Genomic DNA, 71,909 nt, shown 5'->3' with positions numbered 1-71,909 from the left:
TGAAATTTCCTGGTCTGCACCAGGGCCAGTTTTCTCGATTCAATGGTTGCATGTGCAGGCTACACTGGGGGAAGGTATTGGGAGATGAGATGGTTCAAGGGCCGATGTGTCCCCGGTGAGGGAAATACGGGGGGTGAAGTGGAGGTGGTGGTTGCTGAAGTGCAGAAGTGAAACACCGCAGCCAGAAAAGCTAGTGCCTGCAGAAAAATACACCGTCTCGAGGAGTGTGGTGCTGCCTCTGTAGCACAGTCTCTATCCCAAACCTCGTGAGGCTTGCGCAGTCTGAGGGATTTCTTTCCCTAAGATATTGTCCGGGCAAGTTCTCTTCAGTGGCCGCTACATAAAAAGGGAGATGCTTCTTCACCTGATTTCTAGGAAACTGGCTTTTTGGCATCCTGGCGTTTCTGTCTTCTCTGATCAGTTTGTGCTACTTGGTAGAGTGTCAATGGCCCTCCAGAGAAGTTAACAAAACCAAAAAAACCCCACCAAAAAAAGCAGATAACTTCTCATTATCAGCCTTTTCAGGTCTCTAGACTGGCTAATGCACGGCAGCTGCTGGTTTGCGTGCTTGCCTCGGTCCTCCGGGATGCCCGTGTCCTGCCGGCAACCTGGCCGGCCGAAACAAGACGGGTGGGATGAGAGATACCGTCCGGGAGACGTCCCGTCGGAGCCCCAGCTGCTGGGGCAGTAGGGCTGCTCCGAACACACCGGCTCCCTGCTGAGGCTGATAAAATGCCACTGATGATTTTTTTTCATCACCCACTTTGAATTCTGTCACGTGGGCTATTCCTGGCCTGGGGCTGAGCCGGAGACGACGGGACACTTCCACCGTCGTCCCCTCGGACTCCGGACAGTGGCTTGAGGGAAACGCCGTTGCCCCGCGCAGAGAAACCGGCGCGCACCCAGCCCAGCGACACGGCGGCGTGCCGGTGCCCGCCTTTCCCAATGGTGTGCTGTGGCCGCAGGGAGACCGGGAAGCATGCCCGCGTGGTGGGGTGATGATGCGCCGACTACGTGGTGCGCGCGCGAGCGGTTGGAGAGCGCGTGGTGCGGCGAGGCACCGCGTTTGCAGTGGAGTCTTTATTTCTTGTGTTGAATCGCCCAGTTACCTCTGCCCCCTGAGCCTCCAGGTACTCAGGCGGGTATTTAGACCATCCCAGTCTAGAGAATAACTCCTGAGATGGATTTTTTTCTCTTGTGGATATCTCCCCTCACTTTTCCTGCCTCTCTCTCCCTTACATTACTAAAAAGCACCTCTTTTGCATGTGATTTTTATCTCCCTTACAAACCATTGTACGTTATAATTTCCAAATTTCAGCAGGGTAGCACATAACAGAGGAAGAAATGGGACTGATTTAAAACTCCAAACTGCACCCAAAACACAACCTGAAAAAAACCTGTCTTTCCTGGTGGCCTTGTTTGCATTTTCACAGGCTTCTCCTTGTTGCTGGGGGGGGATGGCGCGAGAAGCGCCGGGGTGGGATGATGTTTGTCCAGCGTAATGTGGGAAGCGCTGAGATCTTTCAGGGGATGAGTATTTTTCAACAAGATTTCCCGGTTGATTCAGGTTGACCAGGAAGAACTGCGTAGGCTCGGAGAAGCACTAGAAATGGGTCAAAATAGGGAATGCATAAAATTTCTCCAATATGTGGAAGGACGTGAAGAAACTGATACATGTGTGCTGCTTTCACTCCTCTGCCATCCCTTTCCAGAAAAGAGCCATTTGTGAACGAAACATCATGACAGATGCCTTTTTTCCCCTCCTGCTATTTCAGATGAGCATCAGAAACACCAAAACCCAGCTCTGACGTCTATTTATATCCCCCGAAGTCCGGCGTTTTCCCTTGTGCCGCGCACACAAAGAGCTGCATCCACCTGCCCGTCTGGTCCAAGACACGTGAAAACACCAGGGACCCATAGGGAACCTAAACGTAAATGCAAGAGACGTTAATTACGAGTGTGAGTGGCCTCACACATCTCTGCAAACCGTTTTGAGGCATGTCCTGGGCTAAACTGGGTTGCCCGTCCTCCCTTGCTCCGTGCTTGCAAACCATACCTCTTGTCCCCCGACAGGCTCACGCTCTCCGCTTGCAAAAAAAAAAAAAAAATTAAAATAATAAGATAAATAAATAAATTAACCGCCCCCGCAGCGTTGCGCTGACTTCACAGTCTCGGCAGCCCATAATGACAGGGGTTTCGTACGTCAGCGGGGCTCTCCGCCGCGCAACCTCATCCCGCTCCAAGGCGCCATCGGAAACGTCCGTCTCTAGCCGCTCCGCGCTGGAGCGCCCATGGCGGTGCTCTTGCTGGGCATGCCTGGAGAGCGGTGTCACGGAGCTCTGAAGTGTCATGACAGCCTCTGACGCTGACCCTGCGGCAGACGTGGCAAAGCGTCATGGCGCACCTGCCAGCAGGGCAGTGCTGGGGACGCCAAGAACCCCACCTCGAAACCCAGACGGGAAGTTATTACTGAAATAATTGGTTTGTTAAAAGCTGTCTTGATTAACTTGCTTTTTTTTTTTCCCTGTGAAATTGCAATTTTTTTTGCATTTTTCCTCTGGGGAAGATATTTGCAAAGAAAGAAAAAGTTTTAGATAACTCTCATGTAACACTGAAAAGGTGGAGTTCACTTTATTCATTCTTCACATTCGTATTTTTTATTTAACGTGTGGTGTGTCAGTGGCAGCAATGAAATTTTTGGGGGTCGTTATTATGATCATGTGTCTTAATACTCCCCTTCATATAACTGGGCTCTACAAAGGAAGGCAGCCGATAGTACAGGTTGTAGCATCTTAGACTAGATATCAGGAAAAATGTCTTTACTGAGATAGTGGCCAGGTATTGGCACAGGCTGCCCAGGGAGGTGGTGGAGTCACCATCACTGGAAGTGTTCAAAAAACGTGTGGACGTGGCACTTCAGGACATGGTTCAGTGGGCATGGTGGTGTTGGGTTGACGGTTGGACTTGATGATCTTAAAGGTCATTTCCAACCTTAACGATTCTGTGATTTTGTGATCTTTGCTGTCTGAAGAGTTTCTTTTTGTGTCTTCAGCCGATCTGGTACGCCACGTACCACTTCTCTGCATGCATCATTAAGATAAAACCAATTACCTATTAAAACAGAAAACACAACAAACTGCATAATGCCTGTGTTTGCTGGGTCTCTTTGTTATTCCGAATTGGAAAGAGCAAAACAATGTGTTTTCTCTGAAATTCTTGGGACCTCCGTTGATTGCAGACGAAGCTTGATGGGAACAGCCCCAACCCTTTTCCCCGTTGGCATTGGGTAACGAGTCGTGAGGGAATTTTTAATTGGGAGTTTCCAGCAAGGGCCCTTCTGCTCCTGTAAGCTCCCGTAGCCCGGCGGGCGTGCAGTCGCCTCCGCTCCTCGTGCTGAGCGCCAGCCGACCGCGGGACGCGCGGTGCTGTAAGCGTTAGCGTTGTTGCGATAGGCAGAACACCGCCGCCGCCATTGGGCTCGCGGCGGTTGCCTTAGCCTAACGAACAACCTTCGTATACAAGGGGTGTTCGTCCGGGCAGCGCAGCGCCGGTCGTAGCGCCGCAGCTCGGTGGAGGGCTCGGGCAGCGTTGTAACATGGAGGTGGCCGGCAATGCCAAAAATTCACCTCACCCCAGTGCTGGGTGCTGGTCCCAGTGTCTCTGCTAACAGCGAGGGCTGCAGCGTTGCGCTCCTGGCACCGTGGAAGTGAAACACCAGCCTTTGCCCTGCGGACCGTCGCTAATACAGCCTGCACGTCGAGAAGGTGTCTCAACGCGGACCCCTCTTTTCACCACGACATGGTACCATCACCAGCCAGGTCAGGTGGAGCTACGGTTAAAAACAGACCGAAGTTAAATAAATCTTCTGGCTAGTTATTTAACATACATATAACCTCCAGAATCTCATACCAAGTGGAATGGATTTAATCAGAGCAATATCCTGCGCTGCTCCCTCTGGGAGAAGCGGAATAAAGCCGTTGCATACCAGCTGCCCTTCAGATGGAGGATTTTGAGGGAAAACCACAAAACCCAATTAAGCTCTTCCGAAACAGCTCTGGCTGTGGAGTGCGTGTTGGGGTCCCCTTTGTTTAACCTGCCCACCCCTGGCATTTTGAATGGTCCACCAACCCAAGGCCAACGACTCCAAAGGAGTTTCTGTGTGGAAAAGTGACCTGTTGCGTTTCATGTCCCCCCTATAATCTTCTGACCAATGTAATGTCATCACGGCCTACAGAAATGGAAGAGCTATTTCCATCCAGCTTCACGTGGTGGCACTGGGGTACCACCGGCGTGTAGGTCCCCATGGGTTTACAAGGAAGTCCCATGTTGCTCCATGTTGCAATTTGGAAGCTGAGGAATGAAGAGGAAGTGATTTGGGGGGGGTTTACGCTGCAGAGGTGCGCTAAGGGCAGGAGAGTAATCCTGGCTTTTGGGGTCTTATGGAGTTTTTTTGTAGCACCTCAAAGCCTTCACATACCCCTGAACCCCACCATAGCTTCTCCAGAACACAATATTGCTCTGGGAATCTTTCTGAGAAAGGTTTTCTTCATTTCTTCATTCTCCTTTCTGAGAAAGGTTTTCTCCACTTCTCGGACCTTAGGCATGGGGGGATTTTTCATTTTTCGTGAAATTTACCTTTTTCACAATAATTGCTGTGCTGAAGTCGAACAACCCGGAGGAGCTCCTCTTTCTCTCTCCTTTTTCTGAGCATTTGCCCACATGTTGGCAAGCAGCTGTTTGTGGAGCGCAGCTAAGCAGGCAGCACGTCGCTTCTGGAGAAAAAAAGAATTGGGGATTTTTTTTGGGCGATGCTCAGTTCTCCTAAGTGTGTCCTTTGCAGCCCCCTCGGGAAGTGCCCCAGAAGCAGGATGGAGCCGCAGCCCCGCGACTCCGCACGCTCCCCGCCGGGCCGGTGAGCTCCAGCCCCGCTCCCCAGGCGCGTGCGGGGGCTGGATGCGCTTCCCTGGGGCGTCCTCCTGCGCGGGCAGCCTGGGGAGGGGACGGGAAACCGTCCTCCAAGGGAAAGGCGTGCGCAGGCGGGGAGGAGCCGGCGCGGCTCCCGAGGGACCCTCCGGGCTGGAGGATGCAGCGAGTTCGTGTAGGAATGGAAAAAATTTCTGAGTGTCGTGCAACTGCCGTCTCCTGGTTGCCTTGTCACGTCAGGTTCCTATCCCCGCTCCTGACCAAGAGGAAGAGCGACCTCCCAACGGCCCAGTGGAGCATCTCACCGGGGACGTGACCCGAGCTGCGGGTGCGCTGCCCTTTTGGGGGAAAAAGCATAAAGCATAATAAAAATTATGCTCTTGAAGCATAATTTTAATACCTTTTTGAAGTAATTCAAGTGTTTATCTAAATCAGTCTTTAAATATTTAAAGACAGGTTTTCTGCCCAGCCCTGCCCTGCAGCTTTAATGATGATCTTGTTTCCTGAGCTGCTTCATCAAGCTAAACAAAACCTGAGTTCCAAGGGGTTTAATTGAGTTTGATTTTTAAAATGAGAGGGAAAAATAGCTGCTGAAATAGTGAAAGAATGAGCGAAAGATTTATTTCTTTGTTTTATGTGCTCAAAAGAGATTTTTGTTTTCTGCTGATGTCTTTTTTTCCCTTGAAATGGATCTGTAAAGAAGACAGACATAGCTGCTCAGTGGATTCAAGCCCGAGCACCGTCAGGCAGGGACCGCCCTGAGCAGCCAGCGGACAGCGTATTTTTTAGGCAGGGTCTTTGGAAGCATCATTTTATTTTGTGCCTGTTTGAGCTTTGTTAGTAAGAGCCGAGAAACTGGCCACGAGTCGCGTTTCCATGCCTATGTGTGAACTCCAGCGGAATCATCGGTTTCCAGAAAATCCCTCTCGCACCTGCGGCACTGAGCTTGTGTGAGACCACCTCCATAAACGCACGATTAAACAAATGATTCAGAGTCAGACACACGCCGTCAGCCTCATACACGTAGCTCTGCGTAAAACTTACACATCGGATGGACAAATTACAAATAGTTGCAAGAGGGTTGAGCTGTACCAAGGGTGCCCCAATACCCATGGGAAGTATTAGCTGATCCACCGTTTGATACCAGGTGTAGGATGCAGCCTCCTTTTCTGCTAAAGACAATTTCATTTCATTTTTCAGTAAAACTTCTTTTAAAGCAGTCTTTAAACATGCCTTTACAACACCAGGTGATTTGCAACAAAAACATAGGTTTTAAGACTCTATCTAGACTCTGTACCAATACTATTTTAATTGCTGGTGTCCAGTTGGATGTAGGTAACTGGTCTGGACTCTCCTTTACTGCAAATTCAGTCTCCCCAGCCCTGTTCACTCGGCAGGGTACATGAAGTAAGATACATTAAAAACTTGCTGTCAGCAATATAAGCCAAAAGCTGGCATCAGGTGGGAGAGTGACGCCTTGAGTCGGTCTGGAGCCTTCCTTGTGTGCTTGTGTCTTACAGCCATGCCACACTTGTGGACCTGCAATTTTTGGCAAGCTTCTTGATACTTCAGAGAGATTTCCTGGGTGAAGGCCAGAGGTAGCCCAGGAAAAGGCAAAAAAAGGTGTAAAGGGAAGAGGAACACGCGGCCAGAGTAAGCCACGTGGCAGAGCGTGACTGGAGACACCAACCTCGTAGATGGTGCAGGAGAGAAAAAAATCTGGAAAATATTCCTTCTTTGTCTTGGCGTGGTAATAGCCACCAGTGTCTCTTCTGTCACAGCTCAGCGCATTCCTCTTGTCCCATTCATTTCACCCCCAGATCTTTGCTGTGGCTGGAGCCCTCGTCCACCATGGAGCAGAGGGCATCTCAGGCGGGGGTGCCGGCCGCTCGCAGGGCTGCGGAGGGCCGTGTCAAAGAGGGTGTACGGAGGAACTCCTCGCTGTCCTTGGGGCTGTACAGCGCGATGGCAAAAGGCAACAGGCGCACGCTGCAGCTGGGGAAAGCTGGGCACAAGGGAAAAGCTTTTCATAGAGAAAAGGGTTTAGCCCTGGGGGTCGTGCAATCGCCACCCATGGAAATGCTAAAAGCTTGGCTGGGAAGGCTCACAGCAACCTGACCTGGCTTTGAGGTTGTGTTCAGGAATGTCCAGCGGGGGCCCACCAATGCCTCCTTCTCACCAAGGGGCTCCCCCCAGACCGCGGGCACCAAGGTTTCCCTTGGTGTCACTACGTGCCTAAATAGCTGTGGAGAAGAGCCTTGATCACCCCTTTGGAGTATTTCCTCCAAGGAAAGCCACTGCGTGGACACGACTGATTGTGGCTCTTGCTCGAGCTGCAGACCTCCACTTATCAAAAGGGCTTTTTGAAGCACCCATTCAAACAGGATGATCAGGGTGGATGCTGCCAGCCTGGGACCCAAGCAGGTGACGGATAAAGATGAAGACATTGTCCTACACTGCTTCAAAGGCAGTTGGAGTTTTATGGAAGATGAACCTGCTGGCCTGAAGTTTTATGAGCCCCTTAGAAGCAGAGAGTGAGCTCAGACCAGCTCAGACTTTGAAGACAAGTCAGCCAGTAAAGCTGCCTGTGAGACTGAAGCACGGTACACAATGATGCAGCAAAGCATATTATTAAATTTGCTGTTCCTAGTGCTCATTTTTTAAACATTTCTTAAATGGAAACACCTTGTTTCCCGAAAGCTTCATTTCAGCTTAAGTGCAGCTCTTCATCTGTGACTGTTATTTTATGATTTAAGCACAAACACTGATGAATTTTAATAGACAGGCCACGTAAAATTAAAAGTATGTTTGTGAGTGCAGCAAATGCTTTCAGGAAAAGAAAGATTTTATAGGGTGCTGTAATAAGTAACACAGGTGGTATATTTAAGTTAATAAAACCCAGATACTGAGAAGGATGGAAATAACTGTAAAAGCTGAATCGAACAGCTAATAAATATGTTCGCAGGTGATGTGTGACGGGACGCTGGGTGGCCTCAGCTGGGGCCTCCCGCACCCCGCCCGTGGCCCCGGGACTCCATTTAAGCTCAGCCCTGGAGCTTCAGTCCCAGTTTGAGTTTGACCCTAGGCGTGCCAGTTAGCTGAGATCTGGAAATCCATGTGTTTCTGGGGGCAAGGACTGGAGAAGACAAAAGGATTACGAAGCCCTGCTGTGAGGGGTACATCCTTTGCTCCGGTGGCACTGCCGGCTGATTTCCTGAGCTGTCTCCCCATGTGGCTTCTTAGCTGACTCCTGGTGCTGTATTAGGTATTGGTGGAGAGGCCCCTTTGTGTTTGGGGTGCTCAGGATGTTCTGGCTGAGTGACCCTCCGGTCTGGCTCCGTTCAAGTGGAGAGGATATTGGCAAGAATGAGCAATGTCTGGAGAACTTGGATCACCAAAGAAAAATGGAAAAATGGATTTGTTTACACCCTGCTTTTGAAGTTCTTTGAACCAAGAATTTTTTCAATGGATATGGAGGATTCTGAACCCTGTAACTATAGTCCTGCTTTTCTAGGCTATATTTTATGGACTTTGTTCTGTAGAGTTAGTTTTAAGTAGTGTTTTACGGAGGACAGGGTTCTGGAGTCTGGAGGAAAGAAGGGCGTCCTCTAGTCTGAAAAAGTCTCTTGCAGGGATTAAGGGAATGAGCTGTTTCTTCCTGGCCACAGGCAATAGAGCAAGAAGTTGTGGGTTTAATTTCCAATAGGAAACTCCGCTGCCTTTCTCTGATGAAAGCAAAGCATGGGTCTAAGGGTGTGGTATCTCCATCGCTGAGGTTTTTAAGAATAGGTTGGAGCAGCATCTGTCAAATGATTTGGGTCAAATTGACCACGGCTTGGGGCAGTGGGAGGGACCATGTCTAGCCTTCTTGGAGCTGAGCGTCACTTAGGAAATAAGTGCCATTCCCTTCCCTTGTGCATCTGGTTCTTCATTTCCAGCAAGGGTAGCTCTTGCCAGCTCCTTGCTCTCCTCCATGCATAACATTTTGGCAGAGGCTATCTCTTTTGGGTTCTGTGCTGGTTTTTGTATTTCATCTGTGCGTGCCTCTCATCAGAAACTGGTTTATTAGCAACCTCGGGCCCTACGATATGATTATGGTTGCAATAGAATAAAAAACCCGGCTTCTAAGCGCTGTTCCCATTTTTTTAGTTCAATGTGTACAATGACTTTTTTAAACACTTGAACCAAATCGTGGGAGTTCTTCATATCCACATTTGTGTCCAGAAGGAGAGGATACGTTTCTTTGCCAGGAGCATTCATAGTCGGTATGTTTGAAGCCTGTAAGAGGCTGTTGTGTGAAGTTATCGCTAGCTGGTGGACCATAATCCACTGCAGGCATTAACACTGTTACAGGAATTAAGTGATTTATAGACTCGGGACTGGTGACACTGGTAATTTTGGTAGCTTGGGAGATACATTCAGAAGTAGGGAAGAGCTTGCCATTCACCAGTTCTTCCTAAATCTCTCACAGGAGGTGGGATGAGATCACCAGACTTCTCATACATCCAAAGAGGTGTTTTTCAGCCTCCACTTCACCAGGCAAGTTCTGCTGTGCCTGCTCATTTGGGGCCTCAAAATTAAGCATGTATTGATGCATAATGTGTTTTTTGTTTACAGTGAAATGAACTGCTGCTTCTGCCCGACGTCTGTCTGTGTTAACGGCTGAAAAATGGGTGCTTGCTTCTACCTTCACCGCAGGAGGACAAGATGAGCGCTCCTGCTGTGCGTGGCGGTCACCCACAAGTATGGGAACCTACTCAGGTCAGCACTTTTCCAAGAAGCCTGTCCTTGCCACGAAACATGTGATGTAAGGAAATTCATGCTAAGGTAATTAAAACAAACAAACAACATGTTGTGTTTTGCCTTGAAGAAAATCCTCCCTTCCCTGCCCCTTAGGTCTGCTGTAAGGAGTCTCTGTGAGGACAGAAGAGGCAGTGAACTTCAGAGCCCCCAGCCTGGGTTGGGGGAATAAGCAAATATTTGGATGCTTGTGTGAGCTTTATGGATCTGGGCACCTTCGGCTTAGCAGAAGACTGTTTCCTTAAGAAGAAAGTCTTACCCAAGAAGAAAGTCGTTTAAGTAATTTTCCTTAAGAAGAAAGTCATTTACCTAAGAGTAAGTGGTCATCGAGTTACTCGCGGACCAGCTGATGGGAAAATGAGTAGGAGGAAATTCTTCTTGAGCTGGCAGCATCCAGCCCTCGGCAGAGAGGCTGAACTCCGTAAACTCAACAGAGAAAGTCTGTCTCTCAGCCCGCATGTGTTCTTTTGAGGGGAAAAAAACTGAAAAGGAAACGGGGTGGGGGAAGGCCAGAATAAACAGCATGTCGCTTGGAGCTCGAGGCCGTGGAAAGATGGAGAGAAAGGGAGAAGGAAAAAAAATACTTTGAAGAGGTGCAGATGGTCGCATCGCCATGAGTGTGCTTTGGACTCAGCAGAGTTGTAGTTTGAGCAAACAAACAACAGAGCCGGGAAAGCCGGAGCAGCCCTGCAGCGCAGCACCTTCCTGCGACTGCTTATTCTTCTTGTCAAAGTTGACCAAAGATAAGTTTTCCTCAGATGCCTTCCCTCCAGAACAGCTACAGAGCGGAGTTTTTCTGGCAGTAGGTAGTTTCTTTTTTTGCCCATTTGTGTCATACTTAATTTTCCTTTTTTTCGCCCCCAGCAATGAAAGGATGCGAAATCACAATATCTCTCATGGCTGTATTGATGTTCCAAACATGGCTTTTAATGCTTCAAGCGCCAGTAATTAATTTCATACAATTAACCCGTTTCCTTGATTGCTCTGAGCAAAATTAGAATAAGATTTTGCTGCCTGTTCACTGAAACAATTTCCCGGCTACCAGCCGGATTCTTCTGCGTGCTCAGCTGAGGAATCGCAGGCATCGCCACCGGCCAGACCTCGGCTCGCGCGCGCTGAGTGCCGAGTCAGCAGCCCCTCCGCGGGCTGATCCGCTGCCTCGGGAGCACTGCTCACCGGAACGCGTTCCATCTTCGTGGGATGCTGCGCGTTTGCCCCGGCCGCACCCCAGGGATGGGTGGGAGCAGCCGGGTGCTTTCTCTTCGCTGCTCGGCGCGGCCCACCACGGATTCGATACACAGCTCCGGTTCTCGGCGTACTTGGTGCCATGACCTGGGCTCGACTTTCCACTTGCTGGGGGGGAGAGCTGCTTCCCAGTGGCAAACCCAGCAACACTGCTGGGTAGCTTGAGGGGGGTAGGGACAGGCGTAAGCTGTGTCAGGAAGAGTTTTAATTCTGGTTTTCTGCAGGTGGCACCTGCGGTACGTACCTCCACTGCTGAGAAACAGCTTTTAATGGGGAAGAAACACGGTCCTTTCGTGTCAGCGTGCAGGCAGCCTCTGTTCGACAGCCCCCGCTCTTCTCAGCGGCGTTTCGTACCGTAATTGCGCAGCTTGGCAGAGGCTCCCGAAGGAACAGAAAGAAAGAAATCCTCTGTCGCTGCTTCTCACCGAAGATTCGCTTTCATCTCCTGGGAGGCCTCCTATAAAGCAGTCGGCGGTTAAAGTAAATAATGAGCTCTGGTGTTTTCTCAGTGCTATATTAAATCAACTGCACTAAAGAAACTCAATTTTCTAATGAAGCAAAGGTGAAACCTCACATCCCTTCAAGCAACTCGCTGCAGGAGTGCCTGGCTGGGCTGGAGCGCCTCATCCACTTGCACGTCAAAGTCTCCATGAGGTTGGGTTAAAGCTCAGCCATTCTCTTCCATGGAAACCTTGAGTCCTTTGAAAAAGACATTATTATTAATCAAATACAGACTAGAAAACAATAACACGTCTCCCTGCCCCCCGAGTTGTTCCTCTTCTTTTTCATTTTGAAGAGGGTGAGCTGTGTCCTCGGTCGTGGAGCTTCAAAGGCGTGAGGCTCCCTGTGCTGGGTTTTCTTGGAGGGCATTTCGCTGAAATGAACCATTTTCATGAAAGAGTTGGGTTCAATTAAGGGGTATTTTGTTTACTGAGATAGTGAGGAGAATGCTGAACTCTTACCACTGTTGACCGGGCCAGGAATCTAGATGAAAATATTCACCCAGCCTTGGGCTTGAAAATGGCCTGCTCCTCCGGCATTTTTTTTATCAGAGGAAAGAGATTGTGGGTCCTGGGTGATCCAGCTGTTAGTTATTAGCGTTTTTAGGATGTGTGCTACTTGCAGAATTGAACAAATTATATGCTTCCTAAAGATCTTAATCTAGAGTCATTAAGATAGTCAATATTCCTGGAAATCAAGTTCAGTTTGGTGCATGCTGGTGTAGAAAAGGGGAATTTGGTAGTTGCCTCAGAACTCTTCAGGATGACTAATTCCCTAGTGGTAAACGGCGCATGGCATGAATGGAATTAAGACTGGATTTTGAACAGATTATTCAGTGATGATGAAATGCTAACATCTGAATATGAGCAAATCTCCCGCGGTCTTAATGTAAGAAGGGCAAGACTTCACAGGTTTGGGGTGAGATAATGGTTGGATAGAATTAATCTAGTCTAAATTTAGCCATCTGAAAGAAAGTCTTGTTTAAACGAGGCTCGTACCACACATCTTGAACATCTGTTTCTGAGTGGGATGACTCATCCTCTGAACGCATCCATCTCTTATCTATTGACCATAGATGGAGCCTGGATGACCAGATTGTTTAACTTTTGCACTGATAAAGTTAGGTGAGCTGAATCCCACCCAATGTGTTTACTAACAGTGCATTTCTTCTACGTTTGGGTATCTTCTAGTGTGCACTGAGCACTGCAGCCACCCCTGCTTGCCAGAGAGCTGCTTCCAGTTCTTTGCAAGGAGACCCTTTTAAAACTGTGGTTACAGACCTGCACTTTTCTTACCGTTTAAGGCAGCCTGTAATAACTAAACTCAGCCTACTGGAACAAAAACATCTGTTTTGCCCCAGGGCTTGAACTTCACATCTTTCTCTGTGCAGAAATCCGTCTCGCTGTCTGTGGGACTCCTGGCCAGGAGCTCAGTGCTTTCAATTCAAGACTGGTAGAAAGCATGGGCTTTTTGCCTCTCTGGCCAGGCGACGTTTAGGAAAGCAGATGGTTTGAGATGTTTCTGTTTGAAACTGGGGGGCGGGGGAAGAGAGAGGGAGAGTAGAAAAAGTGCATGCTGAATATCTGTCATCTAGGGAGATGCTGGCCGTGCATCTGGGAAACAGAGACACAAACTCTTCTCATTTTACATGTGGGCTGAAACACTGGAGTCAGGCATGGTAAAGCCCAACTCTCGCTGTTGGAGCCCTTCCTCTTTTGTGGGTTGAAGGCTGACTTTGTGGTGGGTTAAATTAACTGTCTTCACTCCCTACCATTTAAATTGCTTTTTAATTAACTTTCTCTCAGAAAAAAGTACTGTTTGAGGCACAGAGCAAACCGAAGTTGCTGTGTGTATGTTTCTAGTGCAGATAGAATATCAGAGATACTGCTAACCTTTAAAAAGCTTGCTTTCATATCGCACACATTAAATGGGATATACCATACGTGCCTGAATATAATGACACAGTAAATACAGCTTAACTAAATCTTAATAGAACTAAGACAAAGGGTCCTTGATTAGCCGCCTTCCTCCTCCTGCCTGGCCCCACACCATTTGCCAAAAGCCACAGCCCTTCCCTTCATACTTGCCTATAGGGCCAAGAGGTCTAAGGCCGGTGCTGGAGGCATGGACTCAGTTGAGTGGTCAACTTCAATGCATGACAAAGCTCACGTCGAATTATTTCCTGCTGCTCTGATGGCATCTTTTCTCTCCTCTCCTGCCCCGTGCAGCCCAATGGCTGGCAGAGAGTAGCCCTCCATCAGTTTGGGATGATGCTCCTGTGGAGCTCTAGAAGGAGCTTGGGAAGTCCTAGATGCAGCTTGTGCCACCAGCTCCGTCCCATCCTATGGCACTGCATTCCTGGCACATGGCATCACTCTCTCTGATGTGTCCACGTCCCACTGATCTGCACTGCAGGTGGAGTCTGCAGCCACGGGCTGGGAATAAAAATGTGATGAGTCTTTATGGGGAAAAAAATGAAGTGTCAGCTACGTTATTTTTGGTGGGACTGTGGGAATGAGGGAAGGTCTGTCTCTAACCTCGCGGGCTAACAGTGATGCACGGCGTGCAGTGAACCTGCAAATCACACGTTCCCCTGGTAGGTGAGAAATAACGTGATCCAGTTAGCCCTCTTTGGTAACTGAACTTTGTAAGGTTGTTCCAGCTTGTATTTCTATAGGAATTGTATTTTTTATCGGGTTTGGACAGGCTCTCTGGCAGTACAGACACTGCAAGCTGCTCCATGTTCCTGGACCCCCAATGCTTCTGGACCTGTCCAAGCAAAACAGCTTGTTTCTACAGCCTTGATCTAGATCACGTTGAGGCAGCTTGTTGAAGCTCTATTATTTGTGCTTTCGTAAAGTAGAGTTGGGTGAGCTGTATTTCTGTGTCCTAGTAGCTACATCAAATAAACTTTATTTCTGGATCTACCAAAATCAGTTTGATTTGTCACAAGGTGGTTTTGGTCCATAATTATTTTTAAATACTTGCTTCAAATGGAACCCAGACCCACAGATAAAGCAAACTCCATAACTTCTGCCTTCGGTTTGGCAGAGGGAGGGGAGGAATCCCCCAAAACCAGTGACTCTGAAACAGAAACTTGAAGTATGTCAGTTTGAAATACTAAAGTGCAATTTCAGCTCCCAGATTTCCTCTTGTGTCTGTTATTAAGACTAGTGCTTAATTTGATGACCATTGAAAAATAGCTTCCTCCTTCTGGATGCTGCATATTTTCATGAATTTCCCTTTTTTCTGCCTGAACTCTTATGACTAAAGGTTAAGGACGTCAGGATACCCTAAAATGGCGAATGATAGCTTGACCTTAGATTTTTCTAGGAGAGGAAGTTGGTTTTTTTTTTTTTTTTTAAAGTTATTATCAGACTCGCTGGACTTATTTAAGGTGGAATTGTGGCAGGAAATTATTTTTTAAAAATACTTTTCCAGGTATGTAAAATAATTGGAAATTTTGAGTGTTCCTTATGCCTGTTTCAGTGTCTGTCTTCCTCCTCTTTCCTCCATCATTTTACCCCTGAGTTTAATTAGCAAAATCACTTTCAGGAAACAGAAAGTGCCAGAAATATGGCAGAAAATGGTTATTTTATTAAAAAAACCCACCTTCTTTCCAAAGGCCCCTTTCCTTTTTGTAATAGGTTGAGCCTAAAACCATGGAATGTAATGGAAACTTTCTAGAAGGATTTGACCTTCTGTCCATCTTCCAGATCATAGTCAGTTGTGCTACTCCTAGATCACCTGAAAGTACAATTAGCATAACATGTAATTCTCCTCCCTGCTGCATTTTTATTAGCACTCTGAAGTTGAATGAGACACCTGAAATAATTTGTACCTAATTTTATAATGATTTGTTTCCAGAGCACTCTAAAATGCCAGGAAGAGGAGAATAAGGTCTCCTCCAACCAGGGACAGCACTGACCAGGCTGCAGATTTTGATTTTGATGTTGCCTTTGGGTCATCGTGCATGGCTTGGCTCTACTGAGTTGAAGTTACGCTTGGAGGTGTAAAATGTAAAATCATCCATCATTACAAAATATTTTTTGACCTAAGTTAAATTAGTTTCTTTGTCATGGTTGCATTCATACTGCATGTTGAATATATACAGATGAGAAGCCTAACCCTGCTCTTGAATTGAATAAGGAAAGGTGACGGGCAGTAAACAAGGTTATGGTTCACATTGGTTTGCTCCTTTCCCGTGACAAATTTGAGATAATGCTGGTCAAAGAGCATTTTAGCATCTGCAGGGTTATTTCGCTGTGGTTGTTATTAAAATAAGAGATGAACACTGAAGCAGACTTCTCTATTTCACTTTTCGGAGGGCAGGCATGTCTTAATCCTCCACGAAAGTTAGGTGCCTCTGAGTCAGACATAGTCAGGGGCAGATACGGTGGGAGTGTTGCACACAACTTGCTAATCAAACGTCTCATTTTCTTAATGGATTTTTTTGTTTTGTTTTGTTTGTTGCCTGGGGGTTTCCCTTAGATTCTGTGGGGCTTTTGGATGTTTTTCTTAGTGTAAGAGTTCTGGGTATTGTTTTACAAAGTTTATATCTTCTGAGAGGAAGTGAGGAGAAACCACATCCTGCCCAGGTTTATCTTCCTTTTTATCAGTCAGAAATACAAGCTGGGCTGTTACAAGCTGCTTTTTGCACTCTGCAAAGCTATTCAACACAGATTTCCTACTGCAGGTCACGCAGCTTCCTCTGCTGTTTTTGGTTCTCATTCAGCACAAGGCAGATGTGGAAACAATCCCTTTTGTATGGCATATAAATATGGAATATGGGGGTATCTTCAGAAATGGTATGTCCACTTTCAAGGGAAAAAATTTTGGAGGAAAAACTAGAAAAATGTTAAAGACTCCCAGCAACGAAAGAAGGCAGGCATCCGTGATGCATCTCGACCAAAGAAATCCATAATGGAGAAGAGAGACGTGATGTTAAGATCCTGACACCCAAAATATTCACGAAAAGATGTCATTTCTGAAGGACTCATGGCCAAAGCAGCCAGGGCTTTGGTATAAACCTGCCCGGTTACCTGCCCTTGGGAGAGGAGCCACTGGGAATCCTAGTCACCAGAGACTGTGGTTTTGGGAAAGCTGACATGGTGATGACTGGGAGGCTGGGAACCATCCTGCTTTCCAGTCTGACCAGTTAGGGTGTCCAATTCTCGGAAGAGAGGTAGTGTTGGACCAGTTAGGGTGCCCAGTTCTCGGAAGAGAGCTAGTACTGGATGAGTTAGGGTGTCCAGTTCTCAGAAGAGAGCTAGAACTGGACCAGATAGGGCATCCAGTTCTTGGAAGACAGCTAGTATTGGTGGTTGAAAATGACTCGGAGGTCTTGTTGCTGTCCATGGCTTTCCAAGACCGGGGATGTGGAGCCCCTGAAAAGTTTGGTGCAGGAAGCTTTGGATCAGTTTGGACAATGAAGGCTTGTGGCAAGGCAAGTCAGTATCTGTGTAGGTGTGACTGGTGTTTCATCTCCAGCGAGCCTTTTCCATGTTCAACCCACCCAAACTACTTTGCTGGTTTGAGGCTTTGCCAGGTTGAGCCACCCTGTTCACAGCCAGATAAGAGCACTCAGGTGTAGGATCATTCGACCTCTCCCCATTTGCAGGTTTTCAGCATCTAGAAGTCATTGTCTACCTTTTGAGTCACTGTTTAAATCTAGCACAAGTTGAGCAATTTAGGACCAAGGAAGTGCAGTTGGTACAGCCTGACAATCCTGTTTGGATTAACAGGTAGATGATGGATGAATGTCTCAGAAGCACTGATTTTTTTTTTTTCCTCAGCACACACTACACATGTAGTATATGAATCAAATCACATAATTAGAGAGGTCTTTAGGTTTTCATTGCTCTGGCCATTTGTCTATGCCAGCTGTTAGGAAATCGGGTCATGCTACCTGATGTTTATGGTCTTCTATTTCAGCATGGCTGGAAGATGTCGCTATCTGCAAGAACGCCAGCTAAGTGTAGGATGGAGGTTGCAGGATAAATCATGAGGTTGAGGGGTGTGTGACCACTACGCCTGAGCATTTTACCCCAAACCCCACACTCTGTGAAAGGGAGTTCAGGACGTCAGATGCTCAGTCTTGTTCTGAGAAGTTACTGACCGTAAATTCTACCCTGAGTAGTTTTGGTCTGCAAATAAATTTACTGTGTTCCTTGGGTTTCTTCCCTACGGCTTTGGAGTCGCCATGTATCTCCATGCCTGCAAGTTTAAGCTTTAGAATGAAGGACTGAATTGAAAAGATTTGAAAAAACCAACGTTATTACATAGTCAACTATGCCTGCAGGGATAATAGTTTTAGCTCCACAAATGCTTGCAGTGAGGGGTAACTTCATTTACAGGTGGTGCATGTAGGAGCACCAGTGGAAGGAAGCTTTTTCTCTTCTCTGAGAGGGTGAAAATGAGTCGAAATACGTTTGACCTGTGAGAGCACCTGCCTGAGGAGCTGAGGCAGTTTCAGATGTACAATGTTAGACGAAGACAACCCAGATATTGCTGGTGGTATTGGAAAGTAAAAGGCACTCTAAGATGACTTTCTTCCTCACCTCCTTACAATCCTGTAAGAGGAGGATTATAGCAATGTAAATGGAGTTATTTTAACTGCTAGACTTTGTTTTCTGGTCTAGTCCAGAAACAGTGAAAATCTGTGCAGGGTTTGTCAGGAGCGGTTGGCAATGCAACGGTCTTATTCAACAGTTCTGATATTATGTAGTAGCAAATTTCTTATCATATAGTTCCCCATAAATCCCTCTTTTGATTTGATTGGCTCATATTCTCTAACTTTGAAACAGTTCGAGTAAAGAGTTGGAAGGCAAACTGATGTGGAAACCCAAAGCGCTTCCTTTACTTTAAGCGCTCTCTTTACTTTTCTTGCCCCAACCGTTCTAGATGTCAGCAATGGGGAGCTGTTGCTGGTTGAAATCCACATCTGGCTGTAAACTTTTGAGTCAAATGCTTTTCTAACGTGCTGAATGTGTTGTCACTTGTTGATACGCGTGCATGTGTATTTGTGTGTGGTCTAAGCTCAGACTAGAGCCAAAAATCCTACTTACTAGAAATCACCGCAAGCAAACCTCTTCTCTACAATGAAAACATGCACTGATCCAACATATCTTTACTTTAGTCAGTTTTGAAAAGTTCTCAATCTAGCCTTTAGCCTGAATTTTACCAGAAAGGCAGCAACACAGATAAATGGTCATCTTTGGGTTTTTTTTTAGGTTTATTAATAATTACCTTTAGACACCTTATTTTCATGTGCATGTTGACAGTGGGATAACTAACATTTTGCTTGAGAAAAACTTTTATCTCAGTGAAGAGAGCTCCTGGAAGGACACGATGATGGGGGTGGACCCAGGCGTGGGGTGTCCTGTCTGTGCCATAGCAGGAGAGGTGGATGTGGAAGGCTAGTGTGCACATCCCATCCCTAAACCCAGTCTCCATTTGGAGGGAGACTAAGAAAAAAGCCTTCTCTGGGGACTGAAAATTAGGCTGATATTGGACATTTTCCCCTGGGACCATATGGCATAACTTCTATTTTGGAAGTTCACTCTCAGTGAATGTTTTAAAAGACCCCTTTATAAAGGGATGTTCTTCCTCTTGGAAAAAATTTGCATGAACCACAGCAGTTCCCAACAATTATCCTCCACTTGCTAATAGTGGTTTTCCCCTTTTTCTTGGCAAACATGTCAGCTAAGGTGTATCCACTTCCCCACCACTGCAATTACAGTACATTTCCAGACGTTTTAGGTTAAGCTTGAGGTAAAGCGTAGGATTACGACATCAGTATCTTATATGAAGTTTTGTGGTGACACTCACGCACGAGAATTTTTCTGGTATGAAAAATGTTTGCAAATTGGGGAAAAAGGGGTGAAACTTCTTGTCCCCAGTGAGGAGTGTTCCCGCGGTGCCTGTACAAGGAGATGGGCAGATGCCATTTGGACTCTCCTGTTCCCAGTAGGAGAGCAAGGGGCTCGGCACATCCCTTCTTGATGACTTTTCTACAGAGCCAATGCAACAGGCTTCGTGTTGATTGACTCACAGAAAACACCACTTAAGCTGCATCAGCCTTTGGGAGACAATTCTGCAAGCATGGAAAATTTCCACGGAGTGTATCTGGGGTTGTCACCACAAGGGCTTCCGTGGGCTGCTGCCGGTCTGTACTTGATGACAAATCTGGTATCTGACTAGCAGACATGCTTTGTCTTGGTGATGTCTCAAACACAAAGCTTAAGTAAAAGGTATTTACTAGAGCTTTTTGGAAATAACCTTTGTAACGTGGCTCGGTGTTCACTTTTGGAGGAAATATGTGATGATTTCAACTTCAAGCATCCCGTAGGAAGCTGGTCTGAGGGTCGTGTCAAAAACAGCCTCTCCAGGTGTGTCTCCCGATGCGTGGTGTTAGTCTGTGGCTTTTTCAGCCAGGACCAGTCCGTAGGATGCCCTCTTAGAGGCCTCCTTGTCTCTTAGACAAGGACGCTCTTTTAGAGTATGTCCTTAACGTAGACCATACGACAGCCTGAGTAAGCGGCCAGTGTCAATGCCGGTGCCGCTGCCAGCGTCCTGCCTTGGCTCGCCGTCCCGCGACGGCGCTTTCTGCCCAGCAAAGCCCGACCGCCTCCGCCTGCTTCCCCTGCCCCGTGTGCCCACGGCCGGCGGGTTCAAGGGTGACTGAAAGCAGCCGTTTCCTCTCCTCACCCATTTCAAAACCCAGACGGCCCCGGCAATTGCCCCGGCGAGTGTCTGGGCACGCAGCAGCAGAGTAATAGTGGGCTGGCAGCGCGCGCGTGATCCGGGCGTCTTGCATCAGCCCCTCGACTGGCTAAAAAACCCCTTTCCGCCTGTAGGTCAGAGAAATCCAGGGGTTCCCCTTTCTGTGGTCACTGCTCGCACGCTGTCAGCGTGTCCAGGGTCTGCTTGTATTTCTCCGAAACAGTAAAATTGTTACCTTTAACTCCTGCTTGATGAAAGCAGGGGTGATGAATAGAGACTCAGCTCTCCTAAAATCCCGCTAACGTCTGCACTAGCAGCTGATCTCGGCGAGCTTTCACCTGCCCGTTCATCACTGTCCCGCAGTCCCACATAGTGAAAATGGTCAAGTATTTGCTACTATTTCCCATAACCTGCTGAACAGAGAGAAAAAGTTTACTCTGCGTAACGGCAAACTATAGTATATAACCTATGGGGAGGCTTGGGGGTCTTTAAACCCCGTTAGTTATTCGGTGATTTCTGTTCAGGCTACTGGTTGGCTCTTTTATATTCAGATTCATAGTGGAGTATATTTAAAAGCTGATCCTAACTTGCCTTAAGAGATGGTGAAGATTTTCGTAACAAAACCAGCCTATCGTGTCTCTTTCTGTGTAACGTATGAGGAAAATCAAAGTGACACAGCCTTGGTCAAACATTAATGTATTTGATTGTCAAGCACCAGCAAACACACAGGTATAGAAATTGCTGTAAAGGTCCAAATCACTTGTATTGCTCTTTACCGTCTGCTCTGGTTAAGAACAGAGATAGGGAAACGGTTTCTTCCACTTTTACTTCTGCGCAGAACTTGCTGTGCAAGTTCGACATTTAATGATATGAATAACTTGATTGAAATACAGATATTAGGGAAGGTTGGCCTTTAATGTCCTGTGCCTTGCCTCTAGGAGGAAACTTACCCACTAACTTTACTGAGTAACACGAAGGACCCACCGAAAGGTTTGGGTTTTATGAAACACTTCTGTGTGCCTTATCAGAAACTCTGAAAAGCAAAATAAGTGCAACTGCAGGGCTCAGAACAGCGTGTTCATCAAGAAAATACTTCTAGGATTTTATTAGAAAGGATTTGAGAGGAAGGGCGGGGGGGGATATGATGCAAACCGGCATAATTTGCTTGTTCTGTTGAGTAACTTGAGCTTGATAACAACCCCATGTGGGCTTGATACGGCTTCTCGTGAGCCTCGGCGGGGCCAGAATCAAGTTGCATCAAGTTCTGCTGACCTGGCATGTCTGTTTTAAGCCTCTGCTCTCGATCAAGGGAGCTTTTCATAGCAAAGGAAAAGGATGCAAGAATTTCTGGGCCTCAGCGATACTTTTGGGTGTAGTGTGGTTGCAGCGTGTGATGGAGCTCAGCGAGAGCAAACGCTTCAGCCCATGCTCCTCTCAGAAGAGCTGTGCATCGTCTTGTCAAAGCTTGCTCGTTGGTCCTATTTTCCTCTTTTGCCCCAAACCACAGCACACCTGAAGCAGCCATCTGCTAGCTGCCGTGTTCCCATCCAAAATTTTAGGTAGTTCTCTCTTTGTCCTAGTGTGTGAGGTGTGTGGGGGAGATAAATATAGCTCTGTGTGGCACCGTGGCAAACTTGCCCCTCCGTTCTCCTATCCAAGCCATGCCTCAATGGCCTCGCATTTCCTCTGAGCCAAGATCAGGGCTGACCATCACCACCACTTGTGGAAGGAAAACCACAGATGAGATGAAGCAGAGAGTGTTCCCCCTGTCACACCACCCGCCGGAGCCAACCTGCTGTCTCAGACACCCACAAATGTTACTCTTCGGGATAGATTTCTGCAGGTTTTTGTGTGTGTTACCCAAAAATGCCTCTGGTGTTGGATGCTGAGGTGGGTCACATGAACATGCACACGCTTTCTACATGGACATTGGCCGCAGGAACACAGGGACTGCAATTCCTCCCCTCGTTGGTTGTTGCAGTGCCGCTGTTGGGGACCTACATGCGCGTGCCAGCATACAGCATGGTATGCAACAAATCTTGATTTCTCCACTATTGAACCAAACTATTGTTTTCTACCCACAGATTTAGCTATTGCAAAGTCAATGTCCATTACCAAATCATGAGGGCTAAGGGAGTAGAGCATCCTTGAAATTGTAATAGGACTTATTGAGAACAGGAAACTCCTAAGCTGTAAAATGCAGCAAGATCATAAAATCAAAACAATTAAGCGTAGCTACCCTCAGCCAAAGCAAATGTGCCTGCTGTAACACTGCTGTATCTAATCTTTTTGCGGCGTGTGTGCATAAACTCGAGCAGTGCACGTGTGAGCCAGAAGCTGCTCTCGTGCAGCAGCTCACCCCTGTTTTGGTGATCATTCTGTGCAAGATGTGCCGATTGTCTCTCCTCTGCTTACTTCTCGCAGGGAGAATGAGTTTGCTATTTGCAATGAAATAGTGAGCCTCGCAGTGATAAGGAATTTAATAATTTTTCAAAAATACCCACAGACTCTAATGATAATGTTGAATACTGAGCATTTCTGCCTGGGTTGAGGGCTGAGTGCTAACCTTGAGGTGGGTGAAGGATCTTGCACAGGTTTCATCACAGGGTTGCTCATGTGTGGTGTTGCCCCCGTCAGGGTAGATGGACATTTTGCAATGGTCAACATGGGGCTGCTCTTTCTGGTCTCAGAGACCAGAGGAATTCTTTGGGTTGCAACTTCAGGATTTCCTTTTCTCTATGATCTTTAGATGTTCCCCCAGATCATATTCCGGTACAAAGCTAGCTATAACAACAGCAACAAGTGTCACTGTTTGGATCAGAGCTGTTGCCTGCTGCAAAACAGGACCTGACCTTTATACCGCTATTCGTTTTTCTCAATTGCAATGAAAATGGACGCACAATTAACACAACGCTAATGACTGCATGACCAACAGTAATGCACTTCGTATTGTGGCATAGGTTAACACATCTAAACAGTGACTACATTTTGTCATGGGAAAAATACAGTAAATCCAGGAATACTGGTATTTCATTCATGAAGAGGAAGGAATTTATAGTGCATAATTCATTCTTTGCTAATTCACCAGTTGGGTAAGTGTGAGGAAACTGTTCATGTGGTCAGCGTGATGATCCTTCTAGATCTCATGGATCATACCTCCTGCAGTGAAATATCTTTGCATAAGTGCAGGAAGTCTTAAAAATTGTGTCAAAGACCAGTTGCGTACTATGTTTGCTGACTGATGTGTGCAGAAAGTACCATTTCTATGACATGGGGTCACAGGGTAACCCAGGCTGGAATTGACCTCAGGAGGTCCCTGTCTAACTTCCTGCTCAAAGCAGGTCAGCTCTGGGGTCAGACCAGGTTGCTCAGGGCTTGATCCAGCTGGGTCTTGAAAACTTCCAAGGATGGAGATGGCACAACCTCCTTGAGCACGTGTGGCATCTTGTACCTTCCTCCTGCCCAGAATGAGCAGTGAGGGTTGGTCACTCCTGTCCAAATTGCCATTGTACCATCTGTTTCTAGAAGTAATTCCTTTGCTGATAATCCTTGCTCAGACTGGGGATATGACATGTTTTGGCTCCAAATCCATTGTAGTTGCTCTGCTGGTCTCTTAAGAGTATTAAGTAGGTTCTTAGGCAACTAAAATGGTGCACTAAAATGTGCTGGGGTGTGTTTTGTACAGTGGTGTGAAGAAATCCCCCCAAAATAAACCCAGAGCCAGGTCCCGCTGAGTGCACCAATGGTTGGTAGGAGAGGTGGGAGGAGTGTCAGGATCTGCTTCGTGGACATGGGCTTTTCTCTCTGTGCCAGGCAATAGGACCTACAGGCTGAACTCTTCCTTCTTGAGACAACACTATTTTTTTCTTTTTCTGAGCTTCTTTTCAAGACCTAGTTTATTTTAAGGAGGCTGCAGATGCAGAGTGGAGAATTTTGGGTGGAGAATAAATGGTACCAGCTAAGACATCTTCCTTACTTGAGTTTATTTTTAAAAGTTTGCAGCTCGAGAGTAAGCCTGACTACCTCATATATCTAAAATAATCTGAAATACAAAATCTAGCTCGATTTAGTGGCAGCCATGGGGAGTCTGGAGAAGCAAAAAAATCCATTCAAGGGTGGCAGCAAGGGCAGCAGAGCATCCCCACTTGCCAGGGTGCTATCCCACCACACCTGAGCAGGTTGAGCAGAGCAGGTCTAGTGGACAGGGTCATGCGCAGCCTGGAGATAACCAGACAAGCCTGTAGAGATGGGGAAGGCTGGGACAAGCCTGTGGTGCATAACTGCATTACATCATTCCTATTGCCCTTGCTAATGTCTTCGAGGAAAACCACTTGAATTAAATCTTTTTTTCCCCCTGCCCTAGGCAGGATGTAAAAGCAAAAAAGATTTCCTAAGACCATGGAGGTGATCAAAGTATTTTTATGTACTCTTTTCTATAGTCAGTTTTATTGTCCTCAGTAACTGTTCAAGGAATAAGCTGAAATCTGCCTGTTTTCATTCCCATTTGTAGAATTATTATGTCTGAAAAATGTTGGTTATGCACAGTATAAACAAAATAGAGATGATTTACACTAGCGACGGTAACAGGAAGTGTTACAGTGAAATGCATTGCAACATAGCACTCAAGGAGACGAAATTAAAGTAAAATTCATTCTTCTGATTGCAAATTTTGTAAATGCTAACATATTGCTTAAGCAAATTGTGAAAGATTTGGTGAAGTTTCTGGTCTGTTTGAATCCTTTTTTAAAATCAACTAAGTCACTTGAACTATATATTTAAAATTGCACAGCCAAGAATGAGACTGTATTTTCTTTAAATTAGTTTTTTTGAATTGGAGTAACATTTAAGAAGGGACTGCTGGGCAGCTTTGCTAATGTGGGTCTTTCAGAGTCCTTAGGATGTTGCCCCTGGGAAGATGTTTATCAGCATAGCTGTAAGACGTATGGATTTTTTAAAAGTTGGAAAAAGTTTCAGGTCAATCTGAAAAACATTTTTCAGGTTTAACGTCAGCATGACTGAGTTTGATTGAAACGCTTTGGATCTGAAATCTTTAATTTCAGTCTTAGAACTTTTTGTTCTTTAAAATAAAAAGGAGCAACTTTCACAAAGGCACACTTGTGAATGAAATCCAGCATGTGCTGAGGGCTGAATATAGGGACAAGTGGTGAGTGCTCCTGAAGTATTTTGTCTGAAGCTGTTTGACACAGATTCTGGAATTAGACTGCACCAACTTAAACATCAGTCAGTTTTAATTCACCTCTGAATTGCAACCTGAGCCTACTTTGGAGTCATGAGCAGCTAGGTTATTCATAGTTGGAGCCTTGACCCGTGTAAATCAGTTGACCTGTTCTGCAGCAGAAGAGAAATGGGGGTCGAGGATTCGTTGTTCTGACTTCTCTTACTGCCTCCTGCTGCCACTTGAGGACAGGTATTCCCAGGATCAACCTGGGCAGGTTCAGTTTTCAGAGCCCTGAGCGAAATGTTTCCCCATTCAAGGGTCAGGCTGCCCATGCTGGGGCCAGCTCTGATATGGTGCAGCCATATGGAGCAGACCATGGTGACAGCAGCTGTGGGAGAACGCTGGGAGAAGTTGGAGGTTCCTCCACCTCCACTAGGAAACTTGACTTCAGCTCAAGGCTGAGGCCTTGGTCCTACAAAGGCTGCCCTGATCACCACCACAGGCTTGTCCCAGCCTTCCCCATCTCTACAGGCTTGTCTGGTTATCTCCAGGCTGCGCATGACCCTGTCCACTAGACCTGCTCTGCTCAACCTGCTCAGGTGTGGTGGGATAGCACCCTGGCAAGTGGGGATGCTCTGCTGCCCTTGCTGCCACCCTTGAATGGATTTTTTTGCTTCTCCAGACTCCCCATGGCTGCCACTAAATCTAGCTAGATTTTATATTTCAGATTATTTTAGATATATGAGGTAGTCAGGCTTACTCTCGAGCTGCAAACTTTTAAAAATAAACTCAAGTAAGGAAGATGTCTTAGCTGGTACCATTTATTCTCCACCCAAAAAATTTAATTTCATTCCCAGCTGTAACTCAGCTAAAATAGCACACTTTTACAAAAGTGCCATAATGAACAAACAGCTCTCAAGCTGCCATGTCGCTATCCAAGTTGTCAATGACACTTCAATGCCACTTCAACTTCTTCAGTGGCCCTCCAAGCAAATTGCTCTTCTGCAAAGATTTCTGTTAGAATGATGGAAATACTGGAAATTACTTAAATCTTTTGTCCCTAATTATAGCATATGAAAGCAAACAAAAAAATCTCTTGAACACAATGTGTCTCCTGCTGGTTGAAGAGCTGGAAATGAAACGTTCTTTGCAGTGTACTAAACTGTTCACACTGTTTCTTGAGCTTTGTACTGTCAGAGCTTTGGCCAGGGCTATTTGTTCAATGGCTGCTGTGCACTGCAAAATGCTTTGCATTTTTTCTTTTCCTGCTTTTATTCCTCTTAATTTTTTGTGTCAGCTATTATTGGCCGAACGGCCAATCTTTCAGCACTGTTTTGAAATCAAGACGTCCCTAATAAAGCTGATAAAATTACTGATCACAGCCCAACAAAATACTTCCTTTTACTAACTTCCAAAGCCTTAGGGACGCTGCTTTTCTATCTGAATGCCTTCTTGCTTTCTTTTTTTAAAATAAATAAATCAATTCCAAATAAGAATGAGTTTTGCTTCTGCAGTTGGCACTTTATGAAAAAACAGCAATTTCCTTATGAAGTATATTTAACTAATACTGGCTGAAACCTGAAGTAAAATTGACTTTCAAAGAGTTGAGTAGTCTCTTCATGAAAATGAAGTCTAGGATTTCTTCTTTGGTATTCACAGTATTTTTTCTACCGCAGTAGAAAACTTCATAGTTCAAGCACTGGAAAATCTTGCAGTAATAGACTGTTCTGAAAGGACACCAGCCAGCACTCTCAGCACCAGTGGATGCCACCATCAGGTCCCATGGACTTGTATGGGTTAAGATTTCTCAGGAGACACTGATTTGATTCTCTTCCACCACTGGTAGATGTTCTCCTTGAACCCTGTCTCTAAGCTCAGGAAACTGGGAGACCTTCCTGGTGAACAGCGAGACAAAAGGATGCATTGAGTACCTCATCCCCATCTGCATCAGCTGGCACTAAATCATCTGTCCTGCTCAGCAGCCGACCCACATTTTCCTTGTTTATAGAATCATAGAATCTTTGGGTTGGAAGGGACCTTTACAGGTCATCTAGTCCAACCCCCTGCAGTGAGCAGGGACATCTTCAACTCGATCAGGTTGCTCAGAGCCTCATCCAGCCTGACCTGGGATGTTTCCAGGGATGGGGCATCGACCACCTCTCTGAGCAGCCTGGACCAGGGTTTCAACACCCTCATGGTGAAAAATTTCTTCCTTCTATCTATCTAGTCTAAATCTGCCCTCTTTTAGTTTAAATGCATCACCCCTTGTCCTATTGCTACAGGCCCTGCTAAAAAGTCTGTCCCCATCTTTCCTATCATCCCCCTCTCAGCCCTGGCAGCTGCAGGAAGGTCTCCCCGGAGCCTTCTCTGCTCCAGGCTGAACCCCCCCAGCTCTCCCAGCCTGTCCTCCCAGCAGAGCTGTTCCAGCCCTCGGAGTGTTGCTGGGGCCTCCTCTGGCTCCGCTCCAGCAGGTCCGTGTCTCTCCTGTGCCGAGGGCTCCAGAGCTGGACGCAGCACTGCAGGGGGGTCTCCCCAGAGTGGAGCAGAGGGGCAGAATCCCCCCCTTGCCCTGCTGGCCACGTGGCTTTGGGTGCAGCCCAGGACACGGTTGGCCTTTTGGGCTGCGAGCGCACATTGCCGGCTCCTGTCCAGTTTTTCACCCACGAGTACCTCCAAGTCCTTCTGGGCAGGGCTGCTCTCCATCCCTTCACCCCCAGCCTGTGCTGATTCCAGGGGTTGCCCTGACCCAGGTGCAGGACCCTGCCCTTGGCCTTGTTGAACCTCGTGAGGTTCACATGGGCCCATGCCTCGAGCTTGTTCAGGTCCCTCTGGATGGCATCCCGTCCCTCAGGCGTGTCAACCCCACCACTCAGCTTGGTGTCCTCTGCCAACTTGCTGAGGGTGCCCTTGATCCCACTGTCTGTGTCATTATTAAAGAGTGCTGGTCCCAATAGGGACCCCTGAGGGACACCGCTCATCACTGATCTCCATCTGGACATCAAGATGTTGACCCTTAGACCCTGGATGCGACCATCCAACCAGTTCTTCATCCACCTTATCCTTTTACTGCTCATGTAGGTGTAGAAACTCTTCTCACTGCCCTTGTCATCCCTTGCAAGTCTCAGCTTGGGGTGAGCTGTGGCCTTTGTGATGCCATCCCTGCACGCCTGGGCCATGTTTCCTAGTCCCCCCCTTGCAGTCTGTCCCTGCTCCCGGCTCTGTACCCTGCCTTCTTGGTTTGGAGCTCAGTCTAGACAAGGCTGCCACGGATTACCGCATCCCCAAACCACGCTTCCTATTTTTGTGAGAATTTGCTTTCAGTTTTGAAGAGAGAAACAGTGTACAGGCAGAGATTTCCTTCTGTGTTTCGATCTAAGAGCACATTGTGACTCTCGAATTTCTGTTTTCTCATTGTGCTGGGAAAGCACAGTGTCTTCAGCTTCTTACCTGGCCATAAACCCTGTCAAATATTCAAGATGGTATTTGGATGAGTGTTCACTTCTAAGTAGTGCTACTGAATCATGAGTTGCCGAGAGAGAGTATTTATAGCTGCCATTAATGTTTATAGAAGTGAAGAAACGTAGGAAACTCTGCTTACACATGAAAAAAAAAAAAAGGTTTAAAAAGTGTTTATTCTAGAAGGCAGAGTTTAACTCTGATATAATTACATGATGCTGCTGATAGTCTGCAGGCCTGGGCAGATCCCTGGACATTTTCTTCTAGGGCCATGGTGACCTTTACATGCTGTGTTTAATGGCAAATTAGAGAAAGAGAGACAGTATTTGCATATACTCTGGTATAATAGATAATCCATGTTTACATACATAATCTGTGAGTCACTGGATAAGTGCCAAAAATCTGAGGAGAACAGAAGGTTCATGGCTTTGCAAAGTTCCTTTTCAAGGTAAACAGTCCTGTGCTACTACTTGCTGTGTGATATTTTTATTTCCATTGTCTTGAAAGGAGGTGTATTCAAGAAGGATGTGCTCAAGCGTTGAACAGATTAAAGTATTAAAGGATTTTCTGTGCTCTGTTACCTTCCATCTCTTGAGGGAGTGAGTTCCTACAAACATGTTATAGAAATCTTTCCTCCAGTTTTTGAATATATGGTGCTTGGACAGATAATTCATGTTTTCATATACACCTAGGCACTTATTTCTCTTAGTTTCTCAGATAGAGAGAATTGAATTAATTTCCATGTGCACAGTTAACCATCTAAATACTGGAAATTGGACATTTTTGTGTACCCATTGATACCTGTTAGGACGGGGGGCTATTAGGAGATTGCTCCGTATCTTTGAAAACTTGAAATACATTCTAATCATGAGTTCTGCGAGACACAGATCCTGTGTAACGTTAAATTGTGTGTAAAAATACGCCGTTTCTTGATCAATGTCAGAACAGCTTCCTAAGTCTCGCTTTGTCCTTATGAGTTGTAGGTAGACACATGAATGTGAATAGGAAATTAAGTTAAGTGATTTTTTTGGTAGCAAGTTTTGTTATGAGAAAGTGCAGAGTTGCATCATTACTGCACGACCATAGCAACAAGATGATGAAACACATCTTTCAACAGCTGCTGATCCCAGCCACTACTATTTCTTATATTATTCCTGACGTTGGTATTTCTGAAAGCTCTTTTTGCAGAATTTCTACTCTACAGGAAATCTTGAAAGCCTATTTTTCTTTGAATTGCAACAAAACCAAGATGAACGCAAGTTGAAAATGTTGAAATTCTCTGCAAATTGGAAACGCTGAATTTTGACATGCCGTATGTGGCAGTCTTTTCGTTTGGCCATACAAGAAGCCTGAGTCAATAGTGCAGTTGTGTGACAAGGACAGAAAAACAATAGTAAGTGATGGGAAAGATCTTATTTGGCTACTGGTCTGCGTGTGTGGCGGGGTGTTGGTTGTTTTTTCCATCCCAGAAACCAGTAATTCATTTCAAAGGCTTTCTCCATTTCATGACCTCGATGGAGATGACTCAGATGAGAATATTTCTGAAATTTCCCTTGGCAGGTTACTGCACAGTTTTATAGCCCATCACCATAAACAATACTTTTGTGAGCACGTTAAGGCCTTAAAAATCTGTATTTGTTAAAGTTTTGCGTGAGCTAACCTGTGAGCTAATGAACTTGGTGGCATAAAATGGACTTTCCCTGGGGTATGGCACTGGGGGCTGTTCCCATCCAGGGAGGGCTTGTTCACAAACAAGTAGACAAGCATCCCTGCACGGCACAGGCGTGGTGATGGTGTTAGCCCTCACTCCTCCGCCTTGAAAACAGCTTTTAGGAGACCAGAATAGCTGATGTTGCAGACACTTGAGTTTGTTCATTCTTTATCTATGCCAGCAATTCTTTTTAGCAGGATTTTTCTTTTGTTCCCATCCCAGGGTTGATGTTTTGCTGTCACTTGCGTGGCTGGTTTTGCTGACACATTGAGGGGTGCAGAGCACCATAGTATAAGGGTGACCGTATTGACTTGCTTCTATTTATGGTTACCAATCAGTGAATGACCCTTCTTCCATTAATCTGACTAATGATTAAATCTTTTTATACCTTAGGCTTTGCCAGTATGCCGTGGCAAAATATCGTGTAGTTTTATAAGTGGTGTGGAAAAAGTCATCCTTTTGTTTTAAAATTGCATCAGATAATTTGAATAGCTCTCAAGCTGGGTAGGGAGAAACAGTGACTACTCCAGTGCTAGTCACCTTCCAAACGCCATCCGGTCATATCTGCGTCATGGATCAAGCCCTGGGCGACCCGGTCTGACCCCAGAGCTGACCTGCTTTGAGCTGGAGGTTGGACCAGAGACCTCCTGAGGTCCCCTCCAGCTTGAGTTTTCCTATGAGCCCATTTCTCCCACCAGCCTGCTCTCTTCCAAACTACATTGTACTATATTGCATTACATTACATTATGTCATATAATATCTCTCCTTTTGTAGCAGCTGTTTTGTGTTTTTTGTCATCCGTGTCTTTCTGCCTTTCCTTCATTTTTTTTTCAATCCTTTTTACGAAGAGAGGGGAACTGGTAAAAAATCCAAGGGTCTAGCTGCTCGTATTACTTTTTCCACAGCACATGCCTTCCGCACAGACCTTTCGTCTACTCCTGCAGATTGGCTGGCAGCCAATGTTGAGACTGGGGCTCTTCAGGCGACATATTGCTGTCATATTTGTGTCAAGAGAGCAAAGCCAAACTGTGCTCATGAAAATAAATCCAGTTGCTAGAACTTGGCTCTTATGGATTGTCCTGTCCTGATAGCACTTGCTCCCTGCAGGCTTATACAGACAACTGACCCGGAGAACTTCACAGAGACAGACCATATAATGGTGCCTGGAAGTAAATTACTTTAGGTCTCTAATGGCATTTGAAACTATGATCTACCAAAGGATTTTTTTTTTTTTTTTTTTTTTACTCTGTCATCAGTTTCAAAAGTTAGCCAGACCTTGGTATTTCATTGAGGGATTTAAGCTTATGAAGAAGCAGTTATAGATTATTCCATTTTAGCATGTGGAATGACTGCACACATGCCGCATAAATACCAGTGAAATAGGGTTTCCCATCAGGAATGAGAGTAGGAATATTTGAAAGGGTTTCAGACTTTAGATTCAGGCTTGCCCGTTCTACTAAACTTGCTTACACACACCTAAGCTGTCTGTTGGACAGACCTGATGTCCGTTTCTGGTAAAAGAAAGAGATTCAGGGTTAATGATTCATGGCAGACTGATGAATCAGTTGCGAAAGTTGAAGTTGCTTTTCATTCAGACTATTAATGTATGCAATGCATAGAAATGAAATGGGTCAGGAACAGTGGAATACATTTACATATGTAATGTAATTACATTCCATACGTAATCCACCATGCTACAGTCTTCAAAAACATTTCAGGTGTCATCGTTAGCTGACTTTTGGTGCTTGTTCGAATTTTAGTTTAGTTTATAATGCGTACATAATCTTCATGATATATACTGTAATATGGTACTTCTCATTTTGGAAACGCAGTATTTCAAATAGGGATGATAACGGGCAAAAGGATGACAGACGAATTACCTGCAGCCAGGCAGCTACAATTAGTTCAGGTTACTAAAGGCTTTGTTTTTTGTGGATTTGAAGGAAGAACACTGGTTCGTCCTACGCAAGTGCTTGCAGCCCCGGTCAGGTCCGGGCGCTGCTGCGCTAGCGCCGCGTCTCAACCAACAGAGAAGCAAATGGAAAAACAATCAGTATAGCTGCATTTTTCTGGAAGTCATGCTTCTACCAGCAATCTCCAGGCGATGTCAGAGTCTAGGAATTAAAAAAAAAAAAAAAAGAAATCATCGCTGCTGTTCCAAAGTGCTGGAACAAGCGCGTTACGCCGCTACTCAAGAGCTAGGCAAAGAAAGATGCGGTTGTGAAAAGCTTTTCGGGCATCATAGCACAACTCCTTGCCGTCTAAGCCTGCATACCTTCGACAACGTCCTCCTGGCCTCCGCTGGGCAGCGTTTGGGCTGCAAACCAGAGGGGTTTCGCTTTATGAGAGCTCTCACGGGTCTTCTGGCGTCCTATGATGCGATTACACTCTGCTTTACTCTGGGTAGCTTCCTCCTGCTGGAATGAGGACGTTATTGCCTGAGAGGGCAGAAACACTTTCTGCCTTTACAATTTGTACCCTTTTTGGTTATTCTATGCATTTACATCCCTCTGAAAGCCAGGACAGTTTCTATTCCACATTATCTAAGGAGGAATCATGAAATTTTCATCTTATGCTGTCACTAAAAAGCGACCCAGTCCATATTTCTCCCTCCTATGCTTTAGCATAAGTCACAGATAATTTAGGCAGCCATAGGAAGCTTTACAATTTCAGACAATTTAGGAAGATTTTCCAAAACTCAAAGGGCTTTAGACATCCGAGATGCTCTGAATCATCCTTTGTAGGTGCACAGCTCCGTCCACTTACTATATTGGGGACAAAAGCTTCTTTTTTGGGTCTTCTGAGTCACAGCTCAGTCGGATTCCCAAAGCAGCAGGAGGAGGAGGATCAGACAGGAGGGGGACTCCTGTCTGATCCTTTGGTTTGCCTCTTTCCTCAGGGATGAAAAATTTCTGGGGTTTGTCAAAAGGAGCCCCGCCGGCCCTGATGTCGTGTGGGAACTCAGCAGCCAGCAGCGGAGAGCAGCCCCAAACAGGGCTTGTCACACAAAATCTTCCTCTCATGGGACGTGGTCTCTAGCGATCAGTAGAGGCTCTCGCAACCGACCAGCGTAACAACTCAAGGGTCAACGCGCCGTTTCAGACCAAGGGCCCTTCCAGCCCTGTACCCATCTCCTGCCGTGGTGCCTAGGGAAGAGCAGCACAAGCCGTTTCCCCCCGTCCCGATGTGGTTTCCCACCAGTAACCCGTAATTAATATTTCCACTACCCATAATTAATATTTCCACTACCCATAACTAATATTTCTGCTTATGCAGCTCCCCCCGTTTAACACTTTGCAGCTTGTTCTAGAGCCCAGAAGGTGACTAACGTCTCCTACCAACCTTCCTGCAAACCTCTTCCTGATCTTCCGTTTCCCCTTATGTCCTGTCTTGGAGCACAGTGACTCCAAAAACGTGGCTTTCTTACAGCTCTCTTCCAGCACGTCTCACTCAGCTGTTTTGCCTGTGAGCTGCAAAAAGAGCTCCTGCTGACGGAGCTGGGGAGCTCCTGGCCCCTGGTGGGACGAGGGTCTGGGCTCTTCCAGATGTTTCCTGCAGCTGGAAGATCTGTTGCGCTCATAGGAAAGTGACTACAACACTTGGGACACATCGCGTGGTTTCTCTCCGAATGATATTTGGTTAATGTGTGACAGAAACGCATCTGTTAGAACGATAAGTTGGCCTTTGCCTTCGCCTTCAAATTCTTTGGCAATCTTGGTCGTGAGCTTGGAGCTAAGTCCCCTACGCGCAGCCCTCAGACACGAAACTGCAGACACCTCCAGGTGGAGAGGATTCAAACACCATTTGAAACACATAATCTGGCTTTTTTTTTCCCCACTGCTGGGAGAGGCATTTTTAAATTGTTTCCTCATTGGCCTTCACTGTCCAACTTTCCTGGTCAGAGCTGAGCTGTCACCTTCTGGGGAGAAACGTTTTTGGTAGAGCGATCAAAATGTGTTCTCCAGTAAAAAACGAAGAAAAAGAAAACCAAAAGCAGGGAAGGAGCTGGAAAGCAGAGGCGGTGGAGGGAAGGCGGGCGGCGTGGCCCTGCGGCGGCCGCAGACGTGCGGGGCGAGCATGCCTGCCCGCGGGGCTGGCCTTGGATGCAGCAGGAGGTCCACGTCACATCCCACACCCTTTTCTGCCCCGAGGCCCCCGGCGCCTGGCGGAGCACGACGTCAGGCCCCTTGCACGGCTGGGAGGCCGGGCACCACGCCTGTCCGCAGACGGCCGCTCGCGCTCGGCGCCTGTTGGCCCAACCTCACACTACTCCTGCTCTCTTCTCCCCTTCCTGGACCTTTCCGTGGCCATCCTGCCTTCGCTTTCACCATCCCCTTTCTTCTCCTTTTCCTACGCTGCCTCTTTACTTCATCACTGCCTTTCTCCTCTTCCTCCCATGACCCCATCACCTCCCTTTGCTCCACCTTCGACTCTGCCTCCTTGTGATTTTTTTCCTACATGAGGAAGGTGGTCCACCACACTGCCGATGCTTTGCTTCTCTGCTGTGTTACGTCTTTCTGAAAGGGCAACCCTTCACGTGAGGGTCTGTGTTGTTTCTTTTGCTTCTTGGCCACACAAGCTGCTCCCTGTGGAGGCCTCCGGGCACCACGACAACATAAATAGCGACAATTAATGGAGCACTGCACGTACAGAAGAGGTGGGAGAACTGACGACACGAGGCTGACATTTGGGAACGCACATGGCCATTAGCGAAAGGTTGCTGAGATGTTTCTCCTGCAACTGCGGAAGCATTTACTGCTTCAGACTGCCGGTAACTTCTAGGAGTTACCCATTAACACACAAGCAAGGCACAGAGCTACGGGTATTTAAATATAGAAATCTATGCATAAGCAAGTTTAATGAACGATAGCCACAGATGGAAGGAAACGCGTTAGGCGAGGTCCTTGCAAGCTCTGCCCAATTGCCGTTGGCCGAGCTGCCTTCCTCCTCCCGGCTCCCGCAGCAGGAGTCAAAACCCAACACATTTAACCTAAATCTACACACGCTGCACGGGTAGGCTGTCGGTGCACTGTCTTGCTGCAACGATGCCCGAGACCAGCCCCGCTGCTATTAGGCCGCAGCAGGTCTCTCATTTCTGGTTGTCCCCATCTTCCCTGGCACCCGTCTGCCCGTTGCCCGGCCCGCGGGTGGTACGCTGAGATCGGTCTCCTGTACGGGTGTCTTTTGAGAGGTGTATAGAAGGTGTCAGGGATTTCCTTACACTTTGGATGTGCCGGGGTGACCCTCTCACACGCGTTGTAACCCCGTGCTGTTCCCACCACCAACACCACAGCGTCGCTGTTGCTCCGTGGTGGCAGCCCCAAGGACCACGGCACCACACGGGATTTTTTTTTTGTTTATATTCCCAAATTTCTCGTAACTCAGATCATTTCCAACCACACAGGCAGTCCGAGTCTCCATTTTATGTCGAACAAAAGACTGTCCAGTTTCCTGCGCGGGGGCCGCCTGCGGATGAACTTTGCTCAGTGACTGCACAGTTTGGGTCCGGGATGGCCCTGACCCCCCAGCACTTCACTGCTCTTTTTTCCACCAGCGTCTGGGAACGAGGGGGAGGAGGGAGACACGCCAAAGCTTGTGCTCCTGTGACCTGCTCCTGTGCGCCCTGAAGTGCGTCACATACGCCACATATGGCTAAAATGGGTTTGGTATGAACAGCTGGCTGGTTGGTTACTACATCTTCCATGAGCCTACGTAAGGAAGACTCCATAATAGCCTAGAGCAAACAAATAGTGGTTTTTTCCTCATCCAATTTAAATGTATTTGTTTTGCTTCCCAGAGGCACTTCTGCTGTGCTGCCAGCATGACTTTTTGCGTTTGACAATGACTCTATTTTGCATATGGGGTGAATTTTAAAAGCTTTCTCCTTGTCCCGATTCACTTGAGAGTGGTATAAAATATCTCTGGCCTTTCCTTAGGCTTCTATCCCCTGAACAACTTATACATACCTTTTTAAGCATTTTTTTTCTGTGATAATTTAAGAAACATCATTCAAGCACTGCAATCATATTTTGGCCAGGGTGCTTCTTTTTAGAGCACAATGGGCCTGGGAGTGCGCTCTCCTGTCCAGACGATGCTACCTCAGCCAACTGGCCCCAATATCTCTATTACAGGCTTTCCTTTTATGACATTCGTAGCCTTTTTTTTCTTTTTTTTTCCCCCAGAATGTTTCCCTGACCTCTTGCAAAACCAGCACAAGGGCTGCTTCGCTCCGGACTCTGCTCTTCGGCGCTTCTGTTCAACAGGCGGGTTTCCCTGCAGGAGGTGGGCGAGCTGGGTTTGGCAACCTGCCGAATTCCCCTGCTCTCTCCCACCCTCTGGCAAATCACGAAGGGCAGGAAAGAGAGGGGAAAGCCAGGACACAGCAGGTGGACCTTGATGACCTACAAGATGGGGTAGTTCCCTCTAGGAAGGAAAGGCTTCTTTAATATTTATTAGTATTAAATACTGGCGTGAGAAAGACAAGCCTGGTCGCCAGAAGAACAAAGGCTACTTGCCTGCTCTCTTCTGGACCTGGTTAGCAAGTCACGTCATTATAATTTTGGGGATGGAGACGTTGTAAAAGAGGCTCACCGACAACCAGTGACTTTCCAGAGCATTTCAGCAAAGGACAACCAGTCAATCATTGCCTCTTTCCGATGGTTGTAATGTCGCATTAACTTTCCAATCCAAAAATCAGGGTTTGTGCTGAAGTCGGTTATTCTATATTTTGCTTTTCCAGGAAAGCTGCTTTTGCAGACAAATTCCTTTCTGTGAAGTACGAGGCCGCTTATGAAGTGAGAAAACGTTTGCATGGACTAGTGGTAGGCAGGAGAAGATTTGTCATCCTACAAAAATTCTCCCATTTTATGGTGGAAGAGAAATGGAAGCTTGAAGTTGGGGATTTTTTTAAATGAAAAACAAAGGAAGGAATTGTGTGGAGTAATCGCTGAGGGGTACTTTGGAAATTTACCCTCTAAGAACAGCCTTGAAACCAGGTGGAACGTAGCACTCGTGTACAACGGGTCTGTGCCATGGAGAGTCCCTGAACGGCCTTGGATGTTGGCAACATCAGGGGCGCCTGGTGTGCTGACTCTGGGAGAGATTACATGGAGGGTGGAGCGGAGTGGAGACCTCGCGGCCACGCTCTGTGAACCGGGGAGTTTAGGGATGCACAGGATGTACATTAATAAGCTGCGCTTGCGATGTCCTGGGCCAAGGACCTGTCAACTTTGATGAAGTGCTGTACTTGGAGTGAACTTTGCTAATTATAATATCATTATAATACTAAAACGCACACCCCTCTCAAAAGCTACCACCCCCCCAAGGTGCGACCCCTCCTCAATGAGTGTGCGCACTGAATCTTTCCTAGTCTGTACCTTTAAACGCGAAGCGAGAGAATTCTGCACCAATCCTGATAAAGGTATGTATGACTAGAGTCACTCAAGCTCCACCTGCAAAGTAAAACACTATAAAATAGTGTTTTAAGAGCTGGATGTGAGGGAAGATACCATCGTCGTGTACTATTCTAACTTCTGGGATCAGTCGACGGGCTGAGCCTCTCTTCCCCCCCATCGGGACGCCGTTGGGTAAGATTCGAACCCTTGGTCATACCAAGTGCCTCCCCGGGAAACTTAGAAATCTCTATATAGAGTCACTTTACATCTTTTAACGCGTTTATAGCCAAGTAGTGTCACTCATATTTTTGGTATTTGCACGTGCTTTGCAGACAGTGAATTTATCACTGGCCATCCAAAGAACCTGTGTATCTGTTGCTTCAATAAATCGCACTATTGATTGACTCAGCCGTGTGTTCAATAAATCGCACTATTGATTGACTCAGCCGTGTGTTCAATAAATCGCACTATTGATTGACTCAGCCGTGTGCGGTCCCTGAACGCGACCGTACCTCTGAGTGCGGCCGTGTTCGTTCAGGAGGTGTCCGGCTGAGCAGGTAGTGTGATGTTAGTAGTGCATCCGGACCCGTGATAGTCCAACGAAGGTGTTGGGCGCGACCGGACTACTAACGCTAACTTTGGGCATCACTCAGAACCTAAGCTCAGCCGCCCCCAGTCCCTCTGATATCTGAGGATCAACTGGAAAGCAAGGGGGTTTAGTTTCTGCCAAATTGCTCTGCCTCTTAACGCAACAAATTGGTGGGGAAAGAGTGATCCTGCAACAGTGGACTTATTGGTGGTTAGTATACTTATCTGGAAGATTAAGACATTGCAAAAGCTTATCCCGAGCACTTGTGCGAGAGCCTCCGTGGGAGGGTAAACCTCCGTGTTATCTGTCAAATGGAGAGGAGGGGGAAGGTCTCAGCTGTGTTTTGACCAAGAAATTCCTTGCTAGACCTGAGAAATATTTCCCAAGGACGGTTTAGTTGAACTTGGCTTGTTTCCATAAAAATATTACTTTTGAACAAAAGACAGATTTGTCCAAAAATTTCCACCAGGCGCAACTGGAGATGTTTCCTTGCTTCCCAGAATTTGAAAGAGGTGAAAACAACCTCATATTTTCTAGGGGGGCGGGAAGTGTCTTCTGGATCTGAATGAATGTGGCTCCACATGTCCACTCCTTACTCATCATGAGTCCACTCAATACTCTTAATATTGTTAAGCAAAATAAACTTCCCGTTAAAGATGCTTTTGTATGAGATCAAGAAAAGTCCAGGACCCAGCTTGAAAAAGGTTAGGAGCAAGCTTCTGCAGCGCTGGCCACGGCCCATGACATCTGAAAAGAGCTGGTTTATTATTGTGTCTGCAAACAGTGCTTTTTTGCTTAAGGGCTATGTTGATGGGAGGGTTAAAAATTGGCTAGTGATGTAGGGATTTTTTAAGGAGATTGGAAATACATTACAAAAAATTTAAAACTTAGAGTAAAATACTGCTTATCTAAATGCTGAACTCAACCAAGGGAACCTTAGCTCTGCCCTTTCATGGATTTTCCTATTGTAGGCCCCTGTTATCATTAATATATTTATTTTAAAATTGGTTTAATTTTACCTGTTTTAACTTCTGATATCATCGTGAAGTAGGGCTGAAGCCGTTTATTGCCTAATATGCATTTCTTTATCTTAATAGGTTTATAGTTCTTTTAAACATTAACTTTACTTTTATTCATTGCAACATCACTACGTTCTACTCTATTCTAAATTAAAATTGTTCTTTTTCCTACAATATGTACTTGTGTACATACTAAACATGAAGCTTAAAAGAAATTTTATCATATGCTGCTCTGGATTAAATTAGGAAGATTAAAACTTGGAAGTTGTTTATTATAACGTTTACAATTAGATTCAGACATGCACCTTTTTACCTCACAAAGCAAGAAACACAAAACAGTTAAACTGGTTTTGCAACTGGTTTTTGTTTTGCCAGGGCAGTAAATAGCCCTAAATATAGCATAAAAATTAGACTATTTCCTTCTGCCGCTTGTCCTTGGTGCGTTGCAGCATTCCCCGAATGCGAACGCACACTCCTGCCTGTGGGATAACGTGTCTTTAGGATGCAGGCATGCACGCACACGCATGGGTACACGTACAGACGTTATCTTTGACATCTGCTGAGGAGCTCTGGATCAACGGGCAGCTCTTACAGGGGTTGTTTCTGTAGTTCTGGCTTAAACCTGGACATTTCTCATCTGTGGTTGATTCGCCTTCTCCCTTTCCATTACGAACGATCATCATATTCCTTCTTAAAACTACATCTGAAGACGGGAACTACCTTTCAGGCAGGGTAGTAGTTTCATAGTAGACATGAAGGTTCCCATAATACTGAGAAAAAGAGAGACACATCTTAGTCAAACCTGTCATGGACTGAAGGTCTGGTGTCTGACCCCAGAGCTGCCCCTGCTTCGTGCCAGAGGTTGGACCAGAGAACTCCAGCATCCCTTCCAGCCTGAGTTATCCTCTGATTCTACCGTTGCTGGTTGTGTTCATTGCTTATGGTATCGCAAATCACACACAAAGCATTTGCCCAAGTCACTGTTAGCTGCAATACCTACATACCGCACAAATAATCTGGTAACAGTTGCTGGCATATGAAATTTAAGCAGTTATTCTGGTAAGTGAGCAGCAGCATGAGATTTTTATGTCAGTCAAGTGCACGCAAAATTCATACCTTCTAAATAACAAGAACATGCTGTATGCAAAGAAGGTGCTGCACAGCTCTTAGCACTGCCAGTGAATGTTGAGCTGCTAGACAGCTTTCCATTACTCAGGAAGGATGACTTCCCACTTTGCAGTAAAGAAAAGAAAATCTTCATTTTTCTACTTCACTGCTATTGTGGGAAACCCATCCTGGTCCCTCTGCCCAACTGACACCGAGGTCTTCTGCAATGTGCTGTCAGATTTGGAGATTAAGGTAACAAGTCCAAAGTCTGAATCCCTGCAGAAGACTCCAGCTGATCACCTTCACCTTCTGATAAAAAATGCGACAGGGACCAATCTAGATCCAAATTTCCACATTGCTTACAATCAAGCAGTAAACTTGTATCAGTGGGACAGTGCTGAAAAAAAATCTATGTTCAACCTTGGCTTCAGCCCTTGCCTGATTGTCATGTTTCTATAGATTGTCTCCTCCTAGTAGAGAACAAAAAGAGGAACAGTTATGGACTGCAGCTAAAAGCACAAAATTCAAGCTTTTAGCTAGATTTAGACTGGTAAAAATCGGATGAATAAAATAAGCTAGAAAGCAAAATGTTCAGAAAAAATTGACTTTTATGCAACTCGTTTTTCAAGTAAATGCACTTCATCATCTTAGAGTCTGTGCCCTAAGGGTTATGAGAAACGGGGAGTGCAGTGGGGAAATGAGGAGGGGATTTTGTTAAGGAACTGAAAGCGTGCATTTAATCATATCAACATGAGCTGGCAGTGTGCCCAGGTGGCCAAGAAGGCCAACAGCGTCCTGGCCTGTATCAGCACTAGTGTGGCCAGCAGGAGCAGGGCAGGGATCGTGCCCCTGCACTCGGCACTGGTGAGGCCGCACCTCGAATCCTGTGTTCAGTGTTGGGCCCCTCACTACAGGAAGGATGTTGAGGTGCTGGAGCGTGTCCAGAGAAGGGCAACAGAGCTGGTGAGGGGTCTGGAGCACAAGTCTTACGAGGAGTGGCTGAGGGAACTGGGGGTGTTCAGTCTGGAGAAGAGGAGGCTGAGAGGAGACCTCATCGCTCTCTACAACTACCTGAAAGGGGGTAACTAGTGATAGGATGAGAGGAAACGGCCTCAAGTTGTGCCAGGGGAGGTTTAGACTGGGTATCAGGAAACATTTCTTCACTGACAGGGTTGTCGAGCACTGGAACAGGCTGCCCAGGGAAGGGGTTGGGTCACCATCCCTGGAGGTATTTAAAAGACGTGGAGACATGGGCCCTCAGGGACATGGTTTAGTGGTGGAGTTGGCAGTGTTAGTTTTACGGTTGGACTCGATGATTTTAAGGGTCTTTTCCAACCTAAATTATGCCATGATTCTATAATTAAATTCTTTTTGATTCAGCATCAATAGCGGAGTAAGGAGAACTTGACCCGATTTAAGAAGAACCGAGCGTGACTGTGAACAGGAAGGTGGGGCTGGCTTTGTGCAAGTCACGCAAATTTAGACTAGCCTAAAATCTGATGACGTATTGCTCTTTCAAAGCTTTATTCGACTGGACACATTTATGGCCATTTAATAACAAGGAATATTATTCATAATCTCCCATGGGGATTGATGTGCTGAACCATAAGTAACATAACTTATTTTCAAAAGGAAGTACCTTCCTGTGAAAATGGAGCTAGAGGCAAATAAATACAAATTTTCTTATTCACTCAAGAAAATTTACATCTTTTTCTGACTTCCAGTTCTCCCAGTAAATTTTATAGTTATTGAGAATGAGCAAGCAGTTTTAATGTCATGGGGAGTAGCATATCCTTCTCTCTAATTTCTTCTCTGACCAACCATTATGAAAATGCTGAAGCAAACAGTTCCTCGGACTACCTTCCGCTTCCTGGTATGTAAGTGAAGAAGAAAAAAAAAAAAAAAAAAAAGAGGCTGGTCTTGTGGAATGTCACTATGGCTGAAAGCAGAAATGACAGAAATCTCATGGGATCTTTTCTAGTGAGCTTTCCGGTCCATTTTGCAAAGTCAGGAGATGCAGATAAGCTCTTCAATTTTTCAGAATTCAGTTCTAAATCTGACATGCAGTTACAGAAGAGTTTTTTCAGATTGTGTCATACTACTAGGCATCCCAAGGTGCTGTTTCATGTTTGATGACGCCTGCAAATTTTTCCCTAACAAATTACGTAGGAAAATGGCTTTGTACCTGTCTTTCCATTGCATTCCACTGAAGATGGAGACTGGAAAGTACCGCTAAAACAGCTGCCCCTTGTTCCTAGGAAAGGACATAAACTTTGCAAATGATGTTTGCAGCAGAACAACATTATTCAAATCACGCGCAACTTCACCAATGACCAATTTGATGTGATAGCTGAGGTCATTGTAGACCTGGCTATCGAATAAGCAATATTTAAGAAGACGGTGGTAAATGTTCACTCATTTGCATAGAAGGTTTAAAGGGAGTTATGAGAAATATTTGCAACCAAGGGTGACCGAGGAAGTGACTTTAAAGAGGAAATCATCTTCCTAAGAAATGAGGAACCTTGGAGATTTTAATTCTCTATTCATAAAGTCTTCATTTGAGAAATGGATGGTTTCGTTGGTTTTATTTTTGCTGTTGCTTTTAAAAATTAGTCCATGAAACAGTATTGTTCTTGGCTTACTCGTAAACCATTTCCTGCTTTTATTTTTTCTGTATCTTATTTGAAGTGACATTTTAACTGAAAAGTTTTGCACATTTGGCACCTACTTACTAAGTGTTACAGAGCACTTGCCGGCACTCTGGGGGAGCCCTGGCCCTCGTTGAATATCAATCAGAAGATCTCCAGAGATGCTTTCAGAAGTGCCAAAGAGCTGCAGAAACCAAAGCCCTGGGCTCTGCTAAGGCAGAGTCATTTCTCAAAGTCTTCTCTCTCGTTAGATGTCCTGATGTTCGTTTTGTAGTTATGGGAGACGCTAACTTAGTCTTCATGGGGGGTGTTCATATACTCCTTAAATTGTCCTCAAATTAAGGCAAGCATCCTTCTTCTTTCTTCTTGAGGAAGAACTGGCAGAAGCTTCAGTACAGTGTTTTATCCCTCTCCCTCCACTAAGTGGGAGAGCTTTTATAATCGGATGAAAACCATTTCTGATAGAGTGAGGATTATTGAGAACATCCAAGCTTATTTACTATACATTAATGCCAGCCTGCTTTTGGGATGATTTTATATATTTTGCTTGATATGTTAAAGGACCTTCCATTTCATGGTCAAGTTGGGAAATCTTTTGTTTACCATTAAGACGGGGTCAGTTATGATGACAAACACTGGAACATTTCACCTAGCAAACAGGGAAAAGAAGCTGGTTCTATTATTCTGGGGCCAGAAACACATCTTGAATTTGTCTGAAATTCCACCAATTTATTTGACACTGAGAAAACTCAGTCCATTCCTAATTTAGAAATGCATTTTTTTTCTGCTTTCACTGAAATTCTCTGTGCTATAAAAATCTCAGCCCCGATTTACTCGGAATGGTCTCTGCTTTCCTGCCTCATTGGACATAATACCTTTTTAACCGCTTCTCTAAGATGCAATTGGATCATCTCGTGTTACATCCCAGCCTTATGTAAGAACTAGTATTTCACAGCTGAGCAAGCTCTACGCAGTTTTGTTTTAATTATTACCTATGACTGCTACTTAGCAACTCCGCCATTATTTGTTAGGCAGGATTAATTAATATTGTCTAGGCAACAGGCTCGAAAGCCACAACTGAAAGGATATCAAGTTGTGTCAGCTCTCGGGGTAAGGTTTTGAAGGTGGTGGAGAATGTACTTGGAGTCAGTCATGGCTTTTAGCCGTGTTTTGTTGCTCTGTCATGATTCACTGAAGCTTTTTAGGGTTTAAATTCATACCGAGCATTTGATGCTTTTGCAGCCTCGTGGAGCTGGGTTTTTACGCCAAAGCTGCGTTGCTTCTCAGGGTGCTGGTCTCACCTCCCACCTCTGAGGACCTGCCAGCATACATTCAGGAATACCCTTATGAGCAGCTACACGTTATGGCGTTACGCTAAAGCCAGTATGACTTGCACAATTTTTCCTTGATGAATGCTTATGAAAATATTTTCTTTAGGTAGATCTTCAAGGTAGAGGGGAAAGCAAGATGAGACGACGTGCCGCTCGGGGAACACGCCTTCTCCCACTGCCACCCCCCGCACCACGGTGCTCGTTGTGCTGGGCGCTGCTTTCACTTTTTTGCCCATTTTGGGGGGGGGGGGGTGTGTTTAAAAAGTTTCACGTGCTCTCATAGAAAAGTCTACCACAAATGCAGTCCTTGTGCAGAAAATGAACGGGTGTTAAAATTACCTGTCAGCAGGGCAGGTTTGAACAAGGGTGCTTGCACACACCTATATCCACTACTGTGTAAGCCCGAAGTAATGAGTTGCACCTGGTTACCGTGAAAAAACGAAGTGCGGAGCAAGAATGCATTTCCCGCAGGATCCTCCTTTACTTTTTGCAAATATTTTTGGTTTTATCCTGAGACACAAGCATGAACTCCTACTTTGCTACTGTATTACGTAAAGATCTGAGACATTTGCAAGCAGGATGCTCCTGGTTACGTGACACTTTGTACTTCCCCGGTGCCTTTCCGGTAACAGCTACTAATTAACAGAAAAAAAGAATATTAGGATTACAGTTGGTTAGAAGATGCAATGCATTTTCAACTTTCCGTAGGCGTGCCCTGCGATGGGTGAGATCCTCAGCTGGTATGCGGTGGGTTGGTTTGAAAGTAGATGCTTTGAACGTTATTTGCCTTCTTCCCCCAGATTTGGGGTTTCCGTGCTTTGCTTTCTACCTGACGGCTAAAGCCCACTGGACGAAATGTCTCGGCTTGCCCAGAACTGAGGACAAGCAACCAGCATGAGTCAAACCTCGAGTGCTTTGTACCCTGCCCTCTCCCGACGGTAAACTAGTGAGATCTCACAGGCTTTAACATCCTCTCTCTACTGACGGTGCTCGGCTCCCGACGCGCCCAGGCCACCTCTGACTCTTTGGTTTCTCGGGCTTTACCGTGGCTGTAAGTGAATGCCGAGATTGTCAGTGCGGCCCCAGGTTTTTCAGCCAGAGAAAATCCCAGAAAAGAAAATTTGTGGCTTTCTTGTGCTACCTTTTCCCTTCTCAATTTCTTGACATCTACTTCTGTTTGTCTCGCTCCTGAATGGCAGAGGAGGAATGTAGTCGTTGGGGGGGTCTTTTTTGGTTGTGGTAAGTGTCTTCTTGTCGGTATTAATGAAAATGTCTGGACTTAGAAAGTAAGTAACCACTGCAGTCACAGATCTTATACTAATTTTAAAAAATAAGTATCAGAGGAAAAAAAATACCATTTGAAACCAATCATTCTGCATCTCAGCATAATGTTATTTCCAAACTGAGAGTCCAGATTAAAGGAAGGGGAGCGCTCAGCTCCTTCCGAGGAGAGGTTCTTCCCCATGCGATGTTTTTTTGCGACGCTGCTGTATTTCTGCCTTGTGTGGCTCTTTTCATGCCTTTTAGCAACAAGGGTAGGATCTCCCGATTCATCTCCTTTTCCGTATTTAGAGTATATAGTCACAGCCTGCTCCTTTCTGTCATATATCTATATCTATATTCTTACAACCTGCAGGTTTTTTCCTTTGTGGTCTTCCAAGGGGAACGGCACATCTTCACGATAAACTTTTTAAGAGCTGTTCACCTATTTCAGTAGCTGTGAACAGGCAGGGAACAAGTGACGTGTCTGTCCCCCTCTACCCGGGTCCCCTCTCTCCTTCCTACCCTTCCTGCAGCTTGGTCAAACTACCTGTTGACTTTCCTGGACTGATGCTGAAAGCCAAAGGGGTCTTTTCTTGCAGAGTAGAAGCTGCTTGGGATAGAAATGTCTCTTGAAATCTGGGTAAAGCAGCTGCCTCGGGAGCACTAGTGCTCCAGCGTAAAGGTCAGTGCACATCCAGCGAGTGTATCAGAAGCCATAAACCCGGTCAGATGCCCGCGGGGCTCCGACTCAGTGCCCGTAAAGACCTCTTACGTAGTGGGCAAGCGAGCAAATGACATACGTCAAAAGTCCTCGGTCAAGGTGATGGTGTATGGTGACCTGCTCCCAAAGCATGGAGCTCTCGTGCTTCTTGATGGACTTCCCTCCAAGGGTATGACTTAAATGCTGAGCCCCCCTCCTTTTCTGCATTGCCTTGGGTGAAACAGTTACCTCAACCCAGGCTGGAGAGCAGGTATTTCACAGGGCAGGTTTCCTCTGAGGAACATTCTTGACTTTTGTATCATCAGGACCTGCCCCTGCTCAGAGGGAAGGAGGAGCTCCTCCACGATTGAGTTATCTCATCCATCACGCACTGAATCCATCTGGACTGGCCCTTCCCTAATTAGGGCAGCAGTCACCCGAAACACCTTCTTTGTGGATGACCTCGCTGCTGCCTTCGTGCTGCCGCGCCTCCCCGTGCAGCGCCTCGCTACCCGGCAGTGGTGGCTGAGCACGTCCTCCTCCCGCTGAAGTGATGGGCCTCATCCTCGCTGGCTCCCTCCCTTGGCTTCCCCTCGAAAAAGAAACATGTCAGAAATTAATTAACTTGTAGAGCGAATGAGTTGACTGGTTACTAAAGTAAAAAAACCCTCATTGCTCATACATGGCCTGCACATGCCTCCGTTCACACACAGCCTCCACGGTGGCCGGGAGGGGGACTGGAGTGATGCTCTGGCAAGGGCCCTCAGGATGTTTCATTTTTTGGGGGCCGATGTTGGTCGCTGAAGTGATGAGGACTGAGTTTTAAGTTGAGGAGAGTTGCTGGAGGTGTTTGGGTGCCTGGGCACAATAGGAGTATAAGGGAACTGCACAATGGTGGAGATGGAAAGGAGCTACGGAGCAGAGGGAGGAGGACTGTCACATTCCCAGGGCTGGAGGGTCATTGGGAACATGGAGCTGCAGGTCACTGGGATGAGCCTCGGACCAAAGAGGGTTTTGGGTGGTTGGAAGGAAGGTGACCGTGGGTGAAGGACAGAGGCTATGAGGTTGGTCACTAGGAAGGGGCTGTGAGAGGACAGGGCAGCACTTTTGGGATGGGGGAATACTGGCGACAGTCAACAGCAGAATGATAGCGGGGGGCTGAGCACAGAAGGGTGCTGGAGGTGGCGTTCGGTCAGCGGCTGGGTGGAGGTGGTAGGAGTTGACTGAGGCAGTAGAAGACGCATGATCCCCTTGGTTGTCTTCTTCATAGCTTTCCCTCATTTCTTATCAGAAATGAAAATGTAGGGAAGAGACTGGGTGGGCTCAGAGGTGCTCTTTGTGGGAGAGGAACACACGTTACACCAACTCCTGCAGTTCCTGCCTCTGTTTTTATGAAGCACACCCTTGCTCCTCTCTTGGCCCCACCGCCCGTCTTTCCAGCTTGCACCACGCTTTGCAAAGCTACTCGGTGACAACCGTGACGGCGATAACAAAGCGGGACCCTCGCACAGGGGAAGGCAGCCAACAGCGTCGATGAAGACGTGGCTTTTGCAGCTGGCTGAGCCCGCTCTGCTGCGGTTTGCTCTCTGACTGCAGGGGCAAGCTACCGCCGCCGGGAACACGCTCCAGTGCGAAGACCTTGCCCAGCGGCTGGCTGTTGCCCAGAGAAGTTTCCCCTAAGCTTGAAGAGAAATGCCCGAGGAGTGCTCTTGCTTGGGAAAGTGGTGAGAGGAGGTTGGTTACACCAACGCGGTTGTGTGTAACACCAGTGTTGTTCTTTCCCTCTAAAGCATTTGGGTACTCAAGAGGTAGCATTGCTGGCATCTTTACTACAGCCAACAGCAGTTGGCTTCTCCAGGGATGTCAGAGTGAAATCCCCTTTTGCAAGTGACCAAAGGGAAAAAATAACCCTAGCTGGATGACTTAAGTTACAGGGAGCTTGTTTTGGGATATGAGAGATAACAGGATCTAGACTTCAGTGCTGTCGCTGTTACTGGGTGTTGATAATTCCCTGGAATTCTCCATTTACTGTTGAGGGGCAAATAAGATGAAAGAATTGTTTCATACTAAATATTGCTGAAGGAAATCACAAGCAAATGAGCCCATACAGGTAATGTTTTCAATTTATTTATATAAACAACTGCATTTTAAAAACATTCTTGCTCTACAAAAATAAAGTGAAAAACAATTCACAGAATTTTAAATAAATAATCTCAAACATACACATTTATCATGAGCAACTCAAACCCAGCCAAACCCAGCAGGTTGGGTCATAGGTGACTGTTGAAATGTGGCTGCAGAGTACAAAATGCAGAGTGAACATGATTCCTGTTTGAAGCAGCTTATAACCTCACTCAAGTGACATGGGCTAGAGGAATTCCTCTTTACCTACCCCAGAACAACTACATCTGTCCAGACTTGCCTCCCTTTGACTCCAAGGCAAACATTTTTCCTTGTTAGTGGTAGAAGGGTGCTCTGAAGAAGCGTGTTCCAAAGATGGATCTGAATGACAGTTATACATTTAACAAGTGTCCAAGCAGTTTTCACTTATTAGCGTATACAGTACTGACCACCTTTTAATACAAGGTTAGTGAAGTTTTCCCCTTCTTCATGCTTCAAATAGAAAAAGGAAAACAAATGCCCTTCTTTCTCCCAAAGCATTTATACCAAAGACCACCTCAAATCAACCTGGTATTGGTTGCTATAGGAGATCTCGATTCAGCTATTCCTGCGTACAATTACAAACTTACACAGCATAAGGCAATCGGTGTCTCTAAACAAATCAACAGAAACAGAAGTCACAGTCAAACTACTCTACTGCCATAACCGTTACAATGCACGAGCCTCTACAAGTGTTTGAGAGATTCAGATGCAATATAAAACTCAAGTCCTTTTCCACAAGTAGTCAAGGAATTTTGAGCAGGGGCACAGAATACCAGGTTGCTGCTCTATTCCACTCTGAAGTGACTTTTTCTTTTTACCTATAGTTCCCCAGCTGTTTTTATGGGAAGATCATCTTCTACATTTCCTCTCTAGAAATTAAAAGAAAGATACCCTTATATGCAAAGTTTGAAGTGCTGGTACAAGATTCTGTGTAACTTCTTACGTGCCCAGGTGAGACTAGGTATTTTAGTGCTGGATCAGGATGAATAGGACTAAGAGATTTTGTGCTAGCAAGCTTAATTAAAACTGGCTGGCTAAAGCCACTTACTTAAAATGCCTCTGTTTATAAGTTATAAACAAAACATCAGCCCTCTTCCCCCCAATAAGTCACAAATGTGGATTGTGTACATAGACATAGGCTACCTTCAAGTCTTGGTGCCTTGAAGTTTTGCTAGATCTACTCTGTATTCAATTCTCTGCTGCATATATTTACAGAGCTTCTCAGTTTTTACTGTTCCTCAGTAACCTCTGTGTTTTGCGTACACAAAGCTATACTATAGCCACAACCTTAACTAAAGCTATACTGTCCAGCTGTCCTTAAAGTGACAGAGATTAAAGTTATATCATCAAGTAGAACAGAGAACTACAGCTATTAAAAAACGCCCAATGCTTTGGACTAAGTTTAAGACCTCCCCAAACTTGCACAATAAAACATCTGTATCCAAATACAAGCAGCCTTATATTGCAGCCTGAGAATCAGTTATTTCTAAGCTCAATACCTTATTATCATCCTCTTACACAAGTAATACTTCTGTGACATATGCTTCAAAAAACCCAAGTAGGATCCAAGAGAAGTTCTATTTTCTTTAAATAATTACATTTTTAAAAAGTATAATGCCACGTGAAAGTAGATTTACACATAAAAAAATACATATAAGTTACTATACAAAGTGCCTTATCTGCAACAAGGGAGAGGTAGTATCAACAACAAATGTAATGACTTCTGACTTTTACATAAATGAGTCAAGTATATGTATTTTTTGTTAATCTTTGAGTGTTCATACTGAATTCATAATGAGAACTGCCAGAAAAGGTTAAGTCAATTTTTCTTGTACTTTCAGTTCAATGGCCTGTTTTCAAGTTTAAGAAGTTGCCGAGGCAGTAACTCGCTTTTGTAGTGTTACATGACCCAGCAAATGAAAAGACAAAAAAACACCACCACCCTTTGTCAAGTATTAAAAAAGCATTAAAAAAAAAGCTGGAACCTTTGTCCACTTTGGAATACACAGTTCTGTTACAGAAGACTTTAAACAAGGGATTCACCACTGTAGAGCTCAAACACAGAAAATCCCTTTTCTAAATGGAAGCCTTACCTGAGTAAGGAACCTAGGGCAACCCTCACAATGAAGATGCTCAAGTTTTTTTTTTTTTGTTTTTTTTTTTGTTTTGTTTTTTGTTTTTTGTTTTTTTTTAAACCACTTTAAACCATAAATAGAATAAATTATACAGTTAAATAAATAAATAGATGTTTTACAACTCAGCAGATCGCTCTTTCAGTAGTAGTGTGGGGTTGATATCTTCCATTGCTGTTTTTGAGGTACTAACATTAATAGTTGCCTCTGTGGGTTCAGGATTTAAGATGTGGAAAGCAGTGAAAGGACAGCCTTTCACGTTGTTGCAGATGAGCTTCTGTAAGGAGGCAGTATTGATTATCTCAAAGCCCACTTTTCCACCAAAGGTGCTGGGCTTCCAGTACTCGGGGGAACAGATAGCATTTCCCATCAGTCCTTTCAGAGAGAACGGTGCTCCCATCTCCACCATTGTTTCACCAAAGATGGCACCTGGTCGTGGCTTTTCTACAAGGAGGCCTGGATACAGCTCCATAGCATCAATGTCTCCATAAAGCTCTTCCAGTTCAGCTGCCATTTCTTTTTCCCCTGTAATTATTGATGAGTAAAAACCGTAAGTGGAAAAAAATCCTATTTTCATTGCAACACTATCCTGTTCAAGTCCAGCAATAGCATTGCAGGACTCCGTCAGCCATTTTAAGAACAGGGCCCTTGTTGTTAGAAAGGATGAAAAAAAACTCTTACCTGTAAGTTCTTCGAATGATTGGAATGGTTTCAACATGAAGCGTTTCCTGTACTCATTCAAGGACTGGTATCTCATTTGTCTGCTTTGGTCAATGGAAGCCTTTGCTACTTTCTGTACTGCAGCAGGAACATTCTTCCCACCAGCAACCTATTTAATAAAGATGAAAAGTAGTAAGATCTCCCGACAAGAGTCATGAGGAAGTTGTGCTTTTATAGTATGATTAGGTTTGGATAGCTTTATTCCACCCCCTTGTGCCAATGCCCGTTTAGGTTTCTGCTGGTTCACTAGCGCCTTGAGAAAGTACCTACCCTGCCAGCACTTTGCTTGGAGAAAGATTTCACCATATGGGAAAGGCCATGTTCCAGCATTATGGAGTTGTTGTAGAGGAACTGCTGGAAAGTGTACTCCTGGTCGTGTATCTGGAACGTGTCAGGCAGAAGTGGGTGCCAGTGGTACAGAGTATTGAATTCGGCAGCAATTCGGTTCTGGTATTGAAATCGCTGGTTGAACAGCAGCTCAGGATCGAACTTGAGTTTGAAGTGGTAACCACTCAAGTGTTGCACGTAGTCCTCAATAACAATCTTGATTGTCTCTCCTGTTGGTCAATGAAACACAAGAGAATATTGGTACCGGTTCCCCAAGAAACTTTGGATAGTTACCCTCCTCTGAGAGAAAATATCATTTCCAAACTGATCTAAAAATACTATAGTGATCAGGATTAAAAAACCCAAAAAACACAAAACCCCCCACACTTCAACATTCTGTAATACCTTCTAGAAAAGAATTCATGTATTTTGTGACTAAGGGGTGGAACAGCACTTAATATCTCAAGAGTTTTTGGCTGTGGTAGTGTTTCCTACAGCCTGCTTCCCCCCTCAAGACACACTGCCTTGTAAGTTCCACAGAACAGCACACACCAGTATCTACACTGTGTTCAGTTATACAACACTGTCTAGGACAAGAGGTAAGGGTTAATGAAGAAAGTTCGTATCCGAAAGCAGCTTTTGAGACGCTTAATACAATTGTCTTGGTTTACTGTTTCAGTCAGTTTGGGCAAGGTCTTTTCAAGCTTAGTGTGCATCACCATTTACATAAGATGAAATACCACTGAGCAAACAATTAGACAGAAGTATGCAGAATTATGTTTTACATAAATTCCTGACTTAATCACAGCCTTTCTTTTAAAACATACCTGAACTGACCCAACCCCAGGGGAAGAATCCCACAAAAAAACTCCACAAGAGGTCATCTAGCCTCACATGCTTTCTCTCTGAGAAGTGAACCTTAGCTTCCTGCCTTCTCACTGCTTTCAGTTCTGCTTCCCTTAGATAGGGAATTAAGTTATCACTTAGCTCACTTTTCTTCAGTTCCCCGTGACAGGTCAGGGAGGCTCAGACATACACTCTCATGTGCCAATTTAAGTAAGGGCTTTCCCTCTTACTACACCTACTGCAGCTGCAGTAGATAATGGGTAGAAGTGTCACACTTGAGAGGTTAGAGTTGCATGTAGCAGAAGTGACACTCACCTATCAATATGAGTCTGGTGGTTTGGAAGAGCTGCTCATCATCCCACTCTGGATGCTCCTGTTTCAGGATGTCACAGACCCGGTTGTGTTCCCTCAGCCATATTGTAGCGTACATCATCAAGCCTGGGACCAAACCGAACACCTCCTGCCCGACAGAAAACTGCAAGTGTTCTGGTATGTGAGGAGGGTAGATCATCTCTGCCTGAGTGTCCTTCACTGTTGGTGGATACATTTCTCCATCAATCATCTGCCAGGGACAGAGGGAGAAAGAACAAAACAAGAATTGTAAGCTATGATGCTTATGACTTAAGCGCTGCTGAGTCAGTTAGTACTGATTTTAGGCTTACTCTTTAGATCAGCTACACCACGCACAGAGCACTAGTTTTAGGAGTATATGTCATCTGATAAGGCAGACATTTTTTCTGATAAGACATACCTGGTATTTTAGCTTTCCATCCTTTAGAAGTCTCAGTTTAAGTTGTCTCTCCAGAGTCTCTCCATAAATATGATTCAAGTCAACCTATAAAATAAAAGCATTTGGAACATGAAGCCAACATGCATTTTTTGCCATTTTAAGATACGTCCCACTTCTACAGATGCCAATAGGAGTTCATCCCTTACATGTTTACCTTTTAATTATATTATTATTACCTTATAGGTATCATGCACTGATAAATTTAAAATGAAGCCAAATTGTTTCCTGGGAACTGGAGCCATGTCTGCATAAGAGCAAGTTGTTAAATTGACTGACAATTTAAAAGGACTCCGTTTCGAGCATCAGCAACTTTCTACTATGCAGACAGCTCTTTGTATATACACACATATAGACATACCCATTACACTTCTATTGAAGAATATCTACAAAACAGGCAGACCCTAAATGCAAGTATGATTCTGAAGTTCTTTTAAAACTAACTCTCTTCAGTTAGCAGCACACAAGGTACTTTACAGTGCTGGACAGAACTCTGCAACTGTCTGGAAGAGTCCAGAGACGTTCTGGATATTCACTAGATCTAACACACTTTAGGTGAAAGCAGATTCTTGGGAATAATAAAAAAAAGTCAGAGATCACTGTACAAATACTTTAAACAGAACCACAGGCTTTGCACAAGCGGTTCTGACCCAGGAAGAGATGCTATCGAGTGCTGGAATTTTGCCTGAGGAGAAGTTACAGAAGGGGTAAGCCCATCAGAGTGTGGCACACAGCATTGCACAGTATGTGCACCGGTCTTTGTGCACCCAGACAACCTGTAGAAACCATTCTAGCTGCTCAGTAGCTCCTAAGAACTAAGTGCTGCATTCAAGTTACACAGCTATGATCGTACCCCATGGCCGAGAGCTTTGATGAAGCCAGGTCCTTTCTTGTGGTCCGTCTTAAAGAACTGATGAGTGAAGTGTTGGGCAAAGAACGTGAACATCACATTTGTGCCTTGTGGGTCAGGAATAAATTTTTTCCTTAGCAAAAACTTCTCCACAATCAGCTTTGAATCCGGGAGCTCCTTCTTACCTGCAAGAGAAAGAAATAGTGAGATATTCGAGACAGCTATACTTATGCAAGACTTAATGTTGTTCCTAACAACAAAAAGGCTTAAGACTTTCAATGTATTATTGGAGGATGGCAGCATACAAATAGGAGGAATTATCCGATCTTCTGTGCTCACTTTCTTGATTTTTAGAAACTTCTACATTCCCTGGTTTTGGCATGTAACTCAATAATGAGAACCAGAATAGTTATCTTTTAAGTCTTTACATAGTGATCCAAAACATGGCTATTCTTAAAGTCAACTACACTGAAAAAAGGTTATAGAAAATACCATGAGACCTGCTTGCCTAAGAGGGTAAGATAAGTAGAAATTATAAGTGAACATTACGTGTCTGGTTTATTCCTTACCTTTAACACCCATTGGTGTTGGGCAGTCAAGTCCCACTGGTGGAAGGCTTCTCGTGTAATAGGAAAGATTGGAATAAGCTTCCCAGCTTTTGTAACTATAATCACTATTGTAAGTTGGTGGGCTGTCAATCAAGTGTGATCTTGCTGAAAAAGAAAAGAGGGTTTTTTTTAAAAAAACGTACATTTTAGTCTCGAAATATCTTTTCCATCTATTTTGGCAGCCTGGCATTGACAAATTCCACACATATCAGCTACTGATGTTAAACAGGATTACAGTTACTGAGTAACAGGACTGGGTCCTGGATTATCAGATGGATCAAACTATTAACATGAGAAGTTTGATGCAAGGTTTATGTTAGGAAAATCCTAAATTAGAATTAGAGCAAAACGCACATCCATTTCAAAGCATGTTTCACACAAGTCTGCATCATGCAGAAATCTTAAATTTTGTTTAGAGTGTTTTCACCTTAGTGCATTTTAGCTTGCTGACTTTACATATGGACCAATCAAGTGCAATCTTGTGGAACCCTACAAGCAACTGCTGCCAGTTAAGAGGACTAGAAGAGAGAACTCATACTTACACGTTAATACGTATCTCATAATAGCATCTCGTAAGAAGGGAATGCTGTTGATGATATTCCAGGCTCCCTTGAAGTGGGTGAGGATGTAGTGGACAGTATTCGGCGAAGGTTTCAGTGTTAGCCTCAGCCACGTGAAGAATTCCGCTGTGAGCATCGACAGAGAGACTACTTAAGTAAGCTATCAAGAATAATCTGCAATCCCAGAACTGATTTCTCAAATTTCATTCCCACAAAAAGAGGTTAAAGATACTTACGTGTCGTACAGTTTTCCCCATAAAATCCCGTCCTTGTACAGTCACATTCATACTGATCAAACCCTGTTGTCATGCACACCCCTCTGTTCTGGCAAGGGTTGGAGCAGCAAGGGTTGGCTAGAACGAAACGAAACGCGCCAGTTAGCATCTTCTATAGCCACACCGGTGTTCGCAGCTCGCTGGGCTAACTCTTCCAACTCAGGCAGGCAATGCCCCGAAGGTCAGGGCTTATCAGGAGGGAGGGAGAGAGCATCCATTTGCATTAGCCTTTGGGCTACTACAGGTAGTAGTTATTAACAAAAGCATAGGAATTTGTGCTTCCCGACAGCAATAAACCGCCTCAGAAGGGCTGGGTTCTTATACACACAGGGCCAAGGGAGGCCTGACAGCCTTTCTACCACACGTCAGATAGTCGCGAAATCACAATATAAGGGGGGGGGGGGGGGAAGAGTAGAAGGTGGATCCCTTCCGCAGCCGAAGAGAACAAAAAAGAAATCCCCATGCGCGGTTTGGATCCCGCTCACCCGCGGCCGGACCCGCTCCTGCCCCCGTGAAGGCGGACGGGACGAGACGGGACGGACTCACCTGCGTGGCCGGCCGCCAGGAGCGCGGCCACCAGGGCGCAGGGCAGGATCATGTCCCGACGGCGCTGGCGCTGCGGCGGGGCTGCGGCTCGGACTCTGCGGGTACTCGGCGCCGAGAACCCAATGCCGCTCCCAGGTAGGCGCCCGCCTATTTATCCCCGGCGCCGCGGGTGAGTCACCCCCGCTCCGCCCGCCGGAACTATCACGAAATGGGGATTTCGCGCCGCTGCGCGCCGGCCCGGCCCGCCCCGCCGCCCGCTCCCACCTGCCGCGCAGCGGGGCCCTCTGCTCGCCCCCGGGTGCCGTCACGCTGCGGGGGGGGCGCTGAGGTGGCGGCGCCGCCGTCGTCCTGCCCCGGGCGAGCCTCCGCCGCGGCGCTGCCCGCCGGGGGGGCCCGGGACGCGGGCGCTGAGGCGAGCGCCTGCCGCGGCGGGCGGGAGGCGCGGCTGCGGTGGCCCGGGTCCCTTTTGGGTCCCCAGCGGCCTCGGAGGAGGAGGCGCTTTCACGGAGGCCGCTCCTCAGCGCCCGCGCTCGTCAGATCCCCCTCGGCGCCGCCGGCGCCTCCTTGGCGGCGGCCGCCATGTGCCGGACCACACGCGTGCGCGGCGCCCCACGAGGTGCCGAAGTCCCCCCCCCTCCCCGCCCCCGAGTTTTCTGACCCCCACAAACGCCGTTTTTTCCAAGTGATGCTTTAAAAAGGCAGCTCCCGCCCGCGGCACCGGGCGGGTGCCATTAGTACCTGCCGGCGCTTGGGTTCCCCTCTGCCCGAGGCGGCGCGGAGCGCCCTGGGGAGCAGGGGCTGGGTCGTTAATGAGGTGATTTTAAGATGTCGGTTAAAGAAGGGGTTGGAGGGCTCTTCTGCTCCGCGCACGCGAACGGGGCTCGCCGCGGAGCGCCCGTGTTGCCAACGAGCGCGCGGCGGGGAGCGATGGGTGCTGAGCGTATTTAATTTTATTTCTGTACGTTTGTGTTTCTGGTGAGAGCAAATCCCGGTATTAGGCCTCTTGTTTTGACGTGACCAGTGACTTTTCCCCAGTGCTTTTGCTTTAAAATCCACCCCCCGCGCTGTACAGCCGCTTTGTAAACAATTCTGTGCTCATTTCCTTCAAATGCTGCACAGATTTTGCCATTTGAGGATGCTTCACCTTTTTGTCATAGCCGATTTTTTTTTATTTAATCAGTACGCTCTTAACTACTATTTTTAATCATCATTGCATGTGGAAAATGTATTATGAAATGAGTAGGATGTAACACGGTTGTGTAATTCTCTACGGTGTGGTGCTGGGGGCTTGTGGCCGTCTTCCCATCGCACTTTCGCCCTTCATGTCAGCATTAAACGCCAAAGGGGGGAAAAAAATTCCATTGCTCTTTCAATATAAGTATCTTCGGAGGTTTGATGCTGATTGTCTTTAAATCACAAATGGGTGACTGGACAGAAAGTGGATTTGGGCCAGTTTAAACAAAATCTTATTTTTGTCCCGGAGGAGTTATATTGTGGTCAGTGAATAATTTGTATACAGCAGCAGCCCTGCTAGATGTTTTAGAGAATGGTGGACGAAAGTCTGCAGCCACATGATTCTTCTGGGCTTGGAAGAGGCATCTATTACGTGTTTATGTATTTGCACGCATGGGTGTAAGAAAACGACTGGCCTTGGTCATACGCTTGGAGCAGAGGATGGCTGTCATGAGCCGTAGGTCACCGCAGGCCCTGGCTATGTGCAAGGCTTGTAACTGCGGCTCAGTCTTATCAGGTGTGAAAGGGGTGTTTTGTTCCTGCATTACGAAGTGTCATGAGCCAAACTGTCTAATTATGAGGCACCGGTAATGCCTGGCGGAACAGGGTATCGGGAGGGATGCACGGCACGCACGATGCTGTAGATCAAGAGTCTGGCTTCGTAGATTTTGTACGTCCATTTTACGCTGATTTTCTTCTGTCTTACAGAATTGCATTTTACTGATGCTGTTAGATAATAAGGCTTTACGGAAAACACTTGGCCAGTGGGACGTTACGTTTTAATAAGGTACATAGGAAAACGTGTATCCAGAAAACGTCTCTAGGGTGTAGAACCAGCAACGTTAAGGGGAAAACTGAACTAATTGTGTGCAGCTGGAGAATTACCCCATAAATGATAGCACAAAGCTAACTGTGCTGTGATTTGGAGGGCCCTGGGGACACAGGTAGCTGAAACTGCTTGAAGTTTTCAATTATAAATAACCAATGTGCAAAACCAAGCAGCAGGGCAGAAGTTCAGCCTTGGCAGAGGACACTTCTCCTTGGGAACGGGCACTTTTTGCAGCTGAAGAAGCAGTCGGCACACTTCACCTTCCACCCTGCCCTACACATGGTGCAGCGTGAGCTCTCTGTAAGTCTGTTTTCGGCCTGGGAGGGTCACTTGTGCGTCTGGTAGCTGCAGTGTAACTGAAAGGATTCTTCAGCTTTCCAAGATGATGGAAAATCGGGGAGATACGATAATAGTGCTGTTTTTCTGAAGGCCGCCCTTCTCCACTTGTTGTTTTGGGATTGTCTATAATAAAGAACTGATAATATGTTGGAACGGGAATTTTTCTTAGAAATAAAATAGTTTGCTGTGGCAGGATCCGCCACCAGGTGGAGATTTTATGCATCAACTACACGTGCTCTTTTTTTTTTTCTTTTTTTTTTTTAGCGTATAAACTGTCTGCAAAAACTCAGTATTATCTTTACTTCTGCAATAGTTATTTTAAGTGCCCTTTGCTCCAGCTGAAAGCAGCCTGTGGAACAGAGTAGCTTCCTCAACCTCAATTTTTTTACACTGGCTGAAATTTCTGGAGGAGGTGATTCCCTGAAAGATGTTTGTTCCTGTTTCTATTTTAGGTTTAACTGCATACGAAAGGTTACATATAAAATGTATATAAAATTCACACCTCTTTGCTGAGCTCAGTTTACTGTTTCCTTAAGGCAAGGTTTCAGGGCAGTGTTGGCAGAAGATCCAGCAATCCGTAAGGATTGACATGCATCAGTCAAAGACTCCCACTGAAGGAAGGGGAGATGGAGCGGCAGCTGGGAAAATGTTGACACCAGCTACTTCATTTTTGCACTGACTCCTGAAAATCCAAGGCAAATGCCATTGTTCTAATAATGGTGATTTTCCTGAGATGGCATTTGTGTGGAAGGCAGATCGAGGCTTTGCAAAGTCCATCACGTGTCTTCCTTGCAAGGCGTGTACAGCCTTTAAGCACAATTTTCAAAGCAACAAAATCTTTCCAGCGAATGCATTTCCCTCCCCCTGATTATTTTAATTCATTTTATCCGTAGCTATGGTTCAGTGGGATAAATTAGTAAATTCCTCAATTCTCATAGGGAATATTTTCACCCTTGAAGTTCTGCCCAGAGAGGTGATGGAGTCACCATCACTGGAAGTGTTCAAAAAATGTGTAGATGTGGCATTTCGGGACATGGTTTAGGGGGCATGGTGGTGTTGGGTTGATGGTTAGACTTCATGATCTTAAAGGTCTTTTCCAACCTTAACGATTCTGTGATTCTGTGGAATTCCACTCTGCCATTCAAGGGTCGTTTCTTAATGACTGCATGTGGAAATTAAGTCATTAGTCTGTACATAGTGGAATATAAACTAATGCAGATTTTTTTGCCCCAAAAGTAGGTAGAGCCCCACCTGACAAAAAAACGTTGGTTTTGACAACTTTTAAGGAAGCAGAAAGTGTCTGAACGCAGAAGGATTCACTGAATATTACTGTCCTCTTGCTGGATGTTTGGTTCTTACTGTATGACATATATATGATAAATGATGATAACGCAGCTCATTTCTGCTCTTCTTCCTGTTCAGATGATACTCTATTTAAGCTCAATTAATTTAATAATTTACAGTCCAAGCCACATAAAGCTCTGTTTTGTAACCAAACTTTGCAAGGCTAAGCTGTCATTGCAAATTGTTAAATAAAAGACAGGGAAAAAAATCAAGTAATTTTAAGTAACTTGGATGTAAAAAGATAAATGGATCATTTGGAATACTTTTTGTTCTTCCAAAATTTCGAGTTGTAGCTATCAAAAAAGGAATTGCGCAAAATAATTGAACTACCAGATTATATTGTGCTTTTAAAAAAAAATTTAAAAATGACTTTGTCATCAGATGCGTGGGAATGACTCGCAGAGGCTTTCACCGCGAGCCGCATGCTGTACATGTCAGAGAAATGTGCTAAACCGAAAGGCAAGATGAAGTAGGATTTATAATTTTCGGGGAAAAAAAATGGAAGTAAACACAAGGTGTTTATAATACTGCCACTTTATGACTATAAATTACCTCCCCAAGTTGGTTTAAAAATCAAGTGTTAAGAGTTTTTAGTGCCTTTTTGTTCGTCTGTTGTTTTCTAGCTGTCCCGTCTTTCTATAGGGTCTAAGAACTTGAGGTTCTTAGAGGACATGTGAGTTTATTCTTCTTTTGTGTCATATTTGGTGAAAATAACAATGTAATCTACCTTTATGTTGCAGATCTGTTAAAATTGTGTCCAACAGCGAGAGAAAGGATTCTGTGGAATATCTTAGAGAAGTATTCCTGGGAAAATTGCTTTTCCAGGAAAAAACCCACATCTTCTCACTAGTCCTGCTCACTGCTGAGTTGATTGCACAGTACGCTTTGGAGTTGAGACAAAATAGAGCACGAGTAGCTGTCTGGGTGCCAGGAAGATTTTGACTTCTGCCGAGTTTCACCTGCACAGTGGGGTGTCTGGCCACTTGCAAGGTAAGGGTGGCCAACAGAAAGGCTCTGATAGAGCGGTGCTGGTCTGAACATTCCTGGGGAGAGAGCATGAGACCGCAAAGGCTGCCTGCGGTCCCTAGTGAGGTGCTGATGAAGTGAGCTGCTCATCTCCACTGCCGCGAGCACTCGGTGTTTTTCTCAAACAGTGAGTAGACGATGCACAGTGTTAAATAAAGGTGTATTTCTGTTCGTAGTTACAAAGATCCACACCTGAGCCTTGTCAGCTTTATGTCCACCACGAGCTCAGAGGTGAAACATGCAGTGTGTGTGTCTATCACAGCTGCTCCGAAGGAAGCCCGGTGTTTGTGACATGTGCACAGAAAAATGAGTGAAATATTTATAGGTACTCCATAAAGCAGAATGAAAGAAAACACTTTTCCCCTATCCATTGTTTGCAGTTACAAGTTTCTATTAAAACGGAAAAATCATCCAGCCAATAGATTGTATAGGATCTATGCATTATGTGAAAAGAACCTGGGTAAAGCAAAGACTCCTCATACTGGCTAGTTCAAAGGAGCAAATGTCAAAATCAGTGGGTTTGCTTGCACTTAAACAAGCACTGAATTTATTCTGGAGCCTTTTTAATATGTTTCCAATGTTCTCCCTTCCTTTGAGATTATGGGAATCTCATCGTCACGTTTAATAGTGCAGTAATTTCCTGGCAAGCGAACCAGTTTTATTTCTTCAGTCTGTACTTTTCTGCTCTTTTATTGCAAAATGTGCTCGGTCTGAAGTTTGCTATCACAGCTTTAATACGTTGCATCCGAAGCGAAAACACACTCTGAGGCTGATGGGTACAAAGATACGATAACAATTCTGGATGTTCTGAAAATGTTCTTGAAAATTTAAGGACCTTAGGAGGAAGTCATTGTCTTTACGCTTCTTTCGCTGCCTCCTGCTAATCAGAAATGTGTTAACAGAAGTGTCCAGTTATGTAGTTGCTTTAAACTTTCGTGTAATCACCCCCTGGTTTCTCTGGCCAGGCAACTGGGCTGCCTGTTCTCTGTCTCTTTGCCTGTGTCCCCATGGACCGTTCCAGTCATTTGGATCCTGGTTTCATTGGCACCCTTAGGTTCTGCTGGAAAACGAAAATACTCCATTACCTGGATTTAAAACAAGGGAAGTTTGTTTATTTTTCCAGGAAAATCACAGCAAAAAGGTGTCTCATTTGTTGAGTTTCTAGACTACTGAAGTTGTTTTCTGGAACGTAAAAGAAATTTGTTCCAGTCAAAAATACATATGAATATAGAGCATGTGAGATCTGGGAACTGGACTGCCTTGCACAGTGCCACAGAAATACCACGGACAGTGATGGGCAAGAAACGCTTGTGCATGGGCTCAGGCTGCCTCCACAGATTGTTTCAGGGAGACGAGGGGCATGAGGTTGAGGTGGGAGATCAGTTAAATGGGGTAGCTACGGGCGTTGATCATTGCTTAGGAAAATGGGAGTATACCTTATTATCCAAAGCAGTTTGGGTTGGGTGGGTTTTTTTTTTTCCTCCTGGAATTATAAAAGGTGTACAAAAATAAGGGGATGGCACAAAAAGCTATGGCTGATTTAGGGAAGACCTGAGCAAGTTTGGGCCCCATTTTTTTTTCCCCCTTTACAAAAAAGCTTGCCTTTGCACTCCAGCTACGGAAGACGACACATAAATCCACTACTTGTGTTTTATGTGGAAGTCAAGAGGAGTTTTGGGGGATGCTTTCCAATATGGAAGATTGTTGTTTCTATCATTAACATCTGCTTGGAGTAAAACCCGTTCAAGTAACCCTTTCCATGCTGCTGTTTTTATTAATGTCTCCGAGTTCTTGTTTTAATCCTCTGACATTCTTGACAGATTCCGCTAAGAGTCAAAGGATGGAGTGAAACTAAGGTGAAAAGAGTGAAATTACATCAAATTTAGTGGGACGAGATGTGAAATGTGACACCTGTACACTTCACCTTCATTGTTCTGCATCTTTGGCCACGTTTCTGCCAGGTAGGCCTGTTTGCTTTGCAAATTCTTTGCCAGTTAGCTGTATTATAATGTGGCTATAGGGCATTTGTACACTTCTTGCTATGTAGTAAACATCAATTTGTCACCAAACTAGAGAGAAAAAGAGCACAAGAATTGCTCATTAATAACAGCTAAACTTTGAATCTCCGTCTTATCCAAAGCAAGGTTGAGCTCTTCGCTTTGGGAGGCGACTAGACATTGAATTCACGTTATTTTAAATGAAAGTTAATGAACGAAGCCTCAGCAGAATGGCTTCCAGAACCCTGTGTTTTGTTTTTCAGTTGAAATCTATTAGACAATATTATTCTTTTCCTCATTTGCAAACTTGGTAGTCACAAATTCAGTCCTGCCTGACTAGTTCCTGAAAAACAAGACCTAAATGACTTAAACTCGGCTTGAAGCACTCTAGGACGAACTTTTTCCAGGGAGTGTAGATGAATGGAGTATGAAGCACAACATTTTTATCCCATATGATAGTTTGAGTTTGAGGCAGACTCTGAAAATTTGATCTGTCCCTTTTTTTTTCAGGTGGCAAGATGTTTAATTTCTTTTTATGGTGAATTTAAAGGAGAAGGCCATAAACATAAGATACTCGTTTTCGGCAGCCACACTCTGGATCAGACCTATGGATTTTTTTAAATTTGAAATTATCTTATTTGAGGGGATCTTATCTATGGGATTTTCTTCCTATTTGAACTGTACCTATTAGAATGGAAAATATTTTTCATTCTTAATTGAATGAAGAAAAACAAGTTTTCATTGTTAGCAACTGGCTACCAAACTTAAACTATGAACTTCTCCGCTATTGTAATTATGTTCACTTTTTTTTTTGTTTTAGCAGAGACCCTGTTTTTTTCTCCATGCAACCTCAATATGTTCTGTATTTCCTATGTAGACATGCGATCACAGTTAGCTCTGAAAAATATGTCATGAAATTTTGTAACTCACATAAAGAAGTGTCAGCTGACATTTTATCTGCTTTTTGTCATCTCATAAAGCGGCTGTAACTCATATTAGGGTAATTGCTTCTCTTACGCCATTTATAGCAAGCACTGTATATCAAAACCATCAAAAGGCTGTCTTCCTGTGGAAAACCTCCACAGAAAACCCATCCATAGAGAGAAGATTTGCAAATACTACGTTCCTCATTGCAGATGCTGGAATTTTCTTTTATTTTTTTACTTCCTGCTTAACTTCCAGTGAATTCTTTCATCCAGTCTCACGCTCTTTTGTTGTGCAGCTGAAAGCTGGTCTGTTGTTATGGAGAAAATAACATACTTTGTAATTTTCCATCGCTTTCCAGCATGCTGACATTAAACTGGATAAAGCAAACTGTAGTAGGTTTTACTGAGTAGAAAATTGTTTCAGCATAACGCTTTTTTACATCAAACATCTCTGCGTCCTAAAGTTTATTTAGTTTTATTCATTAATCCCTTTTCTCATTCAGTTTACAGAAAGTGAACTTTATTTCTGCAAAGAAGAGATTTTTTTCATTCTACAAGAGCATTTCCCAGATCACTTTACAACAGTGCAAAACCTGCTGTTCCATCCAGTAACTTCAACTCTGCAGGGTTTTGTAAGGTTTTCTGAAAATTCATAGTTTCATAAGGTAAGCTGCTTTTAGTCACTAAAAGAAGTCCACAGATCCTGTAGATACAACATTCACGGGTGTATTCATCACATGCTGAAATATAAGAGCTGAGCCCAGGATGTGATCAAATGCTCCTTTATCATGTGGCTGAAACAGAGTCTTTCGTTACAGACACATATATTGTATCTCAGGTATAATCACTTGCCAAAAGAGAAAAAAGCAGCAGCACTTCTGCATAAACTGCATAAAACAAACCATGATAGGATTTACTGAATAAAAGATTGAATCTAACTCCACTTAAAACATTTATCCATATATATAACTATGTACACTGACGCGGAAGTCTCGGACACGACGCGTACGACCAATATGATCAGGTCGATGCCGTTTATTGTCTTGTCTGACTCCAATATATATCATAATTTTCGCTTAGTCACCGCGCACACACTCACGATTGGTTACAGCTTGTTACACACATTATGGCAATTGGCTATATACAAGATACCACGCGCTGTCCATGCGCCTCTCACACAGTCAAGATTCGCTGCCTGCAGGTGTCCATGCGCTCCTTTGGTGCTTCTTAGTTGTTTACCACAGCTCCTTCTCCTCAAGGCCGAGCCGTGCAGATATCCAGCTGTTTACCAGCTTCTCAATGCCACAGCTCCTTCTCCTTAAGGTCGAGCCGTGGAGATCAACGCCACAGCTCCTTCTGCTTAAGGTCGAGCCATGCAGGGTGATCCCAACATCTCCCCCTTTTTGTTTATCTATAAACAAAACCTGATGGATCATTCGCAACCCGAGGACTGTGAGGAAGATGGACCATAGGTACATTCTTGTATCGTCCTGTGCCGCGAACTCAGCCTAGCAGTCGGTAGGTGCCAGCTTTACGTGGGCGTCCCCACGGAGGCAACGGTGGCCTTGCCGTACACCGGCCCACTGCCCTTCGGGAAATCCCGGTATTTACACATTTGCAGAGGAACGAATTTCGACACACGTGGCCAGCGAGTGTCGGAACACGCCTCGGTTGTCACCTTTTAACACAGGGAGCCTATGGCGTATGTGCCCGCTGGCCAGACGTGCTGCACGTGCCACAGCCATCCTGTCTATTGGTTCGTAGGCTTTGTTCACGGCACGCCTCGGTTGTCACCTTTTAACACAGGGAGCCTATGGCGTATGTGCCCGCTGGCCAGACGTGCTGCACGTGCCACAGCCATCCTGTCTATTGGTTCGTAGACTTTGTTCACGTGGCATCTTACCATAATCCAGCAGTCACATATCAACTCTGCTTAAGCCAATAGCAGAATGTTACAAGGCCAACAATCTAGCGATGAAAACTACTCCTAGCGATGGAAAAAGCGCCTGCACAAAGCTATGAAAACCAATATTATATCTTACCAGAGGATTTGTAGTTATAGAGCGCTTTGCCCTAAAAGCTTTCCATGTTCCTCTAATGATACTGCTAATTTCAGTGTGATTTACCCATACATTTTCTTTTGGCTGAGGTGGCATCCAGATTGTGATGACACCTGATAGTGTCAAGATGTGTCCGACGATGACGACGGTGACTGTTTCACCCATGGTTTTACCCATTTTGCGGGTACCCAACAAGTTCCAGAATCTGTGATGACACAAGCATACCCTCGTCCCCAGGTTAGCAGTTGAAAAGGTCCTTCCCACACATTCTTTTCCAAATTTTTAACTTTTACTTGCACATTTTGCGTTAACTCAAACAGACTTCCTGTCATTCCATGTAAAAGGACCATTATGGGAGGTTCTGTTTCTCCTTCTGCTAGACGTAAATAATTTAACACATATAAGGCTTTATTCAAATGTTCTTGCGGTGGTGTGGTAGCCTCTCCCCCTTTTGGTTTTGAGCGTGTTTATCTAACAAAGCTAATTCATTGGATGTGTAAAACACTCGTTTGAATTATTAGCTAGCCAAACATTCCTTATTACTTTTTGAACCATTCCTTGTAGACAGTGTAATAAACACGGTACAATAAGCATTATTATTAAGATAACAAGTAATCTAACAACTGCCCCTTTAACTAAGTCTTGTAACCATCCGCTTAGGCCCAAGCTTGACAGCCATGATTCGAGGCCAAGCAAACGTGTCTTTAACTTGTCTGTTAACTCCTTCAGTTTTTGCAATTGTTGAGTTACCATCTGTGAGGTATCTGTTAAATTCATCCAACGCATGCCTTCAAACTCCTCACACCCGTGCCCTTGGGCCAAAAGTAGGAAGTTGATTGCTGCCCTATTTCGAGCACCCAAAAAACTTCTGGCAGATTGCAAGTTACCCAAAATTCTCTATCCCCCAACTCTGTTACACCATATACACCGTGGGGAGAGTGTCTTATTGAAATATACTCTTTGATTCCCTGCAAAAGAAATGATACGTTTGTGACAATAAGTACAACGACATAGAACAAACCCACAACACCGTTTTACAAATACGGCACATTGAAGTTCCTGCTCTTGAACGTCCAGGGAGTGCCGCTGAGACGGTCAACGAGCCGTCATTCCCCACACAAAAGAGTGAAAGCATCAGCTGGCGGTATGTCGGAGTTGACAGCGTCCGTGGGACGTGTGACAGGATCTTCTGGACTTACCGCTGGCCGTACCGACCTGGCCGGTACCCAATTCGCTCCATCCCCTCCCCTCTGCCAAGGTCTCTTGTCTCGTGCCTCGCCAATGTTGGGCAGGGTCGTATCTTGACTTGGGGGAAGGATCGTCCCAGGCAGCCCTCTCCTGTTGCAGCACGGGCGACCAGCGCTCGTGTTCCGGGTCAGGAGGCGGGGGCCAAGGAGGACTCGCCACCTCCGTTGGTTGCGTTAGCGGTGGGACGGGGGCGGGCGGGGGTCACTTGTTCTCATCATCCCCAGCTCGGCCTCCCTTCTCTCCCGGGGCTGCGGCAGCGGCGGCTGCGGCAGCGGCAGCTGCCGCCGCCGCCGTCCGCTCCGATTTTATCGCCTTTATAGAGTCTCTGACTAATCACCAGGTTGTTAATACTTTTGCAGCCGTATGATCCCCTTTGGAGGCTGCCTCAAACACCAATTTCCCTGCTTTCTCCCAGGTAGGTAACTCAAAAGCTGTTGCAGAGTCTGCTGCTAGCCCCTGGCTCTTCAAAACAGGCTCGAATAGCAATCGCCACATTGTTCCTAGCTCCGCTGCTTGCCCATCTCCTTTCGAGACTCACCCCATTGATCTTTCACATGGGCACACAGGGGAACACTGAGTACATTGTTCTGGGCAACGTTGTCCCGTCTTGCCCTCACATACATCATCGTAGATCTGTTTCTCTGACTTATCTAATGCAGCCGGTTCACCCGGTGCATCTGGCACCTCAGGAGGTGCAGTCGGAGTCGCTGAAGGTCCTGGAGCCTCTGACTTGGTTAAAAAGGGATTGGTTGAAGACGGTTTAACAGCCTCCTCCATATCAGCTGCAGCTTTTCTCTCTGCCTTTAAGGCTTTTAATGTGGTTAATATCAACTTCCACGCCGTCACTAACTCTGCAGCAGTTTTATCTCCGTTCCCAATATGTTCCTATAACATTTTTCCTATCTCCTCCCACGTCTCTGCATTTAAGGCAGATGGATCAGGGGGGTACCCTTTCTTTCGGCTCCAAATTAGAAGCCTTCTACGTGTATATTCATCATATTTCAGTCCTCTCTTAGAGAGCATATGCGGCAGGAGTCTGACCATCGCCCCTTCTTCAGGCGATGCGTTCTGCCTTTAGTTCTTTTAATGTCTCTAGGATCAACCTCCAGAGCATCGGAAACTTTATACTGTCTTTGTTGCCTGTGCTGACTTCATCCCACAGTGCTGCGCCAATTCCTTCCCAGATCGGATCTCAAAAGCCTCACTTACTGAGGGGATTAGTCCTTTTTGCCGCGCCCATACCAATAATCTTTTTAGGCCGGCTTCCTCATACTGTTCACCTCTCTTGGAGAGGATATGTTGGAGGAGCTTAACCACTGCTTCTTCCTCTTTTGTTAACGTGGACCCCATCTCCTCCCCAGCCGCTCACCTGATCAGGGCGAGATTCCAACAGTTCCCTCGGTTGCGCGAGCGACTTCCAGGCACGGGGCAGTGCCTGCTACGGCTGGCTTCCGCACCCCCGTTGCTGTCTCTGCTGCTCCGGGAAGCATCGACGAGAGGGTCCCTGTTCGGCGCCACCTGACGCGGAAGTCTCAGACACGACGCGTACGACCAATATGATCAGGTCGATGCCGTTTATTGTCTTGTCTGACTCCAATATATATCATAATTTTCGCTTAGTCACCGCGCACACACTCACGATTGGTTACAGCTTGTTACACACATTATGGCAGTTGGCTATGTACAAGATACCACGCGCTGTCCATGCACCCCTCACACAGTCAGGATTCGCTGCCTGCAGGTGTTCCTGCGCTCCTTTGCTGCTTCTTAGTTGTTTACCACAGCTCCTTCTCCTCAAGGCTGAGCCGTGCAGATATCCAGCTGTTTACCAGCTTCTCAGTGCCACAGCTCCTTCTCCTTAAGGTTGAGCCGTGCAGGGTGATCCCAACAGTACACTATATATATATATATATATATATAAAATCCACATATATAACCCTATATAACTATAAATTATTAGTATCTCCAGAATATTATCAAGCACTCAAAAAAAAAAAGTCAAAGTGCACAAAATTAGCACTGCCTGAGTGCAGCTCATGTACTGCTTCTAATGTAGGCATTTGTCTGATGGGATGCTGAGTTTTTTCCTGGAAGGCTTTGATGTGCAAGGCTCTGCGGAGTGGTTCAGTTCCCTGGGCACTTACAGTCTGTAAAGGTACATGACTGCCAGTGGCTGTGCGGAGATGGATTTATTAACTCGGGCAGTTCACTGTAAACTTTTGTCCTTAAAGTAATGCTTAATAGAAGCATTGGGATATTTTTTCAATCTTCAGTACAAGAATGCAATGTCTCATGATGATTTTCCACTCTCTTAGCTCCTGATGAGTTTTCATCAAAGTCTAATATATCGCAATAAATTTTCTATATGTGAAGCTCACATGTGAATAATTGTGAAAGCTTATGCGTACAGTGCGGTAAGACAGACTTTTTGTTAGGGCTTTTACATTTGCAGTACTTGATGGGACTTTGGTGATCGACAGCAGAATCTCACAAGGTGGAGGCACCTACAGTGCGTATAATAACATTCAGTGGAGATTTATTTTGGTGCAAGTCTGTGGAAGCATGAAGTGTTCTCAACTTGTCCACTGGTTTTAAAACACTGCTTTGCAAGTATTGCAAAGGTTGCTGTGTTGGTTGCTGTGACAGCTGCTGTACTTGCTGTGATCAGAAAATTAAATTTAAAGAAACTCCCTTGGGGGCTGTAGTGTGATCAAACACATCTTGTTAAGTAATGACCTTGAGTGCTTTGAGAAGGGGGCAGCTCGACTCTGCAACTCCCTGATGTGAGCCCACAGAAGAAGATGCCATCAAGGTACATTCTTCAAGGTACGTTCTTCATTGAGGACTAGATGTGGATTAAAATGTTGATATTAAGAGGTTGAGTTCATTAAAACTGCCTCTAGCTCTTCACAGGGTGGGAAGCTGGAGGAGTCATCTGGTGTCAGACAAACAAAAATGTTCCATGACACAAATCTCTCGGCAGCTCTTTGGGATGGACAGTGGACTGTGCCTGCACAAATTATAGTAATAAATAGCTTGCACCGGGGTGGGGAGGTTCCTGGAGCAGGTTGTGCCCAGTGCAGGCTACCCAAACTCCCAGGTCTCCTTTCTAGTCATCTCTATTTCCAGAATGAAATCAGGAGTGTTTTCCAGTATTCTTGTTATGGCTTGTCACTTTGCCTCACTTCCACTCTTGCTTGTCACTCTTGCAATTGAAAAGGAAGAAAATAAGAAATAAAAGGGACAAAATGATATTAAATGAGTGGTTACTGGTGAGGGAAAAGGACTCAGAGACCAGATAAAAACTGTTCCCCATGATGCTTTTCCTTAAAAGGCCTTTAGGAACTCAAGCAAGTGGGTAACTTGCTCAAATTATTCGTAGTTACCAATAGGAATTGGAGGCACTTTAAGAAATCTTGCGAGTTAAACTACTTGGGTTGGAACAAGAGTTTTAATCCAGGAAGATTCTGCCAAGAAAAGGCACAGCTCAGGAGAGAAAATCTGGGAGAAACTCCTCCTTTTTTCAAAGTGAAATTAGATGATTGTGAGGGAGACATAACATCATGTTATGTTTTGCCAAGACATATGACTCTAAGCACAGGCAAATCATTTAGAAATTGTTCAAATGCTTTTATGCTTTTTGAGATGGCCAATTATGTAATGGCATAAAAAACTGGCTGGCTCGCTGGGCTTAAAAGCAAGCCTCCGAGGGAAGTAATGCCACTGCGATACCCATCAGGAAATAAAGTCTTGTTGTTTTTAATTTCTTTTCCCTAGAATTTTCAATTAGGGAAAATGTATCATGAGAAGGAACATAAAAATAGAAAGTAATTAAGGAGATACAAACTCTGCAGTGGCTGTACGACTTCAGACCCACAGTCCATCTAGCTTAGTATCTGCCAGGGAAAACATCTGACATTCCCTTTTGGTTCTTGAGCTGTGTTATGGGTTTCTGCCCATGTGCTGCGAGAGGAACGTCATCCGCTTATCGTTTCTGTTTGTGTCTGGGAGTGAACCAGAACCCCAGGAACCGCACCGCTGCAGAGCACCTTTTGCCTGCAGGAACACCCCTTTACAAAGAGCAAAACAAGAGGAATAGCTCCTGAAAGGATGTTTTCTCAGGAAAGGGTATGTGTCTATTTGTTCCCGATAGTGAATTGTCAGCATACGGGTTAAAAGACTAACTCACGTCTAGCTGGACATCTCGTTACTGTTTGTAAGAGTAATGCGTATGATCTTGTGAACGGTTTTTGTTGCCGTATTCCATGAGTCATCCTCTATCACGAATTTTGATGGTGTTTCTTTGTGCAACAGTTGTAAATTTGATTTAATATTGAAGCGACTCTCTTCCGCTATTTTTCTGTTTATCCAGAGGTGGTCTCTCAAATATGTTTGGATTTTATTTCTCATCCTAACCTCCAGTGAAGAGAAGATAAATCATACAAACCCAGCTGAAAACATTTCAGCTTGTCTTGTTCAGTTGTTTCCACCAGCTGTGGAAAC

General features: G+C 45.4%; 1 protein-coding gene across 1 annotated transcript; it reads right to left on the bottom strand.

The window, feature by feature from the left end:
* Positions 1-50,453: 50,453 nt before the first annotated feature.
* PTGS2 (prostaglandin-endoperoxide synthase 2) lies at positions 50,454-56,456 on the bottom strand (the record flags this gene model as incomplete). Its single annotated transcript, XM_082002837.1, has 10 exons — positions 50,454-51,410; positions 51,567-51,714; positions 51,876-52,162; positions 53,094-53,340; positions 53,530-53,613; positions 54,419-54,600; positions 54,985-55,128; positions 55,566-55,709; positions 55,820-55,936; positions 56,405-56,456. 10 exons carry the CDS (start codon positions 56,454-56,456, stop codon positions 51,004-51,006), a joined length of 1,812 nt encoding a protein of 603 aa, XP_081858963.1. The 3' UTR covers positions 50,454-51,003.
* Between the last annotated feature and the right edge of the window lie 15,453 nt (positions 56,457-71,909).

This window comes from Phaethon aethereus, assembly GCF_964289735.1.
Source record: "Phaethon aethereus genome assembly, chromosome: 8".
In the NCBI taxonomy this organism is placed as follows: domain Eukaryota; kingdom Metazoa; phylum Chordata; class Aves; order Phaethontiformes; family Phaethontidae; genus Phaethon; species Phaethon aethereus.
Note: the sequence above shows the minus strand (reverse complement) of the source record. Positions and strands in the feature narration are given on the sequence as shown.